Source organism: Microtus oregoni, unplaced genomic scaffold, assembly GCF_018167655.1.
Source record: "Microtus oregoni isolate MIOR12 unplaced genomic scaffold, Mior012 000050F_ref0000143, whole genome shotgun sequence".
NCBI lineage: Eukaryota > Metazoa > Chordata > Mammalia > Rodentia > Cricetidae > Microtus > Microtus oregoni.
This window is the reverse complement of record NW_024543256.1, coordinates 1,675,683-1,747,771: the sequence shown is the minus strand read 5'-3', so window position 1 is coordinate 1,747,771 and position 72,089 is coordinate 1,675,683. Positions and strand designations below refer to the sequence as shown.

Genomic DNA, 72,089 nt, shown 5'->3' with positions numbered 1-72,089 from the left:
ACACTCCTCTCTCACCAATGGACAGGTCAATCAAACAGAAACCTAACAGAGAAATTAGAGAATTAATGGAGGTAATGAAGCAAATGGACTTAACAGACATCTATAGATTATTCCACCCAAAGAGGAAAGAATATACCTTCTTCTCTGCAGCTCATGGAACCTTCTCGAAAATTGACCACATACTTGGTAGCAAAGCTAACTTACACAGTTACAAAAAAATATTAGTAACCACCTGCGTCTTATCAGGTCACCTTGGATTAAAGTTAGAATTCAACAACAATGCTACCCCCAGAAAGCCTACAAACTCATGGAAACTGAACAGTCAACTACTGAACCATACCTGGATTAAGGAAGAAATAAAGAAAGAAATTAAAGTCTTCCTTGAATTCAATGAAAATAAAGAAACAACATACTCGAACTTATGGGACACTATGAAAGCAGTGCTAAGAGGAAAGTTCATCGCACTAAGTGCCCACTTAAAGAAAATGGAGAAAGCATACATTGGGGACTTAACAGCACACCTGAGAGCTCTAGAAAAAAAAGAAGCAGACGTGCCCAGGAGGAGTAGAAGACTGGAAATAATCAAACTGAGGATGGAAATCAACAAAATAGAAACACAGAAAACAGTCCAAAGAATCAATGAAACAAAAAGTTGGTTCTTGGAGAAAATCAACAAGATCGACAAACCCCTATCCAAACTAATTAAATGACAGAGAGAGAACACGCAAATTAATAAGATCAGAAATGAAAAGGGGGACATAACCACAGACACAGAGGAAATTCAGAGAATCATTAGATCTTACTACAAAAGCCTGTATGCCACAAAACTGGAAAATGCAAAAGAAATGGACATTTTTTTTAGATAAGAACCATATACCTAAGCTAAACCAAGACCAGGTGAACGATCTAAATAGACCTGGTAGTCGCGAAGAATTAGAAGCTGTTATCAAAGATCTCCCTTCCAAAAAAAGCCCAGGACCAGATGGTTTCAATGCAGAATTCTACCAGAACTTCCAAGAAGACCTAATACCTATACTCCTTAATGTATTTCACAGTATAGAAACAGAAGAGTCATTGCCAAATTCCTTTTATGAAGCTACAGTTACCCTGATACCAAAACCACACAAAGACCCAACCAAGAAAGAGAATTACAGGCCTATATTACTCATGAACATCAACGCAAAAATTCTCAATAAAATACTGGCAAACCGAATCCAAGAACACATTAGAAATATTATCCATTATGATCAAGTAGGCTTCATCCTAGAGATGCAGGGCTGGTTCAACATATGCAAATCTATCAATGTAATCCACCATATAAATAAACTGAAAGAAAAAAACATATGATAATTTCATTAGATGCTGAAAAAGCATTCGACAATATTCAACACCCGATAAAGGTCTTGGAGAGATTAGGGATACAAGGGTCATATCTAAATATAATAAATGCTATTTACAGCAAGCTGACAGCTAACATTAAATTGAAAGGAGAAAAACTCAAATGCATACCACTAAAATCAGGAACAGGACAAGGATGTCTATTCTCTCCATACCTCTTCGATATAGTGCTTGAATTTCTAGCAATAGCAATAAGACAACATAATGGGATCAAGGGGATTCAAATTGGAAAGGAAGAAGTTAAACTTTCGTTATTCGCAGATGATATGATAGTGTACTTAAGCGACCCCCAAAACTCTACCAAAGAACTTTTACAGCTGATAAACACCTTTAGTAATGTGGCAGGATACAAGATCAACTCCAAAAAATCAGTCGCCCTCTTATACACAAAGGATATGGAAGCAGAGAGGGAAATCAGAGAAGCATCACCATTCACGATAGCCACAAATAGCATAAAATATCTTGGGGTAAATCTAACCAAGGAAGTGAAAGATCTATTTGACAAGAACTTTAAGGCATTGAAGAAAGAAATTGAAGAGGATACCAGAAAACAGAAAGTTCTCCCTTGCTCTTGGATTGAAACGATCAACATAGTAAAAATGGCAATTCTACCTAAGGCAATTTATAGATTCAATGCAATCCCCATCAAGATCCCATCAAAATTCTTCACAGATCTGGAGAGGACAATAATCAACTTTATATGGAAAAACAAAAAACCCAGGATAGCCAAAACAATCCTATACAATAAAGGATCTTCTGGAGGCATTACCATCCCTGACTTCAAACTCTATTACAGAGCTACAGTAATGAAAACAGTGTGGTACTGGCATAAAAACAGAGAAGTCGACCAATGGAATCGTATAGAAGACCCGGATTTTTACCCACAAACCTATGAACACCTCATTTTTGATAAAGGAGCTAAAAGTATACAATGGAAGAAAGAAAGCATCTTCAACAAATGGTGCTGGCACAACTGGATGTCAACCTCTAGAAGAATGAAAATAGACCCACATCTTTCATCGTGCACAAAACTCAAGTCCAAATGGATTAAAGACCTCAATATCAGCCCGAACACACTGAAAAGGATAGAAGAGAAAGTGGGAAATACCCTACAACAGATGGGCACAGGAGATCGCTTCCTATGTATAACCCCAGAAGCACAGACATTAAGGGCAACATTGAAGAAATGGGACCTACTGAAACTGAAAAGCTTCTGTAAAGCAAAGGACACTGTCACTAAGACACAAAGGCAACCTACTGAGTGGGAGAAGATCTTCACCAACCCCGCAACAGACAAAGGTCTGATCTCCAAAATATATAGAGAACTCAAGAAACTAGACTTTAAAATGCTAATTAACCCAATTAAAAAATGGGGCACTGAGCTGAACAGAGAATTCTCAACAGAAGAAGTTCAAATGGCCAAAAGACACTTAAGGTCATGCTCAACTTTCTTAGCAATCAGGGAAATGCAAATCAAAACAACTTTGAGATATCATCTTACACCTGTCAGAATGGCTAAAGTCAAAAACACCAACGATAATCTTTGCTGGAGAGGCTGTGGAGGAAGGGGTACCCTCATCCATTGCTGGTGGGAATGCAATATTGTGCAATCACTATGGAAGTCAGTGTTTCAGTTTCTCCGGAAATTCGGGATCAACCTACCCCTGGACCCAGCAATACCACTCTTGGGAATATACCCAAGAGATGCCCTATCATATGACAAAAGCATTTGTTCAACTATGTTCATAGCAGTATTATTTGTAATAGCCAGAACCTGGAAACAACCTAGATGCCCTTCAATGGAAGAATGGATGAAGAAAGTATGGAATATCTACACATTAGAGTACTACGCTGCGGTAAAAAACAATGACTTCTCGAATTTTGCATGCAAATGGATGGATATAGAAAACACTATCCTGAGTTAGGTATCCCAGACCCAAAAAGATGAACATGGGATGTACTCACTCATAATTGGTTTCTAGCCATAAATAAGGGTCACGGAGTCTACAATAGGTGAATCTAAGGAAGCTAAGTAAGAAGGGGAACCCAAGGAAAAACATATAGTTATCCTCTTGGATAAGGGAAGTAGACAAAATTTCCGGGGAGAAAATTGGGATCTTGGGGGTGGGGTGGGATGGGGGTAAGGGGAGATGGGGAGAGAAAAGTTAGAAGGGAAGGAGGTCGGGCCTTGGGAAAACAGGAGGATTAAGATAAAGGAAGGTTGGACAGGGGAGCACGGAACCACAATTCTTAGTTAAGGGAGCCACTTTATGGTTGGCAAGAGACCTGACCCTAGAGGGGCTCCCAGGTGCCCAAGCCGAGGTCCCCAGTTAGTTCCTTCGGCAGTTGAGGATAGGGAACCTGAAATGACCCTATCCTAGAGCAATACTGCCGAATATCTTGCATATCATCATAGAACCTTCATCTAGTGATGGATGGAGATAGAGACAGAGACCCACACTGGAGCACTGGACTGAGTTCCCAAGGTCCCAATGAGGAGCAGAAGGAGGGAGAACATGAGCAAAGAAGTCGGGACCACGAGGGGTGCACCCACCCACTGAGACAGTGGGGCTGATCTATTGGGAGCTCACCAAGACCAGCTGGACTGTGACTGAAAAAGCATGGGATAAAACTGGACTCTCTGAGCATGGCGAACAATGAGGGCTGATGAGACGCAAAGGACAATGGCACGGGGGTTTGATCCTACGTAATGTGCTTGCTTTGTGGGAGCCTAGCCAGTTTGGTTTTTCACCTTCCTAGACATGGACAGAGGGGGGAGGACCTAGGACTTACCACAGGGCAGGGAACCCTGACTGCTCTTTGGACTTGAGAGGGAGGGGGAAAGGAATGGGGGGAGGAGGAGAAGGGTGGGAGGAGGGGGCGTAGGGTGGGAGGAGGGGGAGGGAAATGGGAGGCTGGTAGGAGGTGGAAACTTGTTTTTTTTTCTCCTTTTCTCAATAAAAAAAAATTATTGGGCTGGGGCTCTACAAATAAAACCACTTACCTCACAAGCCTAACAACCTGGATTTAATCCCTGGGTCCTAAAATACAAGGAGAGAACTGTCTCACTCCCAAAAGTTTGCCTTATGCATACATCAAGGCATATATGTTCCCAAACTTACACAAAACACAGAATAATAAAAAAATTATTAAATATCTGAATATTTTATAGGTAATGTTCAGTAACAAACAAAACAAAAAAATGCCTTTGTACTCATGCAGCTCATACGATAGTTTAGAAAGACACAGAATAAAATAAATGATGAGATAGATTTAGTAGATCTGATAAAGTTGATGGAGAAAACTTGTAGTTGGAATTTTTTACCCTTTACTCTTTAGAGGGCCCTCCAACCAGCTCCCCAATAATCACACAGAGGTTATTTCTTTCTTATGCATGCCAGGCCTTATCTTGGCTTGTTTCTAGCCAGCTTTTCTTAATTTAAATTATCTCATCTACATTTTGCCTCTGGGCTTTTATCTTTCTCTGTTATATATACATTGCTTTGCTTCTTACTCCATGTCTTGCTGTGTAGCTGGGTGATTTGGCCCCCGATGTCCTCCTTTCTTTCTCCTTTTCTCTCTCCTTGATATTCTCTTCCCAGATTTTACCTCCTATTTATACTCTCTGCTTGCCAGCCCCACCCATCCTTTCTCCTCCTAGCTGTTGGCCATTCAGCTCTTTATTAGACCAATCAGGTGTTTAAAGCATACAAAGTAACACAGCTTTACATAGTTAAACATATGCAACATAAAAGAATGCAGCACATCTTTGCATCATTAAACAAGCATTCCACAGCAGAAATGAATGTAACACATCTTAAAATAATATTCAACAACAAAAACTCAAGCAGGTAAAGTGACTAGGTGGTTTGTTTGAAAGTAGGACAACTTTAATAAAGGGATACCAAGGAAATCTACATTGAGAAAATTATCTTTGAGCACTTTACACATGTGAGGTAATAAAACATAAACATGTCTGGGTTGGGGAGAATTCTGTGAAGAGGGAATAAGAAGTGAAACAATTCCAAGGTAAAAATAAGTCAAGCTTATTAAAGAAGAAATAGAGCTGAATCATAGTGATCAAGGAATACTTAGTAGGACATGAGGTCACAGACTTAATCTGACTACTACTTACAAGATCTGCTTGCTTACTATAGAAAAGGCTAAAGGAAAGCAAGAACAGAGATGATGATGAGGGGTCGTGTGAAGTTCATAAAGCTAAAAGGCTTACTCTGATGGATAAGATATAGGATTCAAGGGTGAGAAAATATGGCACCCAAGAGAACATAGTTTTGTGGGTGTTGCTTTATTGTTTAGTAGGTGAGGGTGTATTTTGCTTGGGAGACTCACAGGCTGTAGTTAGGACTCACTGGTATAAGTCAATAAATTTCCTTTGTGTGTGGCAAGCGGGAAGTTTGTTGGGTTTTTTTTGTTTGTTTGTTTGTTTTTTGCAATAAATGAACAATTGTGGTTTTGACTTTTCAGACAAAGCAGGAGTCCATGAAGCCTTTGAAGCTGTTCTGCGTAGGACTGTTGTTGTGCCCTGTGCTTTGTTTCTTGTTAGAGACACCTACTCCTCCTTCAGCTTTACTTACCTTTGAATTGAAAGAAAAAGCAGGATTGAAATCAGGTGCAATGAGTGTATTTGCTATTAGGATGAATGTTCCTGACTTCGAAAGACAAAAGACTCAAGTCTCAGGTCAGGAAAAAAATTATTTTCGTGCTGATTTGACAAATGCTCCCTAAGGACAAGGGAGCAATTAAAGTTGTTTTTGGTGACTAAGGGAAGGTTTCACAAAGGTAGTAAAATTGTAAAAAAAATGATAGTACAGTGGGAAATGCTTCAAAGCTCTATTTCTACTAGACACATACATGCTGATCTTATTTGTTCTTGAGTTCAAGTTCTATAAATGGTTGTTCCCTCTCAACTTTCTGCAGTAGACAGTTTAGTTTTCCCCAGCCTCTTTCCTTGGAGTCGCATCAAATCCCTGTCTCCAAATGTTCTAAGGGGAAGGCTCAACATCTCCAGCTTCATGTTGAATAGCAGGCTTTCCCTAAAGTTTTTTTTCCCAATTGTTTTTACCCTTTCTTGTTCTACAGGGATGATGACCTTCTCCTTTCTCTTTCTGGGGCATTAACTTCCCTCAGCCTCCTTTAACATTTTCACACACATTCTAAGTAACAGCATGTTAAGATTGTCTTATTATCATACAGTGCTTCACTGTCACAAAGTAGCCCTTCAGATATTTGAGGTATATATAATACTTCCCATCTGATTGATAACATAAAACTATACCCCTGTGAGAGTACCTTTCTAGAATAATGTTTTCAGCTTGAGGCAACACAGCAAAGTACATATATCATGTGTCCTGGCAACTCCAAGACCATAATATCTGAGACAACTGTTTGATTGCCTTGACTTTGTAGAAGGGAGGCCGCTTGTTTGTCCCGACTGCCCAGAACCGAAATAATCACACAGAGACCATATTAATTAAATCACTTCTTGGCCCACTAGCTCTAGCTTCTTATTGGCTAACTCTTACATATTAATTTAACCCATTTCTATTAATCTGTGTATCACCACGTAGCTGTGGCTTACTGGCTAAAGTTCCAACCAGCGTCTGTCTCTGGTGGGCTACATGGCTTCTCTTCACTTCACCTTTCTTTCTCCTGGCATTCAGTTTAGTTTTCTCTGCTTAGCTAAGTTCTGCCTTTCTATAGGTCCAAAGCAGTTTCTTTATTTATTAATGGTAATCACAGCATACAGAGAGAAATCCCACATCATGTCTTATCAATGAATGTGCATCCTCTTTTTGCAGGACTCCAGAGGTCTTGGACAAGCAAGTTAAAAAATTATCTGTCAGATTTCTTCAAGAGCTCCATACCTCCAGCAGCCATTTTTGCTTTTTTTGTCACCATAGCACTAATGGGGATCCTCTGCTGCCTCACGTAAGCTACTATACAATGAGGAGATGAAAAGAAAGGAAATGTAATGGTTAGGGGGATAGAAACACTCAGGTTCTCTATCAGCTGCTCATTTGAAATTAAGAGAGAGAGTTTCAAGGAAAAGCACTCTGGTAGCAAAACTCTGAAAGGCCCTTTTAAAAAGCTTCAGTATATGGTAAGTGACAGAGCATAAGGAGGAACCTATGACAGCAATCAAGGATATTAAAACATATGAGGCCAGAGAGCAATTGTCCAGTTTTCAAAAATAAGTAGATGAGAGTAGAAAGTAGCAATATAGAGTCAAAAAAGTCAAATTCCTTTCAAATTCATTGATTATTCTGAGCTATGATTTTGAGAGAAATTTATTGCCAAGGGAAAAAACAAGCTGGTTTTAACTGAGTCATCAGTTGTAAACAATATTTAATTACAGTATCTCACCAACTTTGAAGGCCCCCAAGGAGGGTATGTTCCTCAACAGTTGTTGTGGAGATAGCCATAGAGAATAAAGGATTTAAAGAGCCTCACAGACAGTGGACAAGAGAAGTCCTTCTAGAATCTGAACCTAATAAAGGTCTGCCTAGTAGGATTCAAAAATTCTTACTCCCTTGTCTCTCTCATTGTTCCCCCTTTCTAAATAGGAATGTTTGTGATGGTTACCATCTTATAAGCCCTTGTTATTACAGGGTATGGTAATTCGGGTAGATAACTTGTTTTTAGTACATAGATCTGTTAACCAAGAAGGCCCACTACCATACTAGAAAAAAAGCAAGTATTACCCAGATTCTCTAGACTTTGAATTGGATGACAGGAACTGTAGTCTTATAGAAAGGGTATGTTATGGGTCATATGTTCTAGAAGCACACATGAAGGCAGGAATTTGGTATCCAGGGTATTGTAGCTAGGTACTGATGCCTGTAGAAGGCAGAGGGAAGTACATGAACTTCTTTACAAGTCCCACCAAACCTTGTTGACCCCATCAGATTTGTCGTATAGTACTCTGAATCTGAACACCATACCCACATTTTGAGCATTACTTAATGGGGTTTTCAGGAAGAAGTACAGGCAGCTCTCTGCAACAGAGGCAAGCTTTGAAGGACTTAACTCTAGAGGTTATCTACCTACAGTACTCTGAGCAGCTAGATAATAAGTCTTTTCTCAAGGGAGCATCTGGATGGCAGGTTTCCATATATATCACATGGTAGCTGTCTTTCTTGTATGAAAGGAAAAGTAAACAGATAGTGAATGGTAAGAAAGATCTTGTTTATTCTTCTTAAGAAAAATATGACAACATGAAAGCAAACCCTCACTTAAATAAAACACAAAACACAAGACACATTGATGAAAACATATAAAAGATATTGCAGACATTATTTAAAAAGCAACCAGAGCTTAAATAAAGATAAATTGTTTAGTGAAAATAACATTAAAGAAAAAGTAAAAGATATAGGAGATACATGATGTTTTTGATGAAGAGAACAAAAAAACGAAAAGGGAGCAACCATTGAGGGAATAGGCTGGAGCCTAAGACCTCTGTGGGTCCAGGCATGAATCGGGACCTCCAAGGGAATAGACCTGAGCCAGAGAACTCTGCATGATAGGGCCCAAGCCAGGGACCTCCACAAGAGCAGGCTCAAGCCAGGGATATCTGCAGAAACAGGCCTGAGCCAGTGACCTCCTCTGGAGCAGGCCTGAGTGAGCGAACTCCTCAGGACCAGGTTCAAGGGAGCAACTGCCTAGGGAACAACGCAAGTCAGACACTTCTGCAGCACCAGGTACAAGGGAGCCACTACTGAGAGAGTAGGCCAGAACCAGAGACCTCTGTGAACCATATGTGAATCAGCGACCACTGAGGTAACAGGCCTGAGTCAGCAACCTTCACTGGAACAGGCCTTAGACAATGACCTATGCCAGAGCAGGCCCAAGGCAGCAACCACAGCAAAAACAGCCCTAAGCAAGCAAACTCCATGGGGGCAGAACCGAATGATCCCTGCTGTTGCAAGCAACCACTGGGAGCACTGAGTAACCTCCAGGAACATGGAGTGGCCAATGGGGTGACTGGAACCGAGGCCCTGACTGCACCACGAGGAGCAGCCATCTGAACTTTGAATCTACTGGCACCTGGAAGATTGATCACCAGAGACACAGACAGTTTTAACTACACCAATCAGAGGAAAAGATGGATAGACAAAGTAAGAATACATGCAACACCACAAAGAGCAACATGACACCAATAAAAACTAGTGGCCCTGCCAGGTGGTGGTGGCACACACCTTTAATCCCAGCACTTGGGAGGCAGAGGCAGACAGATCTCTGTGAGTTCGAGGCCAGCCTGGTCTACAAGAGCTAGTTCTAGGACAGGCTCCAAGGCTACAGAGAAAACCCTTTCTCAAAAAAAAAAAAAACTTGTACAAGAGCAAGACTTGAACAGCCAAATATAGATGAAGCAGAAGAAAATGAGCTAAAAAATTACTTTAGGAGAAAATTAGAGACCCTTAAAGAAAAAAAATAATAATTCCCTAAAAGAAATGGAGGAAAAGACAAAAAATTGGAAGAAATCAAGAAATCTTTTAAAGAAAAGCAAAAAAAAATCAACCAAATATATAAAAGAAACTATTCAAGACTTGAAAACTTAGAGACAACAAAGAAAACACAAACTGAGGGAATTATGGAAATGGAAATTATGAGAAAATGATCAGAAACCACAAATGCAAGCATAAACAGCAGAATACAAGTGATGGAAGAGAGAATTTCAAGCACTGAAGATATTACAGAGGAAATAAACTCATCAGTCAAAAAAAACATTAAATCTAACAAAAGCTTAACACAAAAAATCCAGAAAATATGGGACACCATGAAAAGACCAAACCTAAGAATAATAGGTATAGGAGAAGTCCAACTCAAAAGCACAAAAACTATATTTAACAAAATTATAGAAGAAAACTTTCCCAACCTAAAGAAAGATATGCCTATGAAGATACAAGAAGCTTACAGAACACCAAATAGACTAGATCAAAAAAAGTCCCCTAACCACATAATAATCAAAACACTAAACATACAGAATAAAGAAAGAATATTACAACTGCAAAGGAAAAAGGCCAAGTAACATATAAAGGCAGACCTATCAGAATTATATCTGACTTCTCATTGGAAACATTGAAAGCCGGAAGGTCATGGTCAAGCCTTATGCAGACATTAAAAGACCACAGATGCCAACTCAGACTTCTAGACCCAGAAAAACTTTCAATCACCATAGATGGATAAAACAAGATATTCCACGACAGAACCAGATTCAACCAATACCTAGACAGAAATCCAGCCCTATACAAAGTACTAGAAGGAAAACTCCAATCCAAGAAAATCAGCTACACACACAAACACAAAGACAATAGATGATCTCACAGCAGCAAATCCCAAATAATGGAAAAGCACACACAATACCATCACCAGCAACAAAAATTAAAATGACAAGAACTAGCAATCATTGGTAAATTGGGAGCTTGGGGACCATGGGGGAGGGTAGAAGGGGAGGAAAGCAGAAGGGAGGGAAGCAGAGAAAAATGTATAGCTCGATAAAATCAATTCTAAATTTTTTAAAAAAGAGAACAAAGCCAGGAAAAAAACCATTTAAAAGTTAATTTCTTCGCTGTAAAAATAAAGGAAGTCTTGAGTCTATAGTCATAAAGGGAGCATAAATGGAGATTCAGTAACATTTTTGGTTAGAATATTTCACAGTATGGACTGCAATAGTCTCTCTGTGCCCCATTTTTGATCCTGTATACTTCTGTTTATCACAAGCTGCAGCTACCATGAATGATTAGGCCATCAGCTCATTACCTTAGGCAGTCACCTGGGAAAACTGGTAAATTGCCCAGTGCTCTGCTAACAACCAACAGGACTCACTGGTACTAATAAGTATATGAACATACGTATGCAATGAATGAACTTATAATGTTGAGAAAAAGAGACTTAAATGTTCATCAGTCTGAACAGAAATAAAGCATAATATATTCATACACACTCCATAATGTTCAAGTGGAAGAATACTTAAAGCATAATATATTCATATACACACCATAATGTTCAAGTGGAAGAATACTTATGTGGGAACATATTTATGAAGCATTATGAGTAAAACAAACAGGGTATAATAAGCATGCATTTTAGCCCAAATTATTATAAAAAACTGAATATAAGGGCTGCAGAGATGACTCAATTAATAAATTTATTTGATAATACTCTGTCACAACTTCTGAATCCTACTACAAGTATATTTGTGTGTGTGCTTTATGTTATTGTATGTGAGTATAGTACATGTATATGGTTCATGCACGTGTGTGTGTTTGCAAATGTGTGCCTGAAGCCAGAAGAGGGCATGGTGTTATACTGTATCACTGCACACTTTATTCTGGTTGAGACATTGTCTCTCATTGAATCTAGAGGACGGCTAGGAACCAACAAACCAGGAATCTTGTTTCTGTCTCCCATAGCACTGGGTTACAGGTTAGTATGACTATGCCAATATCATGGGGCTGGGATCTAAACTTGGCTCCCTAAACTTGCATAGCAGTAAGCACTCATCACTTTAATCATATTTCCAAGTCCTCTGTTTATTTTTTAGGCAAGGTCTCTTCACTGAACTTAGACTTTGGACATGTACATAGAGAGACAGAGACAGAGAAAATTTAAAAGAATAGAAAAGGAAAATCATTGAAAAAGATACATGACACTAAGCTCTAGTTTCTAAAGGCATTTACAAAGTAGTATTCACTCCAAATACATTTGCACATATGTGTGTATACACCCCACACAGACTACATTGGAGCAGATAATATGATTATATGGTAACACTATGCAAACCAAGAGAGTGGATAGGAACATAAACAGTTCAGCATTAATCATCATCTCTTCTTTTCTTAGCTTTTTTGTAGGTGAACCAGTTTACTGAAGAACTGGATGGCTTAATGGGGAAAGTGTGGTATCTAAGTCAACAGGTTCCAAGAGCTGGAGAATTTGCTGTGTGCTTAAAGTGACATTAAATTACTTTTTCCATCTTAAAATATCCTTGCTTTCATTTTTCCTTTAAAAGATGCAGTTGGAAAACGTAAAGAGCTTTACTATAGATTTTATTATAAAAGTGATATGTATTACAGAGAATGCAGAAAGAAAAAGGTATTCAAAATTATAGAACCTAGAAATAAATGTTAACAATTTAATGTGTCTTCTTGCCTTAGGATTCTATTACTGTGAAAAGACATCATGACTATGGCAACTCTTATAAAGGAAAACATTTAATTGGGGCTTGCTTACATTCAGAGGTTCAGTCCATTATCATTATGAAGGAAAGCATGGTGGTGTACAGGCAGATATGGTTCTGGAGAAAGAGCTAAGAGTTCTATATCTGGATTGGTAGGCAGCAGGAAACAAGAAAAACATTGGGCCTGACTTGAGCATTTGAAACCTCAATACCCCTCTCCACCCTGCAGTGACATGCTTCCTCCAACAAGACCATACCTACTCCAACAAGGTCACATATTAAATAATGCCACTTCCTATGAGCCTACTGAGGAAATTTTTCATTCAAAAACCATATCCTTTTGAGATTTTTATTAATGCATATATTACTTGTTCCTTAAAGTCTGTACAACAATACTTCTGTTTAAATAAATGTTATGAAACAACAGGGCTTTGTCATCAATTAGGTTTGGGAGATGCTGGATTAATCATATGTAAATATGGTAATTTGCTCACCAGATTTTAGAAACCTTTGATAGACTAATACAAATCTTGACATAGGATAAAATAAGGAGTATTTTATAAACTACTTTTTAACATAGTGAACATAACATGTGGTTTAACTACCTCCAAATATAGTATTTAAGGCATTTCTGTTTATTTGGTATTGTGAATGTAATGCAAGTAATAGTTTAAATTTTAATTTTCTTTTTCCCTCTTACTTCAGAGTTTAAAATTATTTGGTCCAGGGATATGTTATTTTCAGTAAACAAGGCACTGTTCTGAGTAGGTAATACTAGCTCTGGCTATTATTATTAAAGGGTTTGGTACAGCCACACACTCTAAATACTGTGTTATGTCCTTTCACATGAATTGCTAAAAGTACAATTGTTGGGTTATATTCCATGATCATATTAATGTTTTAAAATATTAATCCAAATACTCTTTGTACATTTTTGTACTTTAGGCCCTCAGCTCTCCTTAAGGTGTCCTTAAGACTATGTTATTTTAGCTGGGCATGGTGATACATACCTTTAATGCCAACACTAGGGAGGCAGAGGCAGGTAGATCTTCGAGTTAGGCATTCTGGTCTACAGACTCAGTTCCAGGACAGTCAGGTCTACAAAATGAAACCCTCCCTGTTAAGAGAGAGATTGTGATCTTGTTATTTTAGACTGGAGAGATAGTTCAGAGGTTAAGAGCACTTACTGTTCTTCAGAGGACCTAGGTTCAGTTCCCAGCACTCACATGATGCCTCACAACTGTCTGCAACTTCAATTCTGTGGAATATGATGCCCGCTTTCTGGCCTCTGTGGATACCAGGCATGCATGTATTATACAGACATACATTCAGGTGAGCTAACATGGGCCAACTATATTCACATAAAATCAGAGAAAATTTAAAAAGGAATTCTTGACACAAAAGAACAGAATTAAGTTTTGGTGGCAATATCTTCTTGGGTGAGCTCTGTTTGCTAGAAGCAAGCAGAGGTGCAATTCTTTTAAGAAAAGGCTTCCTGACTCAGTGGTAGCAGCCAAAACTGTGCAGCTCCTTTAAGAAGGCTTCCTGGTTTGTGCTTTGTGCTAGTTGCACAAACAGCTCTGGCTCTTTCAGGAGGCCAAACAATTAGATGGTATCTGTGAGGAAAAAACAAGATGCACCTGGTCAAAAAATAATTACAGAAATGCAATAAAGACAGATTCAGATGAAAAACAACTCTAAATGGGTCATGGTGTTGGATAAATGTATGTAGGCTTGGGAGAGAGAAGAAAAAGAGTATAGTTATAAAAAGAAGTAAATTGTTTCAAAAATAGAAGAAAGTCTTTAAAGAGACAGAGTACAGACAGTTATAGATTAAAGGAATAGAGAAAAATAAGCCACATAAAGATGGAATACACACAGAAAGTCTGGATTTTATATATTATTGTGTTTTCTTTAAATTTTTTGACTGTGAATGAGGTAAGTACAGAGAGCCATTTTATTGTATGGGCAACTAAGCTAAATCAACATATGTAATTTAAAGGTATCTTGACTTCAAATTTTGGGTCTAACGATATGTTGCTTTGGAAAAGAGGTTCTAGTTTTGTTTCCACAGAGGATGAGAACCTGTGGATTCCTTCCAGACTAATGTGGTTCGATGGAACAATATCCCCTGAAAGGTGTCTTTAAACCCCTAAAATTACTTCACCCAACAAAAAGTAGGAAGCAGTTTGGAAAGAACTATGCCCACATTCCCAAATATTGTTTATGAATATTTGCTTACATTTAAAGATGGAATATGCTATAGAGATAAATACTTTGCATTGGTATGGATCTTGCATTATTAATTCAAATTTAAGATCAATTTTGTTATATGTATATTTCTACTCTTGATTAGGGTATTGTGTTTGTGCAGCTCATTTAAAACTACAATGTATAATAAAGAGATATAGATTAATAGATTATCATCTATAATCATCAAGCTTCTAGACATCTTATTTAGGTTTTCTAGATGTACAGAGATATATTTCAGATGGATAGTTATTCTTCAAACCTTTCAAAGACTGACAGAATATGGAATTTAAAATGTTTTAAAAGCTTAGGACTCTTCATGACAATGAGACACATCTGCTCCTGGCAGCACCAATCTGTTGCGGGAGCTCCTTCCACTCCTTCAGCTGCTGAGCTATTAGCCCATTGGGGCGTGGTCTCTCTCCCTTTAAAAAAGCGGCCACTTCCCTCCTCTTGCTCTCTGGCTTCCAGCTCCGCTTCTGGCGATTAGGCTCCCTTCCTGATTGCACAGAGGGCTGTTGTCTGGGACAGTGATCTGTAAGTTTTTCCCCCTTAAATAAATAACCATTCTATTAATCATAATTCCAAACTGGTGTGGGATTGTTTGTGATTTACGCCTTCACCAATCTACTTCAAGAGGATGGTGGGCATCAAAGAGGCTCCTTATGGAGTTGAAATGGACATGCAGGAGCCACAAGAAAAATGACTGCTGAACTTGCCTAAAGAAGGTGAGATGGTCCTTCAGGGTTCCTGCTTCATGAAAGAGTCTGCCAGACATTCTTCAGAACACAGAAAAAAGTGACTGACAAACTGCCAATATAGGCAGAACTGTGTTTGAAATTTTCTGCTTCACGAAAAAGTCTGCTTTACTATGGACCTATAGGCTGAAGATGGATGCCCCAATGATACAGAAGAACTTGAGTTAACTGTCCGGGCAGTGAGGTGTGTCTGACAATTCTAGAACTTTGAAAGTTGCTTGCAATGCACATCCTGTTTACTTAGGTAATATTAAATCCTTCTAGAGTCTTTGATAGAATTGAAGAATAGATAGTTACAGTTTTCCTTAGTTATGATAAAATATAAAGTGGATATAAACATTGTAACTAGAATTATTGGCTGGTAACTGTTTTGTTGTATATAATCTTGTTATTTTTAAGTTAAAACCTTCCTTTTATTTAGACAGAAAAGGGGAGGTGATGTGAGATTCCCCTCTGTATGCTGTGAATACCATTGGTTAATAAAGAAGCATCTTTGGGCCTATTGCAATACAGAATAGTGCAAGGTGGGAATTCCAAGCAGATAGAGAAGAAGAGAGTAGGTGGAGTCAGGGAAAAGCCATGTAGCCACTGGAAAAGAAAGACATCATCATCTGGAAACTTGCCAGTAAACCATGAGCCTCGTGGTAAAATATAAAATAATAGAAATGGGTTAAAATGTAAGAGCTAGCAAGGAATATGCTAGGGTCATTGGCCAAGCAGTATTTTAATTAATACAGTTTTTGTGTGGTTATTTTGGGCCTAGGCATCCAGGAAATGAACAAGCAGCCTCCAACTACACCCTCATACAAATAAAATAATTTTTCATTAAAAGAAAATAATTTGTGACTCACTGTATAGCTCTGACTGGCCTTGAACTCACAGAAATCCACATGCCTCTGCTTCTCAAGTTCTGGAATTAAAAAGCATGTGCCACTAAGCCCAGTTTAATATTTTAAATCTTAAAAATATTGGGTTAATTCCTTGGTGATTTATTTTGTATATAAGACAAGATACTGCTCTTTGGCTTTGGCTGACCTGAAACTTACTATGTAGACCAGTTTGGCTTTGAACTCACAGCAATTCCTTATCTCAGCCTCATGTGTGCTGAAAATACAGGGTCAAACCCTACAGGTTCATTCTATACCCAGGATTTTTTTTCTTTGAAGGTGTATTTCACCATATTACCAGATTTCACCAAACTTGTAGACCCAAAGAATCTTCCTTCCTTAGCTTCTTTAGTATCTAGATATGCAAATACATGTCACAATGCCTGGAATTCCTGGCTTTAAAAATATTTAATTATGCTATTTATCTTTCTGCTTAGTGTCTCCAATATTTTTTGTAATCCTTTATAAGTAAGATATACTTATTGCATAAAATATAGTTTTTTTGAGACAAGGTCTCACTATGTACCCCCTGGCAGGCCTGAAACTCAATATATAGACCAGAGTGGCTTTAGAGAAATCCTCCTGCTTCTACTTCCCAAGTGCTGAAATTATAGCCATGCACCACCAATACCTGGCATCACTGTGAAATTACACATATGTATAAATCCTTTAGATCATATTTTCCCCACTCAAAGTTAATCCCCCATTTTCCTTGTTCCTGCTCATACTCATATTCATATCCCTATTAGTTCTCTCTCTCACACACACACCCAAGTCAATTCCACATGAGTGAAATATGAAATACTTGGTTTTCTAAGTCTGGCTTATTTGGCTTAACACAATGATCTACATTTCTGTCTACTTCCTGGAAAAAAATGACAAGATTATAATTAAATAAAGTCAAACATTTTCTTTTCCCATTCACCCATGGGTGTGCCCCAAGGCTGCTTTTATGACTTTGCATTATGAATTGTGCCACAACAAACATGGGTATGTAGGTATCTCTACTGTGTGCTGTTGTTTGAGTTTTTCTGGGGAAACCCAAACAAACATATATTCACTCCAGATAAAGCACCAATAACAAACCAAATAAACAATCTCACCTTCATTAGCTTGGTGAACTAAATAACTTATTAAGATTACTTACAGAAGTATTGGTGTCTTAGGGTTTCTCTTGCTGCAATGAAACACCAGGAACAAAGAGCAGGTTGGAGAGGAAAGGGTTTATTCAGCTTACACTTCCACATTGCTGCTTATCACCAAAGGAAGTCAGGACAGAAACTCAAGCAGGGCAGGATCCTGGAGTCAGGAACTGATTGATGCCAAAGCCTCAGAGGAGTGCTGCTTATTGGCTTGCATCCCCTAGCTTGTTCAGCCTGCTTTTTTATAGAATCCGTGACTACCAGTCCAGGGATGGCACCACCTCCTACAGGCTGAGCCCTACCCATGGATCACTAATTGAGAAAGTGACTTTTAGGTGGATCTCATGGAGGCATTTCCTCAATTAAGGTTTCATTGATTCGGATTTGTGTGTCAACTTGATATAAGGTTAGCTAGCACAATTGGTAAAAGGTTACCTACAGGAATGGGACTAACTCAAATGTAGGTGAATCACTGAAAATCTCACTTCAGCATGGGTAATTGTAGTGGCATTTCATTTGTATTTCAATAATAAAACTTGCCTAAAGATCAGAGAGTAAAACAGTTACACTGGTCAGCCTTATAGCCAGACAGTGGTGACACATATTTAATCCCAGTAGCCACACTAGTTGCCATAGAAACCAGGAGGTGCATGCCTTTAATCCCAGTGGTGCACACCTTTAATCCCAGCCCTCGAAAGGATTATAAAATGGGAAGAGATAGATCTCAGACACATTCTCATTCTGATATTCCTGGCGGAAGAATCACCATTTCAGATTAAGGTTGAGGTAAGAGCAAGTAGCTGGCTGCTTTGCTTTTCTGGCCTTCAGGTTGAACCCATTTATCTCTCTTGAGAATTTATTAATCATGCTTCAGGTAATCACTCAAAAAAGTTGTATATCAATATCTCCCTGTAAAACTTGTAGAAAGCCTGGCAGGTGAGAGAGTTTCTCTTCTGTAACAATGGTTTACTGCTTATATAACCTTAGAGATGGGTCTTGTAAACCTTGTTTCAATTTTCGGTGACTTTTAAGGTTTTTTATTAACTTCCTGAGTCTTCCTTCCTCTTCCATATGAAAGATAATGTATCACTTCAGAGGAAATTTCTATACAACAGATACTAATGTTAATTCATTTGAGTATGTATTCTTTTGAAGAATATCCATAATGATTCCCATAGTGGGATGCACCAGTCTACATTCCCACCAGCAGTGAATGAGGGTTCCTTCCCCCAACCACAACTTTGCCAGCTTTTGTTGTCATTGATTTTCTTTATTTCTAAGATTTGCTTTAATTTCATTTACATGGGCATTTTACCTGCATATAAGTTTGTGCACCACATGTGTGCAATACCAGCAAGGGCCAAAAAGGATGTCAAATCTCCTAGAACTATAGTTACAGAGGGTTTTGGGCCACCATGGAAGTTCTAGAAATTAAACCCCAGCCTTCTGCAAAACAACCAGTACTCTTAACTGCTGAGTCACCTCCTCAGTCCCTTTGCCTATTTTTTAGATTAGTACTTTTGCTTATTAGTCAGTATGAACTCCTTTTATAATCTGTATACTAACATTTTGCAAGATATCTTGGGGGAGGAAAATGTCTTTATTTGAAGATTACATTCTCACTCTTGGCATGATTTTTTAAGATTTATTTTATTATTTATTTTTTGTTTTATTTTTTGAGGCAGTATTACTCTGTGTAGCCCTAGCTGTCCTCGAACTCACTCTGAGGACTAGGCTGGCCTCCAACTCAGAGATCTGCTTGCCTCTGTGTCTAAGTCCTGAGATTAAAGGTATGTGCCCCATCCCATGATATTTTTTAATGAGAAGTATTTAATATAATAATTGTTGCTTTTTGGTATTTACAAAATCCTTTTAACCACCAAAGACATAAAGGAATTGTAACATATTACTTTTCTGAGTGTTTTTAATTTTGCCTTTCATGTTTATATCCTTAAGCTACTTGAAATTAACTTTTTGTAGTATGACTTCAATCTCATTATTTCATTTTGCTGAAAGTTATAATTTTCCACACATGAACTTTGAGCTGAACTTCTGTACTGAAAAGCAGTTCTAGGAATCAAGAATAGCAAATAGTTGTCATAAATTCCAAGAAGCAATAAATTCCAAGGAGCAAAAGCAGATTCTGAACAATGACTACCTTGAACTGAAGCCAGCCAACCATAAAAGGCATGGAAATGTTGAAAGACAGCTGTGTGAGTACCTATCCTGTGCTCTGAGTCAGCCACCTTGCCCTCCAGTACTTTTCCATTCTCACCTTTGCCCCAGGAAGCATACCAGCTAATTTTTGCTCAAGGAGTCACTATGTATTCAGTCCTTCCAACTACAGTAGTGTGGATCCAGTATTTGCTTCACCCCTAATTAGTTTCTGTTTCTGTTTATAAATGAGTACCTAGTATGGCTATTACTACTCAATGAGACTATTACTGTTCAAAGCCACCTCAGTTATATTATCAAGTGTCTGAATATGTGTAATGTATTTCTAGGCTCCTCTCTTCTATTTCATTGACTCACTTTACATGCCTCAGCCACACTCCTTTCATCGCCATACCATAAGGTACTACAATTTAGAAGATTGGTTCTCCAACATTTTCTCAATGGTACTCTGGTTATTCTACTCATTCCACCCTCTCTGATTCTCTCTCCCTCTATTCTATTTCAATTTGAAATTTGCTTAAATTTATGTTATGCATTTGAGTGTTTTTGCCTGAATATAAGTATACGCATCATGTGTGTGCCTATACCCTTGGAAGCCAGAGGCGGTGTCAGATCAGCAGGAATGGGATTTATACATGATTGTGAGTCACCATGTAGGCACGTGCTGGTAACTGAACCTAGGTCTCCTGCAAGAGAAAGAAGTACCACTACCCAGTGAAACATATTTCCAGTTCCCCTTCCTTTTATTTGTTCTATGTGATAGTGTTACTGTGTATTCCAAAATGACCTTGAACTTATGGAAATCCTCCTGCCTCAGTCTTTTGAATGCTGGAATCACAAAGATGTGCCACCATACCCTGGCTACTTTGACTATTTTTGTTTTATTATAATTCCATACATATAAAAAATAAATTGATAAGTTCCATAAACTTTCCAGAATTGCATTGACTCTGTAGAATAGATTCAGCTCCGACAACTTGAAGAAATGGAGTCTTCTAAATTATAGACAAATTATGTCTTTATTAATAACTCTTCTTTAATTCTGTAGAGTTTTATACTTCTCTTCAAGAAGGATAAGTGTATAGTTCACTAATCCCTTGATAGTCGACTGTTTTAGATATTACAATGAAACGGTTGTTTTAATTATTAAGATTTGTTTTAGTTTTAAGTATGTGTGCATGTGTGTGTACATGTGCCCTCAGAGTACAGAAGATGGTGTTGGATTCCCTGGGGTTAGAGTTGCAGGCACTTGTGAGCAATCCTATGTATGTACCAGGATCTGGATCAGGTCTTCTGGAAGAGCAGCAAGTATTTTTAACTAAAGCCATATTTCTATTCCAATAAATGGTATTTCTTGTTTGTTTCTTTGGTTGATTAATTTTTTGTTACAAGCTATTTATTCATGGTATTTTATTACAGCATCCTGAACGGATGAAGACAAGCTATGTAGTGGTGAGTGTTAATTTTAAATGGGTGAATTTTGTAGTATGTAACTATCATTCTTTTTCTCCATTTTTTTTATTGAGAAAAGGAGAAAAAAGAAAAAAAACAAGTTTCCACCTCCTCCCAGCCTCCCATTTCCCTCCCCCTCCTCCCACCCTTCTCCCACTCCTCCCACCCTTCTCCCCCTCCACCCAATCCTCTCCCCCTCCCTCTCCAGTCCAAAGAGCAGTCAGGGTTTTCTGCCCTGTGGTAAGTCCTAGGTCCTCCCCTCTCCGTCCATTCCTAGGAAGGTGAACATCCAAACTGGCTAGTGATGAATGGAGAGAATACTGGAAGAGACTACTGGAATTGAGGGGCATTTGAGAAGCCATGTAGAAACCTAATACAGTGGAAACTCCCTAGAATCTACAAGAGTGACCCTAGTGAAGTCTCCTAGTAATGGGGGATATAGAGCCCAAATCTCCCATCTTCTATAACTAGGCAATTCTCCCAGCGTTGGGACTGAGATATCAAGCCAGTACAAAACCTCCAACCTACATTCTGTCCTGCCTGCTCAATATGCTGGGCTAATAGTGGCACAGAACTTGTGGGAGTGGCCAAGCAATGACTGATCCAACTTGAAGTCTACACATACCATGAGAGGTAGCCCACACCTCACACTGCATGGATGCCCAGGAACCAGAGACTGGTTATCCCAGAGACTCAGGATAGAACCAAATATCACTGGCACTTAAAAAAGTCAACAAAAATGATTTCTAGTGATATTCTGCTATACTCATAGATCAGTGCCTAGCATAATCGTTCTCAGAAAGGCATCATCCAGCAACTGATGGGAACTGATAGACACACCCACAGCCAAACACTAGAGGGAACCAGGGGGGAATCCTTAGGAAGATGGGGAGGAGAGGAAGGATCATAAGAACCAGAGGGGTTAAGGACATCAGGAGAACACACTCATAGAATCAACTAACCAGAGGTCATAGGGACTCAAATATACTGAAGTGGCAATCACAAGCACTCTATATGGGTCTGAGCTAGGTCATCTCCATATATGTTATGCTTGTGTAGCTGTCTCTGAGTCTTTTTCCTGCTCCTGGAACCTATTTCCTCCTACTGGATTGCCTTGTCTAGCCTTGGCGAGGGTTTGTGCCTAGTTTTACTGTAACTTGTTACGCCATGTTCAGTGCATATCACTAGGAGGCCTGCTTTTTTATTTATTTTATTTTATTTTATTTTTGGATTTTTGAGACAATGTTTCTCTGTAGTTTTTGGTGCCTGTTCTGGAACTAGCCCAGGCTGGCCTCGAACTCACAGAGATCCGCCTGCCTCTGCCTCCCGTGTGCTGGGATTAAAGGCGTGTGCCACCACTGCCCAGCGTGCTTCTTTATTTTTTGAAGAGAAAGAGGAGTGAATCTTGGGGAGAGGGGAGAGAGGGTGGGGATTGGGAGTAGAGGAGGGAGAGAAAACTGCAGTTGGAATGTAATGTATGAAAAAAAGAATTTATTTTTTTTTAAATAAAATAAGAACTATGGAAACAAAACAAAAACCTCAGATCCTGATGTTTGAACAGTAAGTAATCCTAGCCAATGAGTCATCTTCCCATTCCCTTATAGTTTAAGGATTTTTTTGTTTTAGAAAGTATTTGATGCAGTACAAGTTGGTCTCAATTCACCGTGTAGCAGAAGATGGATTTAAACTCAAGATCCTCCTGTATTTACCACCCAAGTACTGAGACTACAAGTATGTGCCAGTATGCCTGGTTATCTTTTGGGTTTTTTTTTAAAGAAGTTTTTATTTCTCCTTATTTATTATTTACATTTGGAGACAAGGACTTTGTATCCCAAGCTACCTTCAAACTCACTATGTGGCTGAGGGTGACAATGAATTTCTGCTCCTCTTACCTCTACCTCTTAAATGCTAGGAATATATATTAGAAGGGGTTTTTTTTTGGTTTTGTTTTTATTTTGTTTTGTTGGTTTTGGCATGCTGGCTAGGCAGTCCACTAACGAGGTTCATCCCCATTTGCATATCACATAAAGCAATGTCCCAATTTCACCTTTTCCAGTTCCATATTCAGTTAATAAAAGACCCTCTTTACTCATCTATTTTTATTGTTTAGTACCCTTGTATATGTACACAGGTGTGTTACAGGGTTGTTCATTCTGTAACACTGTTCGATGTATTCTTTCTCTGAACCAATCTCCCCTCCTTCCTTTTCCCCTCCCCTCTTCTCTTGCCTTTCATTCTTTCTCCACCTAAAACTAGTTCCTCTAGGCATATGTGTATGGTTTAAGTTATTAATAATGTGAACTCATGGTTTTAGGACAGGGTTCCCAAGGAGCCTTTAGGCCTAGTAAACATTAATTTTGCTCAGAAAGCCTTTTATTTGTCTCCAGGGCATTTGGATGTTTAGGGATCTTACTCTGATTCTTAAAAATTGTTTGTTCCATTGGCTTTGGCTGATTCCTAGAAATTGTGTGGCATCAGCAGTGGGAGAGTAAGTAAAAACACTCTTGAGGCAATCCCATCTTTCATCACTGAACAGCATACACCAATATAAATGATGGTACCAGCAGCACAGGAGCTTAAAGGCATTTTCACAAGTCTAAACTTGAAAGGTGTATTGGCCTGTGACCACACTGATTTAAGAGCCTTGAATCTCGTCAACCCCCTGTATCCTTCAGGCTTCATTGGAAAGCTGGCTGGTTCCTGATGGTCCCAGCTATCTGGATGTAAAATCAACTCCTGGGTTGCCTTAGCTAGGAACCAGGGGCCTGCTGGTTGCAACTCATGGATAGTAAAGGGGCAGCAGATGCAGTAGCTGAACGTTTCTGGATCTGCTCCGGTATTTCAGGCCTGCGGGTAAAATCGAGATGGAATTCTATCTTCTAAAGCTGCAGATTGCACAACTCAGGCCCGCAGAGGCGTGGCAAGAGCAGAGCGTCCCAGCAGCCCTAAGGTACGCCTTCTCCAATCGCTAGGCAGGAGAAAGGCCAAGGCGTGGGTGGGCTTTGGGGCGGGACAGGGCGGGAAGTAGGCGTAGCGTGGGTACTGCTCCACCCAGTCCTTCTGGCTCTTAGCCTGCGGGGTTGGGGCTGGCGCAGCTCTAGTTCCTTTCCTCCTCTGCCGCCTGCGCTGCCTCCGCCGCCTCCGCCCGCCTTCGCCTGCCTCCGCCTCAGTCTCCCACGCCTCCGAACAGGCCGCGGTTACCGGTTTGCGATTCCCGGGCTTAAACTCTACAGCTCCAGTGTCCCGGTGTCGGTGCTCCTGCGAGATGACGCTCAAGTCGAGCTAAGGCGAGGGTGGGAATAGCATGCGCACCGCGCTCTCGGACCTCTACCTGGAACACTTGCTACAGAAGCGCAACCGACCTGAGGTTAGCTGGACCTCTGGGGTCCTCGGGGTTCGGGTTGGGTCTCGGCTCCAGGCCTTTCCATCTACTTCTGGATTTGTCCTATCCGTAGCCTTGTTCCTGGGTGATCTGCCCCGGAGGACCTGATCTTGAGTGTCCTGTTCCCAGGGTGAAGGCCTTCGCTTTGGGCCGAGTTCATACTGAGATCTGGGTGTGGTGAATAGTTGTCTGGGGCAGCCCTCCTAGGTGAAAAATCCCAATAGGCTGACTAGGACCAAATGCTTACTGAGGTCAAAGAAAACTTGCTCATGGATGGTAACAGAAAGACTTTAAGAAGAAAAATGAAAGACTTTAAGGAACACATCCAAGAGAAGATCTGCCTGGTTGGTTGTTGATCATTTGTGTTCAGTCTCACAGACATTGTGAAAGCCAACTTCGTGCTCTAAAGAACTCGCCCTGTGTTCCTTTACATTTCATTTCAGCAGGTCCCCTTGTACTTCGTTGTAAATTAGTGTAGCCTTCATATTCCAGTGTTAAACAGTAAATAACTACTAATCTGCGGAGTCAGAGGCCCCCAGAAGAGGCTATGGATTATATTAGATGTAGCATGTCTTACTCAAATTCAGTAGGTTATAGTGTGAACCCTGCTTACTTCTACTCCTTTACCCTGCTCCCTCTACTTTCTAGTCCCTTCTGGGAGATTTATTGAGTTGCTTACGATACAGCAAAGCCGGATTTGTGACAAGCAGGTACAATTGTTAAACAACATACATTACTTAAACAAAATGTTCAAAGATAATACTAGGTGAAACTGAGAAAAATATTTTTGGTTGTGATTCTAGTCTTTAACGGCTGAGCCATTTCTCCAGCTCAGAAACTGGGAAAAATAAAACCAAAAATCTTTACAGGAATGGTACCTTGAGCAAAAAACCCTCTTATGTGTTTTGATCACCTTTTTTTTTTTAGATGAAGGGAAAAAAAAAGGAAAAGTGAAGAATTGGTAAGAAAAAAATGTGTTTATGACAATTGTATTCTGGTTCCCTGATTCTTTTCTTCCCGTTTTCTTTTCCTAACCTCTGGTGTCATTTACCCTCCCCCAGCCAGTTTTGGAAGTACGGTTATTTAATCTTGCCTTTTCTATGTTCCACACCCACGGTCCTCTTTTAGTAACCCTGACAGAGCAGTTCACTGCTTAGGGGAAGAACCTGTGCACCAACTAAATGTCAGGAAATTTTATCTTTCCTGCTGACAAGTAGGAAGACATTTTGCTTTTTGTTTGTTGTTTAAGGCCTCACACTGTAGTTCAGGCTAGCTTGTAACTTTATTTATTATCCTGACAGGCCTTGAACTCCTGGCATTTCTGCCTCAGTTTCCAGAGTGATGGAATTATAGGCATGAGCCAACAAGTCAGACTTCAGGACATTTTTAATTGTCACAACTAAATGTATTTAACTTTTTACAGCAATGAATTAGCAGACCCCCAAATGTCATGACTACTGAAAGAAATATCTGTTCCTGATGTTCTAGTTCAGTGTCTTATCAAAGAGCAAAGAGCAGAACTTATGTGGTAAAACGCTAATCTACTTAAGCCTCTGTGACCACAATAAAACCAGATTCCTATCTGTAAGGTATCTAAGTCTTACCGGTTTTAAAAATTAGAGTCATAAATATCCTGGAAGTGAAGGACAGGAAAGGAAGAAAACCAACAGATCATACTAAGTAGTGAGAAAATTGGGGTAAATACTAAATAATTTTTAAATGACATTTTATTTTCTAGTGTACATTCTCTGAAAACACAGACTTTGAATGGAAATATCCCATTCTCAAATGAGACAACCAGACCCAAGAAGGTGCTCTTTCTTTGGTAGAATGATAATCAGGAGTAGATTCACTGACCGTGCTGCTCCCTTCTGACTCAGCCAAGACTTGCTTTCTGCTATTGTACATGGAATGTATGGCATTGAACCTTGGTGTTTTCTTTATAGGCTATTCCATTTTTCCTGGAGTACTGTTTGCCCCGTACATCCTGTATTATACAAAATGCAGGCTTCAGCAATGCTGGGCTCTCTGCAGTGTTTCACAGCCCCCTACACCTCCTTCAGAGGAAACATCTGTAGCACAGTTCAAAGGGCAGAGACAGTTTCTCAAAGGAAGTTGAAATAAAAAAAAATAGATGAAAATAACTTGGCAGGGGTGGGGGCAGGGGTAATGGGGGTGAATAGAGGAGGGACAAATATAGTTGACTTTCTCATTTAAAGTAATTGGCTTCAGAACAAGTGGCAGTGAACTGGTGAGCACAGGAATGAACAAACATTTGTTCAGTCTACTGTTAGGCCCTCTGCCAACTGCTTCCACATGGAGAACTTAGAATGCCCAGTCCAAGGAGATGAGTGACCCTAAATACAGAAGAAGAGCCTAGGAGAACCTTAACACCACCTGCCAGTCTTGTGTAGATGCCTGGCTGAGCCCATCTGATGTCCACAAGTACCCACTATTCACATGGACATAACTGTTTCACTTTGTGAGGGGAAAACTACAATAAAAAAGCTAGAGAAGCCATGAAACTAACAATTCCCTAAGGAAGTATAGAGCTTAGAACTATTTAACTATAAATGAAAAGAACTGGAGACACGGGAAAGCCCAAGAATCAGGATTTTTCTGGCAGGTATTGTCTTAAAATCATACATTAACTAGAGCTTTGTTTCTCAGGCACTAAATACATATATCAATCCAAAGGCCACATGTTTAAAGGTCCTTGGCTGATTTGCTTATCTGTCCAGTGCACTCTGGACATCTGCACAGACTTCTTCCACTGAAATAAAACAGGAAACACAAGCAGCTCCATTCCACCTAAAACACTGAACTGTATTTCCAAATACTTGGCCCTTGGTTTCTGCATAGCCATTAGACCAGTGTTGAGATTATGTATAAAACAACATTCGTCAAACCATTTCTTTGTTTTTATTATTTGTTTATTTGGTTTTCTTTTAAGATAAGGCCTTACTATGTAGCTTTAGCTGGCCCGGAACTCACTATGTAGACCAGGATAGCCTCAAACTCAAAACAGATCTGCCTGACTCTGCCTTCAGAGTGCTGGGTTTTAAATCATACCTTTAATCCTACCATGCCTGGCAGTTTTTGTTGTTTGTTCTGTTTTATTTTTTAAATATCATCTCACTGTATAGCCTAGGCAGATTTCAAACTCTTGGCAGCCCTCCTTGTCTCTGACTCCCGAGAGTTGAGATTACAAACCTGCACCACCAGGCCTAGCTGATTAAAATTAAGTTCTTAGCTGGGTGGTCATGGTGCATTCCTTTAAACCCAGCATTCAGGAGGCAGAGGCAGGTGAATTTCTGTGAGTTCAAGGCTAGCCTGGTCTACAGAGCGAGTTCCAGGACAGTCTCCAAAGCTACACAGAAAAACCCTGAATTGAAAAACCAAAAAAGAAAAGAAAGAAAAATTAAATTCTTGTCTCTACTTTGTGATCCATATTTTGAGGTCAAAAAGTAATGTTTACAAACCATTTGCAGTAAAGTAATTCATAAGCCTTAGACTTCAGGAGTTAGTTAAAATAGAAGCACGGGATTCAGAGTTCAAGAAGACAACATGATACCAGGTCTTGTTTTGTAGCCCAGGATTGTCACAAACTCACTTTGTATTCCAGGTTACCCTCAGACTTATTCTTCTGCCCCAGCCTCCCATGTGCTAGGATTACCATGTGGTAGGTGCTACTATACCTAGTTTATAAATAAGACTTTATTGAAACTATATAATAAATTTTGAAACTAGTTAGACTGATATTTACCACTTCTCTTTCAAAATTAGTTTAACTATTCATAGATAGGTCTATGACCTTCCATCATGTTTATAATTTTAAAAGACCAAATTGTCTAGAGGTAATTTGACTTTAACTTCAGCGAATCAGGTAAGTGAAACAACTTGACATCTGACACCAGCCTCTGCTGCAAAGATATGTAGTCACAATAAAGAAAATTATAGCTAGAATGTGGTGGCACATGCCTTTAATTCCAGCACTCAGGAGGCAGTAGCAGGCAGATCTCTGTGAGTTTGAGGCCAGTCTGGTCTACAGAGCGAGTTCCAAGACAGGCAGGGCTACACAAAGAAACCCTGCCCCCCCAAACAAAAAACAAAAAAAAAGATAGAAAATTATCTATTGAGAGCTCTCCAAGACCAGCTGGACTGTGTCTGAAAAAGCATGGGATAAAACTGGACTCTCTGAACATGGCGAACAATGAGGGCTGATGAGAAGCCAAGGACAATGGCACGGGGGTTTGATCCTACGTAATATGATGGCTTTGTGGAAGCCTAGCCAGTTTCGATGTTCACCTTCCTAGATATGGAAGGAGGTGGGAGGTCCTAGGTCTTACCACAGGGCAGAAAACCCTGACTGCTCTTTGGACTGGAGAGGGAGGGGGAAAGGAGTGGGGGGAGGGGGAGAAAGGTGGGAGGAGGGGACGTAGGGTGGGAGGAGGGGGAGGGAAATGGGAGGCTGGGAGGAGGTGGAAACTTGTTTTTTTTCTCCTTTTCTCAATAAAATATATATATAAAATTATATCTTTTTTTGATTAGCTGTCCAAGCAGATATTACTTTTGATGTTCACCTTTCTAAGGGGACAAGATTAAGTACTCTTCTCCATCTCTTTAAACTTCTCAGCCTCTAGCACATATATATCTTAATTTGTTACATTGCTTGCATTTACAATATGTTCTTTATAACTTTTTTAAGATTTGTCTGTCGGTGAATCCAAAAATGTGAAAGTCAGTGATTTCCAGATCCCTGATATTGTTTGGGATGGCAAGATGTTATCTAGCTAAATTCTTACTTTTCCAGCCTTTTTTTGCAGCTTAAGGTGGTTGTACGGCTGTGATCTGGAGCTCTGGCCTATGAGATAAGAAAAGCTGTTCTCTGGAGAAGTTCTGATCTGGGTCCAACTGACCTGGCTCCTCTGCCTTCTTGCCTTGAGAGTGGAGCTGATCCACAGAGTCACAGCTTTTGAATATGTTTCCAGCCCATGACTCCCTTCTTGGATTTCTGACCTCAGACTGATGGTCTGTGGAGTAGTATGGCCCTTCTTCTTAGCTAAAGACTTGAGTGATCAGTGACTGTTCCTTTGCCTACTTTCTGTCTTTTAGAGAATTATTGAATGAAATCTGTTATCCTTGGTGATGCTTTAATGTTTTCTCCATGGGTGATATGAAAAGTGTGTGTTCTCTTTCTATTCCCACTTTGTTCTGAAAACCTGGGTGTGGTGGTGTGTGCTTATAATCTTGGTGTTTGGAAGTCTGAGTCAGGAGGATTGTGATTCCAGCCCCCTTTGAGATACATAATGAGACCCTGTCTCTAAAGGTTCAAATAGCTTGACTAAGAAGTAAGGGAGGATGAGATCCACATAAGTAGTCAGGCTGCCAACTTAAATGGGAATTCTACTCATGTCAGAAAATTCCATCTTGCCAGTTGTAGAAAGGAATGTTGTTTTGAGAACTTGGTGGGAACAGTAGAGTTCCGTTTTCCTGAATATAAATTAATCATTGTGATATAAAATGGAGGGATACATGAGGCTTTGAATGCTGAGTATTTTCTTTAGTGGCATCTTTCAGTATTACTAGTATGTCAGCACTCCCAACAGAGAGCTATACAGTAGCATGGTAACCATAGCCCACATTTACCAACTGCTTCTAAGTATTATATTAAGCTTGCAACCCAGTAAAGTCATCCTGTTACTATCCTCATTTTACAGTTGAAGAAACAGAAGTGCAAGAAGGTCAAGAATCCAAAGTTAGCCAGCAGTTAGTAAAAGAGCCAGAAACCTAATTCAGACAGTACGTTTTTCTGTTAAGTGATGTGTTCTGGGTTTTTAAGTTCTACTTAATATATTATTTTGCTAAATTATTTTATTTTGTTTATTTATTCATGTATTTTTTTTTCAAGGCAGGGTTTCTTTGTATAGCCCTGTAGACAAGGCTGGCCTCGAACTCACAGAGATCTGCTTGCTTCTGTTTAAGTGCTACAATTAAAGGATAAATCTAAATTATTTTCTTAAAATAATTTATACACATAGTTCATAATTTGCAAGGTGTGGTGAGTAAAGTCAGCTCATGAAAGCAATTTCCTTCTCACTCCATCTTGTAGCCAACCACTTTCTCCCTTTCTCGAAATAATCACTGTGCCTTCCAAAGATTATTTGTATGTTTCTAAGTAAATGTGAATACACTAATTTTTTCACTGTTTGTGGTGAAGGTAGCATAATTATCTTCACATTGTTTTATTTTTGATGTAAACAGTTTAAAAATTACCTCTAAGCCCCCTTGTCAGGGTTACATGGTGTCTTCCCACACAATGACTATACTGCCACTGGATTGTTGTAGATTACCTCGGATTTGTGTAAAGTTCTGTGTTGCTAAGTTAATTTTCAAACTCCAACCTTTTCAATAGTGTTACAACATAAATGCCATATGACCATGTCATGTGAGTTTTGGACATTTTAGCTGCAAAACAAGGCAGTTTCTCTTTCTCAACACTTCCCTCATCTGAGGTTACCCATACCCAGTAAATGAAACTATTTCAGTTCTCATTGTCCTTTCCATTACAAAGGAAGCAGTAAGTTGACAGTTTTTGAAGAGCATACCCATGTTATAAGGCATAACGTCTCACAAGTTTCTAGGCAAGACCTCCTTGCCCCTCATCTTTCCACCCTTTTCCCTCTGTGCATGGGCGAGCCACTGAACTTATTTCAGCAGTGTATACATTCTCACATAAGACTTCTTTCTCCCAGAAAAATGAATGGCAAGATACACTTATCACAGCTCTATTTATTGAGAAGACCTTCCACATCTCCCAGTGTCCTTGAGGGCTACCCCTGGGTGTGGCTAGTATATAGCTGCTCATCATTTTAAGCTTGTGTCCACATACCAAACTCATACTAGTTCTTCCTCCTCTGACTTGCTGTGTTGGTTTTGATTTAATATTTTAGGTACAAACATTTGTAGAATAAGAAAGGTAAAATATCTTCAAATTACTCTCAAGTAATTGAAACTTTAAATTGTATGACATTAAAAAACAATGCTACAAGACCTATACAGGATTGAGTCCATCAGTATTTCTTTGTGTATATATTGGACCCTCCTTGTGGGTCTTTTGGCGGTTAATGATTACTGAATAGGTGGTGTAGTCATTAGTAAGCTGCTCTCATCTGTTCTTATGCAAATAACTAATGAAATTCAGAGGAGAGATACCCCAATAATATTTTCCCAGTTTATGTGCCTACCTGCAGGTACAAGAGTTCCAGTTCCGTACCTAATGGCTTGCCTTTTTACGATTTTTTACACTGTCTCTCTCTGTGTGTTATATGTATACATGCATACAATTGTGTGCAACCATGCACTAACACAGAAGCCAGATGTCTTGCCATAGCACTTTTTTTTATCATACTTTCTCTAGACAGGCTCTCTCACTGAACCTAGAGCTATACTGGTGGCCAGTAAGCCATGCTGGTACTCATCTTTACCCCAGACAGAGCTGGGATTATAGATGGCCTTGCTGGGCTTTTTATGTGGGTGTTGAGAATTTATACTCAGGTATTCTTACTTGGACAGCAAGCATTTTTACCTACTGAGCCATCTCCCCAGCTCCCTTTTCATTCTCCCACTCTTTTAAAGTATTTATTTATAGTTTATGGGTGTATAAGTTTATGCACCACCTTTGTGCCTGGTGCCCACAGAGGCCAGAAGAGGGTATCAGATGCTCTTGAACTGGAGTTACAGGTGGTTGTGAGCCACTAAGTAGGTGCTGGGAACCAAACTCAGGTCCTCTGCAAGAGCAACAAGTGCTTTTAACCACTGAGCTCTCTCTCTCTCTCTCTAATCCCCCCTTTTACTCCCTTAATGCTATTCTTCACCAATATTGTATTTGGAAAAATTTAAACTTACTGAAAAGATGAAAAAATTATCATTATGGCTTCTATAATTGACATATTGCTTTATTTGCCTTAACACATATATCTACCTAGAACTACCCATCTATCCCCCTTTTTTTTGCATTTGAAGGCAAGGTGCAGATGTCAGGATATTTCACCCCAAAGAACTTCAGACTGTATATCACTGCCTAGAGTTCATATTTGTTCATGGTGTTTTTGTTTTGGTTTTGGTTTTTTGTTTGTTTGTTTTTTAGTTTTCCAAGACAGTTTTTCTGTGTAAAGTCCTAGAACTCTGATTTGTAGACCAGGCCGGTCTACAAAAAGAGATCCACCTGCCTTTGCCTCTGACTCCCAAGTGCTGGGATTAAAGGTGTGCGACGCCACTGCCTACCTTGTTTATGGTTACTTTTTAAGGTAAATTTTAAATACAGTAAAATGCAAAAATCTTGAGTATACTATTATACACTGTATCATGGCATCAAATATTACCAGCATTCTAATTCTCTTATGCCAGTCCTTTCCCTTCAAGACAACTACTGTCTTAATTATTTACAATAGTTTTGTTTATTCTAAAATCTTACATACATTTTATCATATTGTACATATTCTTTTTAATAAGACTTCCTTTATTCAACAGGTTTCTGAGTTCATCTCTTTTATTTTGTAGTTTGTCTTCTTGTATTCATGAACAACTGGCTTGTGTGTTTTCCTGTGTGTCAACAACTGTGTTGTCTCCTTTTGGGTGGACTATTGGGAACACAAACCTGCTATGTACATCTGCATACAAGTTCCTATGTGGACAGATTTTTTTTTATCTTGAATTAACTCCTAAGAGTAGTATTGCTAGACCATAGAGTAAGCGGGTGTTTATGTTTGGCCCTTTGCAATTTCTGTACTATTTTGCATCTCAATAGACAGTTGTAAGCTGTCATGAGGGTGTTGAGAATTGAACCCAAGTTCTCACAAAGAGCAGCCAGTGCTCTTAACCACTGAGTTTTCTAATCCCTCAGAATATTTTTAATAAAAAATCATTCCTTTATCTTAAAGAACTGGGTTTTCAAAGCTTTTTAATTTCTAATTACAGATAATTGACTGTCCATGGGCCTTTGCTGTTTTATCCACTAATCTGTTTTCATTTGACAGGCTGCATTGAATCAGTTGAATGTTGCCACTGAGGACATGTACACCAATGGGTCTACTGTTCCAGGTAGCCCTGCCCATTCTAAAGGGCAAGAGGCAAGGAAAGTACGTCTCATACAGTTTGAGAAGATCACAGAGGAGCCCATGGTAATTTCTTGTCCTATTGTAATCATCATTTATTCTCTACTAGTAAAATCATTGGGCCATAAAACTGCCAATGGCCACTCATAGAATTGTACAATCTGCCAGCTTCACTGTTTTTTGTCCCCATCTCAAGTTTCTTTCAAAGCAAGCAAGCTTCCTGCTTTTTCTATTTGAGAACTGACCCTGATATAAATGTAAATGGTGTTCTCTGCAATTTTTTTCTTTAGATGCTTTAAAGATTATCCTCAGAAAGGGCTTAAAACAAAGCTTACTGTTCCATTGCCTTTATTCCAGGGAATTACTTTGAAGCTGAATGAAAAACAGTCATGTACTGTGGCCAGAATTCTCCATGGTGGCATGATTCATAGACAAGGTACTCTGGCAGGGAGGAGGGATCCTAAGTCTAGTTTTATTCTGGGATTAATTATTTACTCTCTATTCAGTGGTGTGGGACATGAAGTTTATAGTCCTCAAAACTGATATCATTTTTGTGAAAGTGCCAAGAGATTCTTTGAGTTAATAACTCTTTAAGGTGGGCATGGTGGCATATACCTTTAATCCCAGTACTCAGGAAGCAGAGGCAGGTGGATCTCTAAGTTCAAGACAGGCTTGTTCTACAAAGTGAGTTCCAGGACAGCCAGAGTTACACAGAAAAAAAAAACTTGTCTTAAAAAATATACACCCAAACTGACTCTTTAGAAAATTGCATGGTAAGATCTTAGTATAAACTACTCAGTACCACCATCTCTTCCTCTGTACATTTTTTTTTCTTTTGGTATTTCAAGACAGGGTTTCTCTATGTAGCCCTGGTTGTCCTGAAAATGACTCTGTAGACTAGTACTGCTGTCTGGGGGACCAGCCTCCAGCAGCACAGACAGGGCTTTGACAGGAATCCATGGAGTCAGCAAGTCTAAACTTTCTGTCTGAGGGACGTTAGGGAAAAAGACACTCACAAACTCTCTTGATGGTTTTATTCTTTCTTCTTCTTTATTTTCTCTCTTTATTCTCTCCCTTTATTCTGTCTCTCTCATCTCATGTTGTTTTATAGCCTTTATACCCCAACATTTTCCAGGCAATACAAGAGTTAAAACAGTTTCTCAAGTGAATGAATATAGGTAAAAAACATGTTTTTATCTCCCTCATATGATTCAGCATTTTATGTATTACAGGCAAAAACCAATTTATCCCAAGAACCCACATACATTCATACCCAAGCAACTTGTTATAGATTAACCATGTGGCCAGCAAGGTCTTTTACTGTCAGGCTGCATTTTGCAGTTACAAAGAAAGGGCCAATTACTTTATTACTTATCTTTAAAGGTAATCTTATAAGGAATCTTAAAGTAATCACAAACCTAAACTTTTATATATGAAAAAGAATCATTCAGCTCTACTTTAAATCTTTAGTGTACATATCCATTCATTAATAGTTTTTTATATCAGGAGATTGAGGGCATACATGGGTATAAGGAATTAGTCATCACCTTTGGTCATCAACCAAACCTTACAATACGTCAGCCAGTAATAATTGGTCTGCTTTGTTCTTATTCCCTGACTTTAAAGGGTTCTGTATTCAACTAAGTGCCTTTCTAAAACTTTAGATTGTCTTCTTGGGTTTTCCCCTCAAAGTTATTTAACAAAAATATCTTAGTCTAACTTCATTATTTTCAAAGCTTTGTTTCAGCTGTGATGCACTCTGAGACCTGTGAACACATCTCCCAACATTAAGGTTAAGAGAATTTAAGCTAGCTGGGCTACTGGGACTCAGTTGTTAGTCATTAACTTGAGCTACAATCCATGCAGCTCCTTAGGTGAAACTCACAGACCCTGGCTGTGAACCATATCCTTGTATTTATTTTTATTCACCAAAACTCTGTATAAGCTATCATTGTTATTATCAAATTAGACAGTACATCTTGGGGAGGGGTTATCTTGATAATCCACAGGTAAAAATGCCCAGTAGAACGGGATGTTTCTGAGAGATATTACTATATTATAGGCTGTGGAGATCTCCCCACGGCCACTCACACCATGCTAGATACCAGAGAAAGAGAACCACAGCAAACATGGAAAGGCAGAGCAGAAGCAAAAGACATTCCAGGGTCTGAAGTCCGGTGGCCTTGCTTAAACAAGATTGGCCCATCAGGGGATTCCCTTCTGTTGGGCTGACACCTGGAACTTCAATTGTAACTCGCTGCTCCTCTGGCATGGCCAACAGCAGACCAGGCTGGCCTTGAACTCAGAAATCCATCTGTTTCTGCCTCCCGAGTGCTGAGATTAAAGGCGTGCGCTATCACCACGCAGCCCTCTGCACTTCTTATATATTGTTTTATAATGATATTTTTCCCATTTAGTTAATAAGTGACTCATTACTATATGTACCCGTTACATATGACTGATATGTAACAGTAAACAAAGCTATTTCTCTACCTTCCTGGAGCTTGGATTTTCTCATTTATTATAAAATAATAATTTTATTTATTTTATAAACAGCTTAAATGGGGAAACCAAAATTAAGTAATTATAATTAACTATTGTATTTCCTTAATGTTAGAGTGCCAGCAATTTTCAGATGCATCATTTACTAAAATATATTTTAGGGAGCAATGAAAGAACAGAATAATAAGTTAAAATATAGCATGTTTTTGCAGCTGCAGATAGCCTGTAGGGTACTAGAAATTATGCCCAATATTTGGGTATGGCTAATCCAATGAGTCTCCTACATCATTAATTCCTACCCTTTTATGTTTTAATATGTTTTTTTTTATAGTTTTTTGGGTTTTTTTGTTGTTGTTGTTTTTTTTTGTTTTGTTTTGTTTTGTTTTTAGTTTTTTGAGACAGGGTTTCTCTGTAGCTTTGGAGCCTGTCCTGGTACTTGCTCTGTAGACCAGGCTGGTCTCAAACTCACAGGGATCCACCTGTCTCTGCTTCCCCATTGCTGGGATTAAAGGCATACACCACCACTGCCTGGCCCTTACTATATCTTTGTTTGTTCTTTTTTTTTTTAATTCAAGGTAACATGACATGAATTTGGTAACCAGCCTTCACATAGAATTTTAACATTGAATAACCATTTAAAAGCACATTGGAGGGCTGGAGAGATGGCTCAGTGGTAAAGAGCTTTGCCTGCTCTTCCAGAAGTCCTGAGTTCAATTCCCAGCAACCACATGGTGGCTCACAACCATCTGCAGTGAGATTTGGTGCCCTCTTCTGGCCTGCAGGGATACACACAGGCAGAATGCTGTATATATAATAAATAAATAATTTAAATAAAATAAAAACACATTGGAGGTTTAGTTTAACAATAACAAAGAAACATTGAACCTAGGAGCTGGAGATGGCTCAGTGGGTAGGAACACTGACTGTTCTCCCATGGGACCAGGGTTCAGTTCCCAGCACCTACATAGCAGCTAACAACTATTACTCCAGTTCCAGGGGATCTGACACCCTCACATAGACATATAGGCAAAACACCAATGTACATGAAATATAAATAAAATTTAAAAAAAGAAACATTGAACTCACTGGCTAATAGTCTCCTGGAGTTGGCAGCTGTTCTAATTCCAGGAATTCAAAGATGAGATGCTTTTATGAAGCTCTTGGATGACTGATATCAGGAAGGACAAGGCAGTATTGAACTGTCCTAGATGGATTCTGAACCATATTTGTTTATCTCTCTTAGTTAAATATTTCTAATAACTGAGTTTTATTTATTTTCTAAAATACCCTAGATTGTGGTTCCTTTTGTGTGGTATTCTTGAGCTATACTGACAGCTATTGTTTGAATTTTTACTCTTTTGTACATTGAGGTTTTTGTTTGTTTAATGGCAGGCTCTCTTCACGTGGGGGATGAGATCCTAGAAATCAATGGCACAAATGTGACTAATCACTCAGTAGACCAGCTGCAGAAGGCAATGGTGCGTATTTTCTGTACTAGAGAAAGACTGTCTTCTGTATTCATGAAGGGTTAATGGGCACTGGTGTCTATATCTCATTTCTCTGCAAAAGCATGGTTACCTTATTGAGAGGGCTGTTATCACTTCTGATCTTCTGTCCAAGAAATGATGTTTCTCTGCTTTAATTTAGTAAAACTGCAGAGCAGGGCCAATAACTGAACATCAGTCTCATAAAATGACAAGAATGTTGTGCTGGGCATCTAGAGATTGTGGTGTACTGTATTCTTGCTCTGGCTTTGAGCAGGTGGGTTAGCTTCATTCAGTCTGTATTCTCAGAATCTTTTATGTGCAGTATTGTGTGTGGTGTTTGGGCTGCCTCTCCTGTTTGCTCTTCCTGACATTTTGCCATCTTCTTCATTTTGTCTTGTGCTTCAACAAGCTGATTTTAATGTATATATCAGTTGTGCTTCAGTGGATTCAGCAAGAAGTTAGAAAAGGTATTTATGTCCCTATTCTTACTTGCCAAACCTGCTCCTGTAGGTACCAGTTTCACACAGGTGTGGACATCCTCAAAAGATCCAGCAAGAGAGTTCTTCCTGAGGATATGCATACCTGTATGAATACATCTTTCCTGAAACTCTCTAAACTTCCTTTTTGAATATGCTACCTAATTATTCCTGGATTCTCCAGTAATATCATAGTTAGTAACAAGAGTGATGCCAGAAAAATTGACTCTTCAAGTGGGTCTTTCATACTGGCTGCTTGTAAATGAGCATATGCTAAGAAGATGGTACACTAGAAAAGAGCTGATCATTCTAGAGAAATCTAATTCTTATTAGAAAAACATAAGCTAATATGAAACCATAGAAAATAAACAAAAAACTGTTGGCCAACAACTTTTTGAAAATATGCTTAATTCCTACAGCACAATTCATTCTAGGCAGGCTTGGAGTCAGTGGTCCAATGCAGTAGAAATATATGGTATATACATACTATGGAATACTTACTGTTCTGTCTTATACAAGAAGGAAATCTCATTATTTGTTACAACATGGGTGAACCAGGAGGACATTGTATAAACAAGCCAGACACAGAAAGATAGACATCACATAAACTAATATATATGTAGAATCCAGAAAGGCACACCTGTAGAAGTAGAGAGTGGAAGGTCTTGATCAGGGACTAGGGATGGGTGGGGATCATGGAGCAATAAAAGCTATAAAATTCCACATAAATAAGATGAATGCATTTAAAATAACTCCATAGTACAGCATGGTTACTATAATAATTATGAATTATATTTTTAAAAATACTGAGAGTAGATCTCAAGTATTCTCACAACAAAAATAAGTAGTGAGGCAATACATATGTTAATTAACTGTTTAGCCATTATACAATGTATACATAACTTGAAAACATTTGTATGGGATAGTTGAGTGTATTTTTATTATTCAACTTGCAAGAATAAGAGAGGGCTTATGAGAAGCCAAGGACAATGGCACTGGGTTTTGATCCTACTTCATGTTCTGGCTTTGTGGGAGCCTAGCCAGTTTGGATGCTCACCTTCCTAGACCTGGATGGAGAGGGGAGGACCTTGGACTTTCCACAGGGCAGGGAACCCTGACTGCTCTTTGGACTGGAGAGGGAGGGGGAGAGGAGTGGGGGGAGGGGGAGAGGAGTGGGAGGAGGGGAAGGGAAATGGGAGGCTGGGAGGAGGCAGAAATTTTTTTTTCAATAAAAAAAGAAAAAAACAAAGTAAAAAGATAATCTAAATAATCAAAGAAACTATTGTTAATATTTGGTCAGAAAACTTGTATTTAGAACATGTAAAGTACAAATAAAATCTATACCAAGGGGAAAAAAAAAGAGGATGATCATCTATACTTATGGTAACAAAATTACAAAATCATTGAGCTGGGTACAATAGCTCATGCCTATAATAACAGTTCTTAGGAGGTCAAAGCAGACTATCACTTGATTTCCAGGCTATCCTGGGCCATATAGTGAATTCCAGGCTGTATTCCAGAATGATACCTGGCTCAAAACAAGCAAACAAAACCAAACTGAATAATTTTTTTAAAAACTAACAAGTTAAACTTGTATCTACTTGTAGTTATTTGTGTTACCGCTTGGGAGCCTGACGCACAGTGTTGTGGGGTGTTTGTACCCTGTGTGGAAATGTATGGCTGCGTTTGGCATAATAAAAAGCTAGGCAGGACTTCTGGGCAGAGAGAGAACAATGGGAAAAAGAAGGCAGAGTGACCAGCTATATGGAGAGCAAGCAGTATGGGCAGTATGGAGAAGTGAGGGAACAAGCCACATGGCAGAACGTAGATTAAAATAAATGGATTAATTTAATTTACAAGAACTAGTGGGACAAGCCTAAGTTAAGGCCTAGATTTCATAATTAATACTAAGTCTCCATGTCATTATTTGTGAGCTGTCAATCCAAAGAGAAAACCTGAGTACACGGAAGGGTCATTGTTGTGGAATGTTTACACTGTGTGAAGATGTGTCACTGTAATTGGTTTAATAATGAGCTAAAAGGCCAGTAGCTCGGCAGGAGAGAATAGGTGGGACTTCCAGGAAGATAGAGGAACTTGGGGTGAATCTAGGTGTTTCAGAGACGCCAGTGAGAGACATTGAAGAGGTCAGACATATGGTACAGAGGAGAGGTAACGAAGCCATATGGCAGAGTGTAGATCACTAAAATCAGGCTAATTAAGTCATAAGAGCTAGTTGGAAAAAAGCCTAAGGCCAAACTTTCATAATTAATAATAAGTCTCTGTGTCATTATTTGTGGGCTGGCAGTCCTGATGAAAACATACTACTACAGGTCATAGTTTAAGGAAAGCCTCAGCTATATAGAAAAACCAAAACAAAATTACATATGTGTGCATCATGTTTATGTGTGACTATAATATTTGAATCTTTGCATTGGGGTAGAAAAAAGTATGGGTATATTTGTGATCATTTTAGGAAGTTCAAGGAATCTTTTGGGGACCAAGAGCAGAAGAGGAGAAAGTCATGAGGTTTTGCTTTATTATTTTTGTCTTTGGTTATGCTGGCATAGGGAGCATATGACATTCTCATGGTTCAGGAGGTAGTATCTGACCAAAGCTCAAACTATAAAGATGGTTCTATAGTGGAAACTCATGTCACCCAAGTTAGTTTTCTTTACAGTCTCATTTTTCTTTTTTCTTTAAATAGAAGGAAACCAAAGGAATGATCTCATTAAAAGTAATTCCTAATCAGCAGAGTCGTCTTCCTGCACTACAGGTATGTAATACAATTTTCTCTGTTGTGCTGTTTTGTGTTCTTTGAGATTTTATTAAAAGTGACACAATTCTATAACTAAGTTCTGAGTCTCTTACAGGTGTTTATCTGCTTGGTGTAGAATCCTATTATGCATTCTCTCAACTAAAATATAAGAGCTCATCTCTTTTTCTTCTTTCTTTTCTTTCTTATTTCTGTATGCTTGTTCATTTCTGTCCAAGTGCACATGTGTGGATGGCAGAGGACAACCTTGGGTGTTATTCCTTAGGTGTCATTCATCTTTGTCTATATATAGGGGGTGTCCTTTGAGTGTGTATGTGCATGAATACATGTGTGTGTATGAGTGTGGAGGCTAGAGGTTGATATTAAATGTGTTTTCTTTACCTCACTTCACCTTTATTTTTTTGAAGCAGTGTCTCTCAGGGAACCTGAAATTTACTAATTTAGATAGAATGGTTGGCCAATGGGCTTCAGGTATTCACATGTCTCTTCCCTAACTGTCTTCCCCTAGTACTGGAATTACAGGGAGCACATCATCATGCCTGGCCTTTTGAGTGGACTCTGGGAATCTAAACTTAGGTCCTCATGGTTGTGTGGTAGGCACTTTATCAACTGAGATATCTCACTAGTTTCCCTTTCTTTGAGACAAAGTTCCACTGAGCCCCATCCTAGTCTGAATCTCAACAATTAGATTAGGTTGGTTGGCTAGTGAGCCTCAGGGATCCTCTGTCTCTGCCTTCCCAGCTCTGGGTTTATAAAAGTGTATGACACTAAGCTTAATTTTTTAATGTGAGTTCTGAGGATCAAACTGAGTTCCCTCATCCTTGGAAGGTAAGCACTATATCAACTCAACACTCAGCACTTTATTCCTTTTTCTTTGAGGAAGAAGACAATGATAGAGGTGATAGGAACAGGTTATTAGTAGTTGAGGAATAGATGGGACAGGACCTTGGAAAATGGATGTGCAAAAGGTTTGGTTTTTAAAAATATCTCAGGTTGGAGAGATGGTCGAGGACCTGAGTTTGGTTCATAGTACCCACATCAGGTACCTCACAGTAGTCTGTCTATAACTCTAGCTCTAGGGGATCAGATCTTCTGGTCTCCGCAGGCAACTGCACATATGTACACATAAGTAAAAACAAATAAAAATAAATAAAATATCAAACCTGAAATTTCTATCATAGGCTACCTGTAGTATGATAGTATAGTCTTAAGCTTTTAAATTGAAGTTTTGTTGTTTATGTACATACATATAACAAAGTGAATAGATCACAAGTATAAAACTTGTATGTATTCATAAACTGAGCACATAAATTGAGCCAATTCAAAAGTCAGAATATTGTAGATGGAAGTTTCTGTCCTGCACAGTCCTGCAGCCATTCAGTCACAGCAAAACACACAGAGGCTTATATTAATTATAAACTGTTCTGCCTCTTAGCTCAGCCATATTATTTAAGTGGTTCTTACAACTTAAATTAACCCATAATTCTTGTCTATGTTAGCCACGTGGCTTGGTACCTTTTATCAGTGAGGCTTTCTCATCTTGCTTTCTCTGCTTCTGGATGACAGCTGCAAACTGAGCCTTTCCTCTTCTTAGAATTCTTCTAGTCTGTTCATCCTGCCTATACTTCCTGCCTCTGTACTGGCCAATCAGCATTTTATTAAACCAATAAAAATGACAAATCTTTACAGGGTACAGGAGCATTGTCCCACAGCAGAATATGTCCAGCATCTATGACGCCTTATTACCACAACCCTGACTTATAACATAAGAGAAGAATTTTACTTCATTTTGAAATTTATTTAAATTGAACTATATTGTAGGAATTCTTTTGAATGCCATTGCATTTATTCAGAATTGTTAAATTAATCATCCAGGTTACTTGTAGCAATAGATGATTCAGTTTCTCTGATTCATTGTATAAATGTGCTGTAGTTACTCATCCATTCTGATACTGCTGAACTTTTAGGTTTCCAGCTTTTTTTTGCTATGAACTTTGTTGAATGTGTGCTTTATACCTTTACTTTGGGGGATAAAATTGATGGGTTTTAAGGCACAGGTATGTTTTAATTTTAGAAGATATTGCCCAGCAGTCTTTGAAAGTAGTTGTTCCATTTTATATTCTCAAATATACTTGTATGACACTTCTGTTTCTTCCATATTTTTCACCAAAATTTAGAATTGTCTGGTTTTGTTTGTTTGGCCATTATCTGGGTGCATATTATGTCATAATTCTCATTGTATTTCTCTGATAATTGGGAAATGCTTCCTTTACTATTTATATGTTTTTTGCCACTTAAATATACTTGTTTGGTAAAACTTGAATTTTTTCTTACCAAATTGTAGGAGTCTCTCATATTTTCTGAAGTGAAGAGTCCTTTGTCATGTGTATCTCAAATATGCTCCTTTTTAATTTTCTTCATGGTACCATTAATGACTAAAGAAGATTCTAATTGACTAATGAAATCAAAATTGCTACCTTTTTCCCTCATATAATCAACACTTTATGTTTGTTTAATTTTCTTTTTGCTTACAAGGTCAAAAGGACACTCTTCTATATTTTTTTCTAAACCCATGTAGAATTAAATTGATTTTTGTGTAGGTTATTGTAAAGTAAGTGGTAAAGGTTTCAATTTTTCCATATGGATATCAGTAGACTCAATACTATTAATTGAAGTAAACATCCTTTTCATATGATATATGCCCCATCACTTTTATCGTAAGTCATATATGTAGGCATATTTTGTGTAGTTAGTCTATGTATTTATCGCTGCATTAAATCTCCATATCATTTTGGAGAAAGGAGACATCTTTATAAAATCCCAGTAGAAGTGATGATGGTGTAATATTTCTTTATTTCTCAGTATAGAAGAGAAATCTTTTAGTATTTCATTGTAAAGTATGTTGACTGTAGGTTTTTTAGTTTATTTTTATTATTTTAATTATGTGTCTGTGTGTATGTGCATATGAGTGCAGGAGCTTATAGAGGCCAAGTATCAAGATTTCCCTGGAGCTGGTTGTGAGCCACCTAATATGGGTGCTGGGAGTCACACTCAGGTCCTCTGGAAGAACAGTACTTGCCATCTTAACCATCCCTGCAGCCTCGAGCTATAAGGTTTTTGAAGGTATTCATTAGATTCAAGGAGCTACCTTCTGGTTTCTTTCTTTGTGTGTTACTAGTGACAAGATCATATGATTTTTCTCCATTTTATGTTAATGTCACAAACTCTGTGTTGCTGAATGAGATCCTGTTTGATTGTGACTTCATATCCTTATAATAAATTGCTGTGTTTGATGTACTATTTCATTTTGGATTTTTATATTCTTGATCCTCAGAGAAACTAGACAATTTTTGTTAGATTTGGGTATTATGGTTATGAGTTTGGAGGCTTAAAATTCTCTGCTATTTGTATTTTGGTAAGAATAGCTTATTTCTCCAGCACTCGGGAGGCAGAGGCAGGCGGATCTCTGTGAGTTCGAGACCAGCCTGGTCTACAAAGGGAGTTCCAGGACAGGCTCCAAAAGCTACAGAGAAACCCTGTCTCGAAAAAAAAAAAAAGAATAACTTATTTCTTAAGCTGTTTCAAAATTTGACCAGAGAAGAACCATAGGATCTTGTCAAATGTATTGATGTGAAGTTGTTCATAAGATTACATTTTGAGTGTGTGTATACATATACACATGTGTGTAGAGTTGTGTGTACTCTCAGAAGACAGTGGAGGACGTTGGGTATTCTTCTTTGCTGCTCAATGACTTATTCCCTTGAGATAGGGTCTCTCACAATTTCTGTTAGGCTGAATGGCCAGCAAGTTTCTGAGATTCACCTATGTGCCACCATCTGTGGGCAGTCATGCTTGATTATCACAATATCCTATTAAAACCTTTTAAATATCTTTAAGATCTTTACTAGTAAATTGGTTTTTGCTTTGGTTTTTTAAAACAGAGTCTTACAATGTAGCTCTGGCTGTCCTGGAAACCACTATGTAGACTAAGCTGGTCTTGAACTCACAGAGTCCACCTGCTAGAATTAAAGGAGTGGGCCATTATATGTGGCTTTTTTACTAGTAAACTGTAACCTTCCTGTTCTTAATTTCATTAATCTTTTCAAAGAGCCAGTTGACCCTTTTAGGTTTTCTCAATGGTGTTTTCTATTTAAATTCTTTCTGCTCATTATTTCTTTCATTATTTGTTTGAGCTTTATTTATGCTCCTTAATGTTATTACCACAGATGACCATTGTCCAAGTTTGCTTTCTGTTCTATAACAGAACATTCTGACTTAAAGCAACTTGGGAGGAAAGGGTTTATTTCAGCTTACATTTCCAGGTCACAATGTATCCAGCTAGGGTTGAAACTCAAAGCTGGAATCTGAGGCTGGAACACAGAGGAATGCTATTTACTAGCTTGCTCTCTTGATTGCTCTCTCCTAGCTTTCTTACACTAGCCCTCTTGCCCATATGATGATGCTGGGATGATGCTGCCCATAATGGTCTGGCTCCTCCCATATCAAGTCATCAGTCAACACAATTTGTAACAGACATGGCCACAGGCCACTCTGAAGCTATTCTTCAATTGAGGTTCCCTCTTCCCAGATTACTCTAGGTTATGTCAAGTTGATTATTAAAAACTAACCAAGAAAATCAGTATTAAATTCTAATATAAATTCTTCTAGTCACTTTTTTCTATGACTTTTTTTTAAATTTTTGACCATTCTGGGTGTTATTTTGTTTAATAATGTTCTTATTTCATATAGTCAGCAGGATTGCCAAGGACATTAGATATTCTAAAAGTTGAGGTTTTGTGTGGTAATATACTCAGCAGATACTTAACCATTTATCATGAATAAATAAGTATGTCTTAGGAAATTAAATTGTTTCTAATACTTCACTCTTAAAAATAATGCTGTGATACACATGCTTATTTACATAATCATTACGAGCAGCTCGTTTTATGTAAGATAAATGCATAGTAATCAAGGTAGGGCAAAAATGTCGATGATAAACACATTTATATTGCTAGACTGTCCTCTAGAAAAGGGTTTATCAACTTTACCATATTCATAAGAGTATCTTGTCAAGGAAACAGATCCATTTCAGATGGATGGTAGCAGATCTGTACTCTGAGATGGACAACTGAGATTCAATAGCTGGCATTTCATGGAAGATACTTTCTTATTAAAAGAATCAGTTTGGGTTCTTCTCCAAACACAACAGTAAGTAGTTAGGAACATCCAAGCTGCACATGTTTGAGTCTCTGCTACTATTCTTGCCTCATTCCTGCTCATTTCCCATTTCCTTACAGTGGGACTTTTTATGTATATGCTCTCTAGCCACTGGTGTTTTTCCTGAGGTACTCTTTGCCTTCTTTTCCAGATGTTCATGAGAGCACAGTTCGACTATGATCCCAAAAAGGACAATCTTATCCCTTGTAAGGAGGCAGGACTGAAGTTTATTACTGGAGACATTATCCAGATTATCAACAAAGATGACAGCAACTGGTGGCAGGGGCGGGTGGAAGGCTCTTCCAAGGAGTCTGCAGGATTGATCCCTTCTCCTGAGCTGCAGGAATGGTGAGCTACGTTTATGCTGGTGGAAAGCCCCTGCTGTAACTAATTGCTTAGCTTCAGAAATCTGTTTTGTGTATATTTTTCATTTTTCCTACACATATGTCCTAGTTTGCTTTATGTAATGGATAAGGAATGGTTCACAGGAGTTGATATGGTTCATTTTATGGCCATTTATTGCAGGCAAAGGAACTAGTTATAGAGCCCTCCCCCTGCTTCCTGCATACCTTCAACCACTCAGTACTGTTTTTAAGAAAACTTCTAAAACCGGCACATTTTAAGTATGTGTCCTTTATACAGATTCTTGTCCTCTAGTCAGATTGCTCACTTAGTGCAAGGCTGCCCCACATGACCATTAGAGTGGTAGAAAAATCCATATCCACTGCCTGTGGAAAATAACATTACAACCTCAAAGATTATTAGTTCAGACCTAATTATTTCTTTTTTTGAGATTATACTATAATTACATAATTTCTCCCTTTCCTTTCTTCCTTCCAAACCTCTCATATATCCCTCTTTATACTTTTTGAAATTCATGGCCTCTTTTCACACACACACACACACACACACACACACACACACATTCCTAAATACATGAGTACAACCTATCCAGTTATCTATCCAATACCAAAAGGGTCAGCTCTGCAAACATACTATAAACCTTTAGTTTTAAGCCAGAATTCTATTGATCCCATTTCCAGTGATGATAAATAGCACCAAAACACGGGATGTGTTTTGTAGAAATAAATTTTAATGTTAGAGCAACAGAGGAAATACAGTGCAGACCTTGAAAATATTAGTCAAAGCCTTGAGTATGCTGCCTGTGTATTCTGGGCCATTTCAGAGCTAACACCTGGTAATGAGCATTGGAAGATCAGGAAAGGCAGATAACTTGAGAAAGACCCAGGAGGACACAATGTGAAGCTGTGGCTCATGACTTGTTAATGAGGCATGAATCAAGTTAGTAGGCTGTAACAGGTATGTTTTTTTTTTTAAAGTGAGGATCACGTATCATAGCTCAGGCCTGTAATTCAGAATGCTCAAGACTGAGGCAGGTTCAGTGCCACCTGGGCTACATAGACCCTGTCTCAAAACAAAAGATAATACATAGAAACATCAGCATAAATTACACAATGATAGGTGGTATTCTTACTGAAGTTATTGCTTTAGCCATGTATGTGGTTATATATGCATACCTGTGCTTCATTTATAGATTAGAGTTGTTGTATATTTCTTATGGTGAAGTGAGTGTCAGACTGATTTTCCAGCTCTCAACTCAAAGGTGGAAGAATAGGCTGCACTAAGAGGGGGAGGGATTATTTTTTTTTCCACTGCCAAGTACCTGGGTGACCACATAAAACTGCAGAGAAGAAAGGAAAAGAAGTGGGTGAGGCCATCTCTGCCTGAAAAACGTTACAGAGTCAAAGAAGTAGGTCAGTCTCAAAACTTCACTACAGAAAAGAAGGTAGGTATTCTAATGTGTCACATACTTTTATACTGAGGATCTACTGAGCTTTGGTCATTTGTTTCTCACAGGAGAGTGGCAAGTGTGGCTCAATCTGCTCCAAATGAAGCTCCAAGCTGCAGTCCCTTTGGGAAGAAGAAGAAGTATAAAGACAAGTATCTGGCTAAGCACAGTTCAAGTAAGTTTTCTGTGGCTCCTTCCTCCAAGGTCCCAGTAGCATGAATGTTTCTCCACCTCTTTAACCAGAAGGAAAAAGGTGAGGATGCAGTATGTAATGGGATGTTTAGTATATAGAAAGTATTCCATTTCTTTTGGTTTTCCCTTAACACATTTCATCTTCACAAACTCACTGCAGTCAGAAAGACAATCCCAATGCCTATTCTGGAAGGCTAGTAGTCTGTCCACTTTCTGCTTTGTTTTAGTATCTATCATACTTCCTTATCACATAGAAATATCCAACATCCCTCCCAGCAAACACCCCTAATTTCATGCATGGTCTCTCTCCCTTTATTTTGTTTTCTTTTTTGGAGCCAAGGCCTCAGTCCTGCACCACCACGCTCAACTGTATCTCCTTGCTGGATCAGGTGTTAGCTCCTTAACCCCAGCCAGTGCTTTACCACTCCACCTCTGAAAATTAATATGGTTTGATTTTCTTTGTCTCTAGTTTTTGACCAGTTGGATGTTGTTTCCTATGAGGAAGTTGTCCGACTCCCTGAATTCAAGAGGAAGACCCTGGTGCTGATCGGTATCTTTTCACAGCTTTGCTAATTCAAGAGCACAATTCTGTCCTTATTTCCAATCCTGTATTATGTGTCCACCCTTCTTCAAGAAAGGCAGTGAGGAAAAAATGAAGTGTGGTCTTTTGGATACTTCAACTTCATGTATTATAAAGAAGTTTCTGGATCTTACAAGTAATCTATTTGGATCCAATTCTCATTACAAATTTTTCTACTTAGCATCTAATTCTTTTAGATTAGGTTTGCTACATTTGTCCACCTATTTGGTTGGCTTACAAAATAAACAAAAAACTACACAGTAGCTGGTTCCTCTGTGGAAATAGCAATTATGTTCTACATCTTAACTTTTGAGCCTTAGAAAGACTTCTCCTCATGCAAATAGATACTAAGGAATTGAAGCTACAAGGTGGCCTCAAATCTTCTTGATGGCTCTAAGGACTGTTGTAACATCAAAGTATTTTCATCTTGTAGCCACTCTGAGCACTGGGATATAGAAATCCATCTCCCATTCCCTGTATTGTTCCCACAAATGTTTTTGGATGAAAGTGATGGAAGGTTTTCTTTATCCTCACACAGGAGCCAGTGGGGTAGGTTGCAGCCATATTAAGAATGCTCTGCTCAGCCAGAATCCAGAGAAGTTTGTATACCCTGTCCCATGTAAGTATTTCTCAGGTGCCTTACAGGGGAACATTATGCCTAAGAGACAGGCAGCAATATCATATTACTGAATTTAGCATCAGTATTCTTCTGAAATGTCTTATGGTCCTGTTTTTTTAAATGTTTAATAATGAGCACTGAAATTTTAGGGAATGGGGAGATAAGTTCTTGGAAAATGTGAGGTCCTGATTACAGTCTTTGGAATACACATCGAAAAGCCTGGCATGGTGGCATGTACTTTGAACCCATGGAAGTGGAGATAGAAGATCTGTAGCTTTCTTGACTGTGCTCAAAGCCAATGAGAAGACCCTATCTTAAAAAGAAAAGAGGTGTACAGCTCCTGAGAAATGTTGCCCAACAGCTCCTTTATATATGAACATATGCACCAACACACACACACAAAAACCCTAAAAATTTAGAAACATAAACATGTACTTATGAGCAGGCTGGGGAGAGGACTGCTAACCCTAACAACATGAGTCAGATTCCTAGATCCCACATGGTAGGAGAGAACTGGTTCCTGCAGGTTGTCCTCTAACTTTCATATGCACATCATGGCATCTCTCTATCTCTCTCTCTCACACACAGACCAGTGTGTACTTATAATTGCTTGAAATAACAAAATAACTTGTTTTCTTCTTTTATTCCATATAACAGTACCTGTAGTAAACAACATTTTTTTAAAAATTATTGCCGGGCGGTGGTGGCACACACCTTTAATTCCAACTCTCAGGAAGCAGAGGCAGGCGGATCTCTGTGAATTCATTCAAGGCCAGCCTGGTCTACAGAGCAACTTGAAAGACAAGTTCCAAAGCTACACAGAGAAACCCTGACTGGAAAAAAAATTGTTGACAGAGGTTTCTGTCCCACCAGGTCCCACTCTGTTTAGTCCCAAGTAAATACACAGAGGCCTACATTAATTATAAACTGATTGACCTATTAGCTTGGGCTTCATATTAACTCTTAACTTATATCAGCCCATAATTCTCATCTGTGTTAGCCACGTGGCTTGGTACCTTTTTCAGCATGGCAGTCACATCTTGTTTGCTCTGTGTTTGGCTTCCTCTGTGTCTGGATGATGACTGTAGATTGAGCTTTCCTCTTCCCAGAATTCTTGTTGCCCCGCCTCTACTTCCTGCCTGGTCACCCCACCTATACTTCCTACCTGACTACTGGCCAGTCAGCATTTATTTAAAACACAAGTGACAGGGTACAGACTATTGTCCCATGGCACAAAATTAAGACTGTGAATGGGGGCTGGAGAGATGGCTCAGCGGTTAAGAGCCCTGCCTGCTCTTCCAAAGGTCCTGAGTTCAATTCCCGGCTACCACATGGTGGCTCACAACCATCTGTAATGTGTTCTAGTTCCCTCTTGAGGAAGAGACATGGTCAGACAAGTTCAACAGACCTGTCATATACAGGCTGCCCCCCTCATGCATGGTACAATGTGCCTTAAATCTCAGCACTGGGGAGGCAGAGGCAGGTGTATCTCTAAGTTCAAGGCCACCCTGGTCTAGGACATGAGTTTCAGGACAGCCAGAGGTACACAGATAAACCTCTCTTGAAAAACTAAAAAGAAAAAATACTAAGCAAGAACTTTTACGTGTATTACTTTATAAATGATTTCTCAGTGCCCTCTACTGTCTACCTAATTTATCTGTTCTTTCCTTCCACCATATGTTGTTCCCAGAGTTGAACTCAGGTCATAAGCTTTCTGTGGCAAGTGCTTTTACCTACTGAGAAATTGCCAGCCCTAACATTTTAACAAAATGTTTAAATCAAACCAATGTGTTCTTCTTTCCATGTCATAAAAAAGAAACAGGGCTGGAGAGATAGCTCTGTGACTGAGTGCTTGCTGTTCTTGCAGAAGACCAGAGTTTGCTTCCCAGAACCCAACATTAGGCATTTTACAACCACCTGTACCTGCAGATCTAAGGTACAGATTTAAGGCGTTCAGTTCATCCCACAGCGCCAGTTCTGCTTGCCAAAAGTGGCCCACACACTAGGCACTCGCATTCCACGTGCCCGGCTCCATGCCAGTGAGCCGGGCTTCTTACCCATTTAAAGTTTGAGAATAGGTTGAGATCGTTTCGGCCCCAAGACCTCTAATCATTCGCTTTACCGGATAAAACTGTTCTGCGAGAGCGCCAGCTATCCTGAGGGAAACTTCAGAGGGAACCAGCTACTAGATGGTTCGATTAGTCTTTCGCCCCTATACCCAGGTTGGACGACCGATTTGCACATCAGGACCACTACGGACCTCCACCAGTTCCTCTGGCTTCGCCCTGCCCAGGCATAGTTCACCATATGCCTTATTCTGGCCTTCATGGGCATAACATACATGTGCACACACACATATAAACTATTTTTCTAAAGAAACCAGATTTCCATAAATTCTCTACCACAGCCTGTAGATTTATATTGTTTTAGCTTTCCTTTCTAAGTTTCAGTATTCCTGGGTTCGTTGGCTTTATGTAGGAAGAATGATGTAAATATTCTGCATGGGGCTGTCTCTTGAATTTTAAATATATTCTGGGTGGAAGGATTTTCTGGTCTGTACTGCGTCCTAACATCAGCCCTTCAGGAGTTCATGGGAAGAACATCTCTCTATTATATTATCTGCCCCAAACATGGGTAGGGTTTCCATACAGACACTTTGGGCCAAGCCATTAAGAGATGGCAAGGATCAAGAGAGTCCTTGTACACAGATACAACACGGCCACCAAGGAAGAATGAAGAAGAAGGAAAGGAATATCACTTCATCTCAACAGAGGAAATGACAAGGAACATCTCTGCCAACGAGTTCTTGGAGTTTGGCAGCTATCAGGGCAACATGTTTGGCACTAAATTCGAAACAGTGCACCAGATTCATAAGCAGGACAAGATTGCCATCCTTGACATTGAGCCCCAGGTGAGTAGGCACACAAAGGCAAGAACAGTGGGTTCACCCATATAATGGGGGGAGGGGTGATGAAAAGTAGAGCTCCTGGAAACTTGGAAGTTCAGGTTTGCTTCCTAAATTTTTAATGGAGCCAGCCTAATGCAAGAACAATAGTAACTGGAAACAATGCTAAGTGGTATTGGGGATTGGTAATGCTTTATTAGAAGGAATACACTTTAACAGACAGCTGGGTTTGTTGTTTCTTTTTTTCCTTCATTTCCTAGACCCTGAAGATTGTTCGGACAGCTGAGCTTTCACCTTTCATTGTGTTCATCGAACCTACTGATCAGGGCACTCAGGTGGGAAATGGGTCATGCAAGGTGGGTGGAGGTTCACTCCTTCTAGATCATGGTTAGCTGTTTCCTCCAAGGTTAAGACAAAAGGGCATGCATGCTTCATTCAAGAGATAGTAATTAAACAAGTCACGCCGTCATTGTCCTAGATAATACAGATGTTATAACTAAGATGGACAGTTGAGTAAATCTTGAATCTGATGAGACTCATGACAGAGCAGAGGGAGCTATGAAGGACAGGTGTGGCACCAGAACCACCATGGGGTACAGTATGGCTACAAAGGGAGAGGAGTCTGCAAGAGTGGCTGTTTGCTTTCCTCTATAGCATGTCATTCATTGCATTTTAAATTTTTTTGCCTATATTTTATAAGTGTGGCAAAGAGATTATTTTCTTGCTATTGAGAGTCACAATTCCACCATTTGAGGAGGGATAAAAGGAGGATCAAGAGTCCAGCGCCTTAGTTAAGTTACATAGCAAGCTCAAGGCCAATCTGGACTACTAAGAGTTTGAGGCCAGCCTGGGCTAGAGTTCAAAGTCAGAACATATATATTGAGACTGTCACACGAACAAAACAGCTGTTTGTGTTGCTTGTGTATGAATTTTCTGGCTGTCCTTAGTTCTTGTTTCCACTGGGTTAGTGGTTTCTTATCATTCAATCCTTTCTAATTCTGTACTTGGGTATTTCACTCTGATGTTAAAAGTATCCCCACCACCACTACCATGGCATGTATTTCTCTATACATTTTTACTAACGCTAAACATTGGAGCTAGAAGCCTATTGTCAATAATCTTTTTCCTTATCCTAGGATTACAACTCAGTGGTTGTTAAAAATGGCTTTTCTATGTACAAAGGGATGAGGCTTAAGTGGATGGTACTAATGAAGCCTATGCTAGGTTGCTACTGGCCTTTCAGAGGGCTCTATTTATAATTAGGATTAATTTGGGATCCTTTAGTACAGTGGTTCTCACTCAACCTGTGGGCCACAACACCTTTGGCAAACACTGTATCAATGAAAATAACTTGATGTTTAGAGGTCACAACATAAAGAACTGTTTTAGCCAGGTGGTGGTGGTGCATGCCTTTAATCCCAGTTTGGGAGGCAGAGGCAGGTGGATCTTAGTTGGCCTAGTCTACAGAGCAAGTTCCAGGATAGCAAGGACTGGTTACACAGAGAAACGGTGTCTTGAAAAACAGACAAACAAAAAAAAAAAAGGAAAATAATAGTAGATAGGGAACCAGTTAATATAACCAGTACCTGATCAAAACCTTCCCTTGGCTGCTATGAATTGGGGCTGCTGCTTCAGCTATGGCTCTCTTCTTTGCAAACTGAAGCCCTGCAGCAGCTGCAGAAGGACTCTGAGGCCATCCGTAGTCAATATTCTCACTACTTTGACCTCTCTTTGAATAATGGTGTTGATGAAACTCTTAAGAAATTGCAAGAAGCCTTTGACCAGGCTTGCAGTTCTCCACAGTGGGTACCTGTCTCCTGGGTTTACTAAGCTTACAGAATTGGAGAACCTGTTCCAGCCTCTCCCCAGCATTCGGAATGCCACCCCTCGCTTAAATCAAACAGGGCTGCTTCATCTTCTAGCTATCTGCAACTATGCGAAGTATATCAGTAGGGCTTAAGTCTTCTCACTCAGGCTACTAAAGGGCTGAAGTTTAACTTTCCTACTACCTAGATTTCAAAATGATCTCTGGAAATTGGCAGTGAGTACTATCCAATGCAACTGCTGCACAAACAAAGCAACCGTCCTCATCCCTCTGATGCCTGAGCTTCTTCTACTCTGGATTAAGTATACTCTGAAACTTTCTAAAATGCCAAAAATCTAAAGCTGCTCTAGAGAAACCCTCCAAAGCAATAAAAAAAAATCTCTGCTATGTTAAGATGCTGGTGACCTTGTAACTACATTTCAACGTCTGCACCACAATCCCCTAAAAAGCCAGGTTTTATCTTCTTAAACCTACCAGGCAAGATGCTTTTCTGGATTTAACATAGAGGTGAGGTTCTTTACAGCAATGTCCTTGAAAAACCTGCCACTGCTACTACAGGTCTCTAAAGGCTGGTGGTTATAGAGCATAAATTATCTTCTCTAGTAGAAGCCACTGTGAGCACTTTTAAGCTTCCTATTAAGTCATACTAGAATGAATGAAAATATATCTTACAGAAACAAGAGCTGAGGGCTAGGGGTGGGACAGGCATTTCATACCTGCTTAGGCCCAGGTGCCACAAATGTTTAAAACTTCTGCTGGTATTCTTGGATTTGAACACGTTTAAGCAATTATTTATTTGTAACACACCCCCCTGTAGTGATGAGGCAAGTAGGCCTGCTTTTCATCCGGCCTGGCTAGCTTTACACACGAAATAACAACACACTGATGTAGGTGGGTCATCTGTCTATCTGTTGCTTTCATTGGTTAATTAATAAAGAAACTGCTTGGCCTCATAGGTCAGAACATAGGTGGGTGGAGTAGACAGAATAGAATGCTGGGAAGAAGGAAAGTGAGGGCAGACGCCATAGATCCAGCCGCCAGGTCAGACATGCTGAATCTTTCCTGGTAAGCCACCATCTCGTGGTGCTATACAGATTACTAAATATGGGTCAAGCAAGATATGAGTTAGCCAAGAAGAGGCTAGATATAATGGGCCAGGTAGTGTTTAAATGAATACAATTTGTGTGTTGTTATTTCGGGTGTAGAGCTAGCCATGCAGGACCAAAAGCAGGCCTGCCCACAGCTCATCACTATACCCTTTCTCCCTGCTTATCGTGCAGTCCACACCATAACTGGAAGTTTCCTACCAGCAAAACAGTTATACCCCCCAGCCTCACTGACACACTACATAACACATATACTTTGGAGAAAAATGGGTTTGTATTAATCCCCCTTGAGAGCAGCTAACTGCATGTGATAGGCCCCAAAGACACAAAATTGCCAAAGGAAAAGCAAATTTCAAATAGGACAGAGAGATTCCCATTTTTATTAAAAATATTTTCATTTCTGTTCTGCCAGCCTAAGATTATTATCAGTTAGTAAACCCAACAGAAATACTTTTAAAAAGCTACAAATCACATTCTTCTCCCAGCAATGAACAAATCCATTCTTCAAAAGAAAATGAACATTAAAACAGGAGGGTATGGGAATGCTTTGGCTCCCCCCTACAAACACAACACCACACAGAATGCTAGCCCAAGCACCATGGACACCACAAGACCAGCAAGACACATACCAGAATAGAACAGCCCTCACAGGATACTGCAGATAAGAATTCCCCAGTGAACATGGTTTAATTACATTTCTTCTTTTACTCACAGAAGGTCCTATGCTATTTTATTCAGCAGATTTAATTTTTACAAACATTAAAAAAAGCAAACTAGGAGAGGACTATCTATGGCATTGTTTAAAATGGCCACTAATAAATAGCTGCAGACAGTTACTAGGCAGTTTCATGTCTGAAGGTGTGTTCCCCCACTCAAGCAGGGGGGTCAGTGGCAAAAACCTGCTTTTCATCTTGCATATCCTTAAAACAGGACAGGACAAGATGGCCACATCCTAACCACTGAGATCACAAGTGGCAGCTAAAGTGTACCAGAACTCTGTATTCTGTTTGGGACCTCTGTTCTACTCCCTCAACAAAATGTTTTCTCAATAAGGCTTTCATTTCTTTTCCCAGCTTGACATAATGATTCAAGTTGCTTTTACTATTCAGACATATCTTCCACCACTTTTACTTTCTTCTTCTTTTTCTTTTTGCTGGTATTACTGTCCTAAAGAAAGAAAAAAATAAGTACCCATTGCCAAAACATTTATAACTCTTCCCAAAAAAAAATCTTGTAAATTACAGACAAGTCTGTTCAGGATCTTTAAGGACATTTGGGATTAAACAAATTTTGCCTGTGAACTGCTTCTCAGTAAAGTCCTAGAGGTCTACTTTCACAAGGGCATTGAGCAATTAAGATACACTCTTCCCCACCAACCAGCAACATAATTCAAATCAAGATCCATTGCTCTAAAATGCTGGGTGCTCCTACTTGTCTGTCCACAGAGGGGCGGGGGTGTGTGGACAGATAGGAAAAATCCAAAATACAGGGCAGCCCAAAAGAGGAAATGGTGGAACCCCATTCCTGCACCACAATCCCTGTCAAAGACTCAGCCAGCACAAAGGTACCCAATGTTTACACATACCCCATGTCCAGCTTCGCCCCCACTTTCTAACACAGTTTTAGGCTTCTTATCCTTCTTATTCTTCTTTTCCTTCTTCATTAACTGGGAAACTACTGGAGAGTTCTCATCACTTTCACTCTCCCGCTTCCTCTGAGAGAAAAATAATTCATCCAGTTAGAAATGTTGGAAGTTACCAAAAAAGATTCCAAGTAAACCCAGCAGTAAATTTTGTGTCTATAGACTTGAATAGTGCCTGACTTATTAAAGATTTGAAGACAGTATCTCACTAAATAATAGTACAGAGTAAACCATGGGACATAATGGGTGTGCCAAAGCAGTTTGGGGTATAGAAGACCTTAAAAAGGCTGCCTCAGTAAACTAACTCCTTGCTCTCTTAGGTGCTCAAATAGGCACAAATCACCAGTTCAACCCACATAGCTTATTACTAGTCACCCAGGTTTCTAACTGCAGACATAACATTTGGGATTATAATGACAGTGGCCCCCAACCTTGGGGAGCCAAGTTACCAACATATTCTTCACTCTTCCTTTAAAGAGTAAGCTAGTATTGACTGAAGATCTTTGCTGGTATCTGACAATTCTGCCCCCTGCTGAGTTTACTAAGGGCCTCTGACTTCAGCACATTTATGCTACCTATCATTTAACCCAGGGTAAAGGCAAAATGTATCACACACATTCCATACAAGGTTATTGCCACAGCGGAGGTAGGAGCCTAGGTCTGATTCTTAAGCCCACACTCCCCCTACAGCAGACATAACACAACCTCAAGTATCAAACAATATTTGTGTGTGGACTACAGCATGGATAAAGCCTTCCTTGGTAGCTAAGACATTTTTTTTATTAGTTTTCAAGACAGAGTTTCTCTATGTAGCTCTGGTACTTGCTCTGTAGACCTGACAAGCTAGCCTGGCTTAAAGCACATTTCAAACAGGTCATACCACTTACTTTTATGACTTTTACCACATCAGCAGTTAATTGAGGGGTTTGTATTGCTTCAGCAACCAGTGTTTTCCTGCCAGAATCACTGAAAGACAAAGAGGTAATATGAGGTTAAATTCATGGGAGAGCTTTCCATGGTGGTTCATCATGTCACGTGCCCTGTTATTCAGTGATACTGGGCAACCCTAAAGGGATTCTCTCCATAGTCCATACCCCGACTGGTAGGTAGGACCAAGCCTGTATAATAGTAGTTACCTAGGCTTCATAGAGCAAAAGAAGGAAAAGAAAGCTGAGCTGCAGTGTTAGGACCTATGGCCTAGCATTTAGCAGCTGCCCCCAAATAAAAGTTTCCAACTCCCCTTGGCTATCTGGTCTCCTGTCTCACTTATTATCAAAGACCAAATGGTAAGTATCACCCCAGTCCCAGGCACTATCCTTACCTGTAGTCAATGTAGTCCTGTTTCCAGGTGACAGGGGTGTTTTCTGTGGGTTTGCCATGCTTGTCCAGAAAGCCCTGCTTGATCATCATCTTCTTCTGACTTGCCTAGAGCATTTCAAACATTAGATTATTATCAATACAAGAAGTAGCCACGGGGGCTGGAGAGATGGCTCAGCGGTTAAGAGCATTGCCTGCTCTTCCAAAGGTCCTGAGTTTAATTCCCAGCAACCACATGGTGGCTCATAACCATCTGTAATGAGGTCTGGTGCCCTCTTCTGGCCTGCAGATATACACACAGACAGAATATTGTATACATAATAAATAAATAAATATTAAAAAAAGAAGTAGCCAGTATGTTCACAATATCTAACTTTACAATGGCTTGAGTGAAAAGACCTTCCCCAGATCTATGTAGCTTTAATCCCAGCACTCGGAGACAGAGGTAAGTGGTTCTCTGAGTTCAAGGTCAGCATGGACTACAGAACGGGTTCCAGGACAGCTACACAGAGAAACCCTGCCCAGAAAAAACAAGAAAACCTTTTAACTGTGGATACTCCAGAAACCAAGAGACCTCCTTCACATTTGACAGTCATTGTTCACCACCCAACAGTGATGATTTAAGTAATGCCCAACTGTTTCAATCAACTATACTGAGAATCTCTAAAGTCCAAGATAGGGCATGCCTCTGCTCACCATCAATTATCTAGAGCCCCAAATAATAAAAGGCTATGGCAATGGAGACGCACAAAGAGCTGCATGAGTAACACAAATAAAACCCAGCGAGGGCTACCACCCAGTACCACTTACCTTTGGACCCAAACCCCACTTCCGAGGATAAGTGTCTCTCTCCATGATCACCCTCTTTATCTTGGCTACTATACCATGATCACAGGTAGAAATCACTGCTGTAGTCATCAATGCAATAGCTGTAGGCATTAGAAAGAGAAAAAAGAATGATTTGGACATGAGTTCTACTGTTTTATGCCTTTTCAGAATTCATAAGTCCTGAACTCTATTACCTTAACTGATGCTTCTTTTGCTCAGGATGTATGTATAGAAAAAAGTCTCCACAACAGCAAGAAACATTTGAAGTAATATTAAATTTACCAAATTAAAAACTACTCAACTAAAGCAACTGAAGAAACATGTAACAAGGCATGTACCTCTGGACATGTACAGCAATGATGTATATACTGCCCTCAGGTCTATAGAACACTAAGTTGTAAGAATCTGTTTTCTGCTAGGTATCAGAATGGACTTTACACAGATATCCCACCCCCATCTATTCATAGAACTAAGACATGACTTATTTCTGGTACAAATTAGGATTATTAAATGAATAGCTTGGACTTATTGAGAAGGCCACAGAACACTGTTAAGTTTTAAGAGATATCAATCCATTAGTAGCTAAGCCTTTACAAATTAAAGTCACTGATTCAGGCAATGGTGTCACACAACCTTTAATCCCAGCACTTGGGAGGCAGAGGCAAGTGGATCTGTGAGTTTGAGGCCAGCCTGGTCTACAGAATAAGTTCCATGACAGCCAAGACTATACAGAGAAACATTGTCTTGAAAAACCAAAAGTCACTGATATGAACTACAAGTAGTGAACTAAAATCTCTCTTTCATTCATCAGACAACCATGACTACTCTTGCTCTTGGAGTTTCACAAAAGAGCCAAGAACATATAAATGTGCAACACTTCTCCTTAATCTGTACCTGACTAACCTGTCTATTCATAAATTACCTATACAAAGCCCAGGAAACACCATTAATTAGATAAAACTGAGGGACCATGACACAGGACTGGCCCACAATAAGCCTACCTTTGAAGGTACAGAGCCCCAACTCCAGAAATGAGAGGCACCCCCTCCTTACCTATGCAGATCGCTTCCCCCTTGGTGGTAATGACCACAATCTCCTGGTTGACCTCAATGCCATCCTCATATCGGAGAACACCAGGAAGCATGATCTTGGCCCCATAGCATATTGCATTCACCTATAGAGACAGTATCACATGTGGTCCAGATGTTATTTTCCAATATTCCTGTTCCACTTCCATACCAGAACAGAGGATGACTATAAGGGGGGAGGTAGCCTGAGAGTGGGAAATAGGAATAATAGCACTGATAGTCTATCAACTACAATGGCATATGAAGGAACACAGAATAGTAACAAACACTATCATGTACTAGCACTGCTCTAAAATTTTCACATAGACTACAAAATACTAAAGGAAACTTTGAGCTCCAAACACAGATACACATATCACAAAACATACATAATAAAAATAAGAATGCTTCTTCTGTTTATTCACTGGTCTATACAAGTAGGGTATTGAATTCTACTTTTATCAGATGGCCCTAGTCCAAGGGGATCCTTGACCTTCATAGGCCCCAGGTATGCATGTGGTACAGACATACATGCACATAAAATACTCATACACATAAAACAAAATGAATCATGTCTTAGGGGGCAAGATAAATGACTTAGCAAGTAAAGGTACTACCCAAGTTTGACCATTGGAATTCACATGGTGGAGAGAACCAACTACCTTAAGTTGTCCTTGACCAACCTCCGTGCATATGCATGTACACACAAACAAAGCATAATTTAAAAAAACCTGCCTCAGAGTTTTCTATCAGAGTGCTCTTGAATCTGTCAGGAAAAAACAGTGCATTTGCTAGAGATGAAGCAATAACAAACACCCAAAGCAACTTGCTAACAAAATTACCAGACCTGTTAAATCACATCCACATTTTTTTTTTTTTTTTTTTTTTTTTTTTTTTTTTTTGGTTTTTCGAGACAGGGTTTCTCTGTGGTTTTGGAGCCTATCCTGGAACTAGCTCTTGTAGACCAGGCTGGTCTCGAACTCACAGAGATCCGCCTGCCTCTGCCTCCCGAGTGCTGGGATTAAAGGCGTGCGCCACCACCGCCCGGCCCACATCCTTAGCCAATAATTACAAATTAAGGCCACTTCTCCAGTTCTGTGACCCCCCTGCAATGCATGTGTAAACCTCTTATCATCTTGTCTTTACTTAACTAGATCTCTTGCTGACCAATTCTAACTTCTCTTTTAAATTTACTCAGAAGCCAACAGTCTGACCCCAGCACAAGGGCATATCACATTTACACAATTATGGTTAAGCTTTTTCAGTTCCTGTTAGTGTCACTCGTTAGTATTACCTCTTCAATTTTTTTCCCTTGATTATGAACTATAAGTTTTCAGAAGACTTATACATATTTTAAGATTTAAATATACAGAAATTTGTCTTTCAAAAAAATCTTATGACTAAATAACATTTATTTAAATTATTAGGACCGTTTTTGATTATAAGGTGATATAGAGAATACACAATTAAGAGCTGATGATGATCGGCTCAGTGAAGTTTGGATTATATTTTCTCAAATGATAATGTACTTCAACAGAAGCACCAATTCACTGAAATCCCTACAGGGTAAATACCATATCTCTGAAACTCTCTAGTCTTAACCTTTACCTATTGACACAATCTTTTATAGCAACTTAAATAAATCAAGATTATTTTAGGCACAGAGAGAGCAACAAATTAAAGGAAGGCATTTTTTTTAGGTATCACTGATAGTTTAGTACTTGAACAAAATTGCTTGACAAAGACTCTTTCAATGATAGATTTACATTATTGAAATTCTACTTTAGAGTGATATACACACACATACACATACCTGGGTTTAACCTAATTTAACAAACCTAGCCATGAATGTTCCTATTACTAGTGGCACAAAGAGAAATCTATAAAACTAAAGGGGGAGGAGTAACCACAATGAAAATAAAAATACATAAATATGACTTCATATACTAACATTTCATCTTTGGAGCAACATTCTCTACAAACATGAACTTTTAATCTATAACTTACTGCACTATCTTTCATAACCAGACGTTTATGAGATGTCAGCAGCTTTTCCAAAGGGTAAACAACACGCCGCAAGTAAGTCTCATCCTTATGGTTATCATACAGCCACTGAGCATCAAGTATATCATGCATCGTCACCATATGGTCCTGAAAAACAGTCAGATAATAAATTCTGTGTCTTCATACTGTATAACAATCCATCAGACCCCCAAACTTTTTACACCTGAATGTAACTACACATTATCTTCTAGTTCAGGCTCATTATGAGACTTTGGAGTCTCCTTTGGGGTATTTGTACATGTTACCATCTTAGATCTAGGTAGGCACTCCATTTTTTGGTACTGTTAGGGATGCAACCCAGGTTGTGTGCAAATATTTGCCAAGTGCTCTTAACACTCAAGCTCTGATTAAGATTGGTATACACTAGAAAGTGTATGAATAGAGTAATACTCACTATTCAGTCATTTCCCTTAGCCAATTTCAATGTGCCAAATTTAATTAACAAAACAGGGAAGCTGCCCTGACCTGAAATCAACACTTTGAAATCTTTCATTAAACGATATAAAATAGATTTCTACCAAGGGCAGAGAGTCTAAGAATCAGTTCTAAAACTAATCCCATAATTGCATACCTTTTCACTCATGACTCCAGAACGCACCCTCCGAAGTTCCTGCATCTGACCACCAACCCCCAGTAACAAGCCAAGGTGTACACATAGTGTCCGAATGTAAGTGCCAGCTTCACAGCTCACCCAAAAGATTCCTAAGACAAACACAGAAACACAAATAGCACCTATTGTCTAGAGTAAATGCATGATTTTCCCCCTTCAACTGAACCATTATGATTAGAGAAAATCCTGGACATGGTGGTACCCAACTTTATTATCAGGAGACAGCGACAAGTGGATCTCTGTGAATTCATGGCCAACCAGAGCTACATAATGGAGAAACCCTATCTAAAACAAACTAACAAAAAGATTCGAGTTAAGAGATACAGGGAATAGTGAGTGTATGAGTACACAACATACTCAAAGCTTCTACTCATAACAGAATTCTTGAGAATGCACCCTACCTACTTAGATCTAAAACAATTAAGCCTGGTATAGGCCTAATGACCCACCTAATCTTCTTTCAGGATCATATTCTATCATTTTGCTCTCGTAGATAGTCCTCACTCGAAGCTGCCTCTTTACTGCTGCAATAAGTGGGGGTCGCTGAAACAGGGCACCTGTCAGAGTTTCTAGGGCCTAAGAACAAAGCAAAAAACAAAAAGAAATCCTATTCATTATGAGGGCTCATTTTTAAATAAGACAACGGGACATAGTTCAGGAATTTAAGGACATAATTCAAATACAAAAGTTTTCTTTCGATAATTTAAGAGCTAAATCTTTATTTCAGTTTCCTCTTTTTCAACTGAGGAATGGCTCATCACTGATTAGAACTTCTTCCTCAGTAAAGGCATGGTCAGAAGGCACCCCTATCACCAGCTGTTCTCCTCCCAGGAGGCTCTTAAAAGGGCACAAGATCTACTAGCCAGGAAGACTTCCCTGAGTCCAGATATTTAGGAGTTCAGACACCAAAATCAACAAAGGTACCCTCCTCCCTAACTTATATAGACTTACCCTAGAAAGCTGAGTACCCCCTTCAAGAGCATTGTGCAGCCGGACAATTCCCACATACTCTTTGCCTGAAAAATGACAAGAGTAGTCAGGTGTGGCCACTGAGTTTTCTGTTTTACATTATGTTCCACCACTGCCATTTTACATGGCAGAAGCAGCAGGGAATCCAAGATCATGTTTCAATAAAATCTATACTAACAGATCTCATGTTGTGCATAGAGAAGAGAAATGAAGATACTTTTTCTTGGATCAGTCATAGCACATGCCTACAAACTAAACCCAACAGTTTGGAGACCAAGATGGGAAGACAGATTTTCAAGGCAGCATGAGCTACACAGCAAAACCTTGTCTCAAAAAAGGAAGGAAAAAAAGAACAATTATACCCACTCTTTAGAATGACTGGAAAATACCTTGCACTTTAAGAATAATTTTCTCCAGTAAAAGTGAAGGAAAGACAATTGGGAAAGAAATATAACTAGAGTTAAGCAGCAGCAAGCATGCTGGGCAGTGGAGGCAGATGCCTTTAATCCCAGCACTTACTTGGGAGGGAGAGGCCAACCTGGTCTACAGAGAAACCCTGTCTCAAAGATCAAACAAAAAACAAAAACAAACAAACAAACAAAAACAACCACCAGATTCTGTCAGAGAACAAAATTATATAGAAACCAAATTATTTTATTTTCTAAAGACGAAAGTTTCCAAGAGCCAAAATGTAGAAGTGAAACAAGTATAGAACATTTTCCAATCACTAAAAAGATAGCCCCTACTCTCTCTTCTACACACCTGCACTCTGTTGTGATTTCACCAAACGAGTGGCTCGTTCAATACACACAATTAAACAACCAGTCACTTTGGGATCTAGTGTGCCACTGTGACCTGTCTTCTCTACCCGAAGTATTCGTCGGATCCAGGCTACCACCTCATGGGAAGAGGGGTTAGAAGGCTTGTCAAGATTAATAAAACCTGTCCTAGAATAGAAAAAAAAAAGTGTTACCACCTGTTCTTGTAGTCTAAAAACAATATGAAGAGTTATAAAAAAAGCAAATAAATCACATATATAGATTATATATATTCAGGGCAAAGCTGTTTTAAGCTGCCACCATTTCCGTGAATAACTAATGTAAAAGTATTCATTTCAAAATAACTTAAGTTTGGACAGAGCCATTTCACCATGCTTACCTGATATAGTCCCCAATCTCCCTCTTCAAAGGATTTGAACCACAAGGAATCGGTGTATAGTGTGCTGTCCTTACATTTAGCTTATCAAAATTCTAGAAAACAATAATATAAGTTTAACAACACATTGATAGAAGTAAAATAAGAGTCAGTAAGTACCACTACCAACCATGGCAGTCCTTCAAGCCCATAAATGTAGTTTTGTTTCTATTATTAACACCATTATTGGTGTGATACACTATTAAGCCTTCTTATGTACTGGGGAAACTCCCAATACTATTGAGAAAAGAATAAATCTGAGAATTTAGTCAATGCTCTAAAAAAAAAATACTTGTGGAGGGTACTGTAAAACACAAAATAGCAGGGCTGGAAAGATGGCTCAGCTAGATGCACTGGTTGTTCCTCCAGGACCCAGGTTCAATTCCCAGCAACAACATGGCAGCTCACAATTGTCTGTACCTTCAGGTCCAGGGCATCTGACACCCTCACACAGAATATATACAGCCAAAACACTGATGTACATTAAATAAATAAACACAAAATAGCTTTGACTTTCTCAGATCAACCAAATTGAAGACAGCTGGCAATTTTCCTCAACATGGGCAGCTTGGTTCTGTTCCAGATACCTACCTACCTCTGATTTGTCTGTTCCTTTTCAGTCTCCTGACTAAAACTTAGCCACTAGTCAGGAAGAATTCACCAACTAAAAAGCCCATCTTTCATCATCAGTTTAGTTCCATTATGCCTACTACAAAGAGCAATGCTTGTTTAATTGTTTCTCCCATCTCTGTGTGCTAGCTATTTTTCCAGGGCCAACATCCAAATTCAACTTGGTTGAATGATATAAACAAACCTCACTATTTTACCAACACATGGTTTATTAAAATACTTGATGGTGTCAGTGAGATGGCTCAGTGGGTAAGGATTCCTGTTGCCTGACAATCTAAGTTCAACCTCAGGAACTCACATGTTAGTTGAGAATGGACTTCTGCAAGTTGTCCTTTAACTTTAACATGCATGTCATGTGTGGTATGCACCACCTATTTCATCCACTCTAATAAATTAATAAAAATTTCTATTTAAAAACCCCGTTTGTTAAGAGATGTCATAACTTCATAGCTAGTATCCACTTTGTGAAAATTATAAATTTTAGTTCAACCCATTATTCAATGTCACCATTAAGTCCCTAAATAATAACCATAAAATCTGTGACAATCAGGAACCGTTAAGCACACTTCATAGAATACCTGCCATAACTCAAAGCACATCATCCTAAGAGAAAATATGAGCAACTAATAGATTCAGTGAGGTTAGTTAAGTATCTAGTCCAAGGTCACATTCTATTTTGAATCTAAGGCTTCAAAATGCTCTTAGGCACTGAAACAGTCTACAAGAGATGATTTCAGAAGTGCAACTATTTAAAACTGACAGTAATGAGCATTTTGGTGACGTACTATGTTCCAGAACAATGTTGGATGAATTACAAATTAAAAATGAGTCCTTCATCTCAGATACATTGAAAAACTGCCTTAATGCTGCATCATTTGGCAGTTTTCTAAATAAAACATGCTGGCACTAAGCATTTTTTTTTGAGACAGTCTTTCTATGTAAACCAGGCTGGCCTGGCCCACTGGGATTAAAGGTATGCATATCACCATGCCCAGCCTAGCAACAAGCACGCCTTATTAGCTGTTTAATTAAAAATATGAAATTCAAGCATTCTTCTGATACACACAGCACATACCTTTAGTAACAAGGGCCACTGAGAATTGTCCAATTGGGCTACTCTGGATTCTGGTTTGATAAGAAATTCTTCAGCATGTTGTATTTCCTTCAAGAGAGTAGAAACATTTATCTTCCCACCTGACTTAGAACAATTCTAATACTAGGACAGAAGTGCATGCCTTTTAAAGAAACAAGAGGGAAGGGGTGTTGATTTCTGAAACTGAGTGTCACTAGGAAGTTTGAAAGAGTATTGAAAAAGGAGCTCACTAAACCTTAGGGATGATAGCAAGTTGAGTCCAAATATTTCAATAATACTGTCGGTCTGCTGATGGAATAAGTAAGAAAAATTCAGGGAGAACATTTCACCATTTAGTAAGCCGTGCATGATAGAAAACTCCTCTAGGAGTTGTTATTTCAGGTTTTTGCTGGCTCTACATAAGGACCAATAAGTGCCAACATACTGATTAAGAATATTTTAAAGCATTTTCCCCCTTTAATGTGTTTAAATTATCTCTATCTCTCTCACTCAAAGCAAAGTAAAACATTTCCTACTCACAGCTACATCATCTTCTTGTAATGGCTTCCGGTCTTTTTTCTTTTTATGCTTCTTTGGCAAAGTAATTACTACAAAAAAATTTAAGATTTGGAGATTTCTTTAAAAACTAAAATAAAAGTTTAAACTTAAGTCCAAAATCAGGGCAAACAGAAGACAATATTTTTAAGTCTAGCATTACTGAAGAAAACTTAACGTTTGTGATGCCAAACACTAGATGGCTTGGCTGGTAAATGACTCTAGCACGTGTTGGTTTCTCTTCGGGTTCTCCACGTGGCTGTGGCAAGGCCAAATATACTTAGGGAAGTGCTGTTCACAGGCTGGAAAGTTCCACAAACAACCACTGCACCGTCCGTAAGGGCTTGTGATCTCTTAAAATTTTCTTGCAGGTCTGAATTACACTCGCTCCCCTGCCCCTTCCTCTGCATCTTTGCTACCTTCATTTTAGCAATATCCTGTCTAATGGCAGCAGAAATGCTATCACATCTCCTTATCACGACAGAGTCGCCTCCACGGCTGAGATGCCTTTGGAAGGGAACCGGGTGTAATCTTTTCCCGGACCTAATGGAGTCTTAGTCACTAGAGGTTCTCGCACTCGTGCATTCACCTATAGACCTAGGAACTAGCGGCGACGCGGTCAAACTGAGGGCGGGAACGCATGGAACCTCGGATCATGATACAACCTCACTATCACTAGCACACAGTTTATCAGAAAGCCGCGCAGGTCTCATGGCACGGCCACCCGTAATCCTTACCTTCTGCATCCGCCATCTTGCACCGCACCGCGTGCGTCCCGCCCAAGCAGCCACCAGCTAGGAACCACAGACTCCTACCTTCTGAAACCAGTCGGGCCCTGCAGCTAGACCCGCCCACCGTAGCACCTCCCTAAATTGGTGGGACAACAAAAAGGAAGTGGCGAGGAGGCTGGGGGGGGGGGGCTCGAGGAATGCGCGGGCTCTCTGCTCAATCCCATTCGCTGACTTGGCCACTGAGTTGCAAGCACGCAGGCGCCTGGAAACTCCTCCCAACCCTTAACTCCACTCTTTGGAACCTCCGACAGGAGTCCACTGCTGCAGTCTGGGGCGGGTGGGCGCGGCATCTACTGTGCCCTCCTTGCGGTTTCAATCTATTTTCTACTTCAGAACATGGATGGCCTACTTAGCACTCTATAAATATTATCTAGTTCTAACTCGTACCGATATTTTCTGTTTGTTATCATGCCAGTCTCAATTGAAAAAGATGTTGAAGTACAGAGAGTGAAAGTGAAAGCCGTTTACTTCTTGAAATTCCTATCAAGTTTTGACTGTATTGGCCAATAGGAATTGAGTGCGAGCTTTTAAATTTTCTAGCAGCCTCATCAAACTAAAAAGAATGAAAATTATTCTCAATAGTTAATTTTATATAACCCTGCACATCTAAAATGTTATTTTAACATGGAAGCAATATGTAGCAGTATGTGATATTTTACTTTATTTCCTGCCTGAAGTTTTCCAGTGTATGTCTCACACTTAAACTGCACACCTCGGTTCTAACTCCACAGCCGTGACCTATGGCAAGTACAGAGCTCTAGTGACTTCAATAAGTAATAGCCAGGAAGTAACAGCTCCAGGATTAAGCCCTGACTTTTTTCTGGTAGATTGTTCTGGCTGTTAATCCGTGCTGCTGCCTTGCATGTTAAATCTCTGGTATATCCTCCTCCACCCTATTTCCTATTCTACCTCGGTATATTCTTTTGGCTTTCTGGATACACAACCTAGCTCTAGTGAATTTGGTAGATCATTAGTTATCTAATAATTCATTGTAAATGGAATCATTTGCCCATAGTTTTCCAGTTAGTTGCTGCTGACAACAACAAAAAGTATTTCTTTTTTTCTGAAATGCAATGCCAAGATCAGATTTTTTTTTCAGTTTTGTTTTATTGTTAGTTAAATTGGTATTTCCTTGCCCAATTGTTAGTCTTTCTGGAATTTATTTTGGTAATAATGGTAATGATCAGAATTGACTATTTACAGATAAGACCCTTAGAACTAAGGATTATTATTTTATAATACCCCACTGGTAAATATTTGGTTGAGTGAATTTGAAATACTCATTCTCCATTTGTCTACTAGCTTCGTCTTTATCCTATATCTATGCTCAAATCTTTTAGGAAAGACTTTGCTTTTAGAGAGTTCCAGAATCTGGTAGTTTTGCTTCTTCACCATCATTATAATGTCTCTCTCACCATCATTATAATGTCTCTGTTTCTCCAGTGGCCTCCTGCAGATCCACCCTTTTCTACTTTTCCTAAATACATTGTCTTAACACAGCAGCCTGAGAGTGCCATTAAACTTGGGTTCAGTATGTGCTTAAAAATACTTTCAGCGTTGGTGATAAAGCTCAGCAGTGGAGTGAAATTGTCAATGCCATCTCCCGTCAGCAGATCCGGAAGCTGATCAAAGATAGGCTGATCATCAGGAAGCCTGTGACCATCCATTACCGGGCTCTATGCCGGAAAAACACTTTGGCGTGACGAAAGGGCAGGCATATGGGCATAGGAAAGCTCTAGAAAGGTACTGCCAAAGCTCGAAAGCCCAAGAAGGTGAACTGGATGAGAAGGATGTAGATCCGGTGCGGGCTTCTCAGGAAATACAGTGAATTCAGAAGATTGACCGCCATGTGTATCACAGCCTGTACCTGAAGATCAAAGGGAATGTCTTCAAAAACGATGGAGCACGTCTACAAGCTGAAGGCAGACAAGGCCCACAAGAAGCCCCTGACTTACCAGACTGAAGCTCATAGTTCTAAGATCAAGGAAGCTCGAAAGCTCCTGGAGGAGCACCTCCAGGCCAAGAAAGAGGAGATCATCAAGGCTCTGTCCAAGGAGGAAGAGACCAAGAAATATAGCTTCCCTCCTGTCTGTATACAGTGGCTGCCTGTGGCCTCAGGTGGATCAGTCTTTAAAATAAAGCAAGCCTTAAAAAAAAAGAATGAAGGGGCCGGGCGGTGGTGGCGCACGCCTTTAATCCCAGCACTCGGGAGGCAGAGGCAGGCGGATCTCTGTGAGTTCGAGGCCAGCCTGGTCTACAAGAGCTAGTTCCAGGACAGGAACCAAAAAAGCTACGGAGAAACCCTGTCTCAAAAAAAAAAAAAAAAAAAAAAAAAAAAAAAAAAATTAAAAAAAAAAAAAATTAAAAAAAAAAAAGAATGAAGTTAGCCTTTCTTGGCTTCGGGGTAGATCGTTCTCTAAGGACTGAACTTCTTTCCTTTCACCCAGGGCTGCTGCTGTTGCTTTTTCTTCTTCTTTTCATTTTTTTAATTTAAATTTATTTATTTTTTAAAAATTCTTTTATTGTTCTCCAGTTTACATCTTAGCAAGTTTGATTTCCATATCCTAAAAACATTCTGAGGAAGCTTCCAAAGGGACAGTGCCAAGTGCAAATTCTTGATAAGAAAATACTGCAATTTTCTGGATTGTTTTCTAATCAAGTTTCACATAGACTTTGTACCTTTGGGAAACTCTCAGACAAGTTTCACATAGGGCACCAAGAGAAACCAAAGGTATCTGCTAAACAAAAGATGGATTAGGGTTTTAAGTGCAAACGCTCTGGAACCAGAGCACTGAAGACTAGAAATCTAAAAGGAGTCAATTCTTGCCTGTTTTGTTATTGTTGTTGCAGAGTAGGGGTGAAACAAGGTCTCATTGTGCCCCCAGTCTATCTTCAAGCTCACATCCTCCTGCTTACTGTCCCTTCTTCTGTAATGACAGCTGTGCACAGTTAAGTTTGAATCCATTTTCACATGGATGGAATTTTCCTCTGGTCTGTGTATCTTTTCTCTTACAATGACACTTGCTGTTGGTTTTCAGGCCCACCCACTTAATACAGGATGACCTTATCTCAGGAGTCTTATTTTCACTGGGTAAGGTGGTGCACACCTGTAATCCCAGTAACAGGGAGATTAAGGGAACACCTCACCATGAGTTCAAGGCCATGCCTGTCTCAACCCCATCTTTTTAAAAAATAAACAAAAAACCCAAATCCTTACTTTCATTACATTTGCACACACCCCTTTTCAAATGAGGTTTGATTCTCAGTATTTCTAAATAAGTAAATAAATAAATAATCCTTTAAGGGTCCTATAGTAAGTTAAAGAGTGATCCCTCTGATCTTAGTGGTAGTGGTGTCATTGAGGTCAACCAGACCTTCTTTTTACCACAGCGCAGGACGCAAGAGGCGAGCCTCTTCTGTAGCCTGAGTAGACTCTGGGCTGCCTACACAGCAGCAAAAGGATCTAAATTCATTCTTAAGGTGCCTCTGAGTTTTTTCCCCCCATGGACCCGCATGAACACCCACACATGCATTGCAATAACTAAATTTCTAGGGTTTAAGTCACTTGATATATACTAGGAAACTCATAAACCATCTTACTAAGAGCAAAGGCGTTCTTTACCCAAAGACCCTGTAATGACAGTGCAAATAGTTCTCTTCTGAGTTCCTGTCTTTCCACTTGGTCTTATCGCCCCCCCCCCATCTCCTGCCAAAGAGGCTGTAACAGGCTTGGCAGGAATGAAGATACTCAAAACAGACACGTATTTCCCTTACTTTGGCTGTCAAGCTATTGCAACAATGGACCTGAGAAAGTGGAATTCTCCAGGAATCTCATGCTTGGAGAAAACTCAAAACCTGAGCTACCCAGAGGTAAAACTTTTCTCCCAGAAAGAGATTTCACACAGTCCTGACTGTTGTGGAATATTATTTTAAGATGTGTTACATTTGTTTATGCTGTGGAACATTTGTTTAATGATGCAAAGATTGTTGAATTCTTTTATATTACATTTTGAAAGATTACAATGGGTACCATGAAGGGTGAGGAACACGGATGGAGAACAGAATACACCACGCAGAGAAAGCTGGAAAGTATTAAGT

The 72,089-nt window shown here is 39.4% G+C and overlaps 3 protein-coding genes and 1 non-coding gene across 5 annotated transcripts; 2 read left to right on the top strand and 2 right to left on the bottom strand.

Annotated features, from left to right (window-relative positions):
• The first annotated feature begins 5,898 nt into the window (after window positions 1-5,898).
• Window positions 5,899-12,374, top strand: Smim9 (small integral membrane protein 9). The gene is made up of 5 exons (XM_041636926.1): window positions 5,899-6,097; window positions 7,218-7,325; window positions 7,829-7,915; window positions 9,031-9,116; window positions 12,273-12,374. The coding sequence occupies exons 1-5, from the start codon at window positions 5,899-5,901 to the stop codon at window positions 12,372-12,374; spliced, it is 582 nt and encodes a 193-aa protein (XP_041492860.1).
• An 11,960-nt stretch (window positions 12,375-24,334) lies between these two features.
• LOC121437073 (55 kDa erythrocyte membrane protein-like) lies at window positions 24,335-54,151 on the top strand. Its single transcript, XM_041636925.1, is given in 12 exon segments — window positions 24,335-24,629; window positions 33,683-33,826; window positions 34,118-34,196; window positions 37,655-37,740; window positions 40,930-40,998; window positions 46,367-46,563; window positions 48,094-48,200; window positions 48,687-48,767; window positions 49,336-49,416; window positions 52,125-52,327; window positions 52,582-52,656; window positions 53,978-54,151. Coding segments are annotated over 12 exon segments (1,398 nt in total). The 5' UTR covers window positions 24,335-24,527.
• Window positions 54,152-55,512: 1,361 nt separating this feature from the next.
• On the bottom strand, window positions 55,513-68,017 carry LOC121437125 (H/ACA ribonucleoprotein complex subunit DKC1-like). Of its 2 annotated transcripts, XM_041636965.1 has the most exons (15): window positions 67,938-68,017; window positions 67,186-67,253; window positions 66,649-66,735; window positions 64,908-64,999; window positions 64,512-64,696; window positions 63,732-63,796; window positions 63,230-63,356; window positions 62,742-62,872; window positions 62,114-62,257; window positions 60,093-60,213; window positions 59,022-59,140; window positions 58,216-58,319; window positions 57,782-57,860; window positions 56,838-56,966; window positions 55,513-56,419 (listed from the first exon to the last, which is right to left on the bottom strand). In XM_041636965.1, the coding sequence occupies exons 1-15, from the start codon at window positions 67,951-67,953 to the stop codon at window positions 56,354-56,356; spliced, it is 1,533 nt and encodes a 510-aa protein (XP_041492899.1). In that variant the 5' UTR covers window positions 67,954-68,017; the 3' UTR covers window positions 55,513-56,353. The 2 variants fall into 2 exon arrangements, with proteins under 2 accessions (XP_041492899.1, XP_041492898.1); XM_041636964.1 differs by lacking the exon at window positions 55,513-56,419 and having other exon boundaries at window positions 56,696-56,966.
• On the bottom strand, window positions 62,525-62,655 carry LOC121437289. Its single transcript, XR_005972951.1, has one exon. It is a non-coding gene; the product is annotated as a small nucleolar RNA SNORA36 family (small nucleolar RNA).
• Window positions 68,018-72,089: the final 4,072 nt, after the last annotated feature.

Excerpts from the sequence above, each read along its gene's own strand:
- Smim9 (XM_041636926.1), top strand. The coding sequence starts at position 5,899 with ATGAAGCCTTTGAAGCTGTTCTGCGTAGGACTGTTGTTGTGCCCTGTG. Across the intron at positions 7,916-9,030 it reads AGAATCTGAACCTAATAAAG|GCCTGAGTGAGCGAACTCCT; the intron begins GTCTGCCTAGTA and ends CCTCTGGAGCAG. Across the intron at positions 9,117-12,272 it reads AGACACTTCTGCAGCACCAG|GTGAACCAGTTTACTGAAGA; the intron begins GTACAAGGGAGC and ends GCTTTTTTGTAG.
- LOC121437125 (XM_041636965.1), bottom strand. Across the intron at positions 65,000-66,648 it reads AGTGGCCCTTGTTACTAAAG|AATTTTGATAAGCTAAATGT; the intron begins GTATGTGCTGTG and ends ATTGTTTTCTAG. Across the intron at positions 64,697-64,907 it reads GAGATTGGGGACTATATCAG|GACAGGTTTTATTAATCTTG; the intron begins GTAAGCATGGTG and ends TTTCTATTCTAG.